Here is a 69,692-nt window from a genome sequence, read left to right on the forward strand (position 1 = left end):
GCAGGGCTGGCAGGGCTGGCACTGCCCTGCGTTTGTAGGGCCGGGAATGCAGCCCCAGCTGGAGCTGGGATCCCATTCCAGCATCCCCAGCACCTTCCCCCTTCTCAGGGCTGGGAGTATCCCAAAAATCAGCGAATTTCCGTGGGAATTGCGTCTCCTTTGGGGTCTCCGGGCAGCGCCCAGGGGCTGCTGTGGTGACACCCATCAGAGGGTGACACAAAAGCTGTGGCAGATCCTTGGAGAGCTCCAGGTTTGGTTTGTTTTTGTAGATGATGTCTGACAGCTCTGTGGGCTCATGGCTCTGAAGGAAACACCACTGAAAAAGGGAGTAAAAATTCCAAATTCAATGACAAAAATAGAATTTTTCCTTTGGAAATCCCAGCCATCCAATCCCACAGGAGCCCTCTGCTCACCCAGCTCGGCTGGTGTTGGATCAGTGACACCTCCCCCTGTCCCAGGGTGCTCCAAGCTGGCCTTGGACACTTCCAGGGATCCAGGGGCAGGATAAACTCCATCCCTTGGAGCCTTTTCCCAGCTCTGCGAGCCCCGTTCCGCCTCTTGCCAAACAGGTTTGAATTTCCAGACCGTGGCTATGAAAACGCAGCTCAACCCCCTCCTGCACAGCACTAAAATATGGCTTTTCCCCCTTTTTTAATATCCCCTGAACGATGACCTTTTCCCTCCTTCAGCAGGCAGCCAACACAAGCACAACAATGTGATTTGTGCAGCGTTTCAGCTGCGGTTTCTTCAAGAAATTCATCTGCTCTCCAAGCAATTACGGGCAGGGAAGCATTTCCACTCCGGCTTCAGGCCCTGAAAAGCTGCCAGCAGGGATTTTTATTTTTTTTTTTTTTCCTTCCCCTCCGCTCTCCCTCTTGCTCCCTCAGCCCCCCTTGTCCTAGAAAATTCTGCGTTTTCTCTTCAGCTGCAATTCTGGGGGGGTGTGGGGTGGTGAAATCCCAGCCTGGTGCAGGTGGGAAGGGGCTGGGCTGGGCCATTTCCCACCTGGAGCGGTTTTTTTTGTGTGGGATTATCCACCCTGAGCTGCACCTTCCCCTCTGCCACAGCTCCAGGAGGGGACACGGGCCACGGTGCCACCCCCTCCTGGTGCCCGCTGTGCCCTTCCCAAAGCACGTGGGGTTCAGAGGGCAGCGGGGACCTGCGGCTCCAGCCCAGCGCCCAGCCTTAAATGAGCCCCGAAGCCAACAGCACGCTTAATTGCTCGTTCATTCCTCGGATGGGTTAATGATTAAGTTAAATTAATAATTGGGAGAATAATTAAACGGAACAATAAGCATTGGGAACGATGGAAGCGCTCGCTGTTCGCGTTTTGGGGTTACTCATTCACTTTAGGGTCGGGCTGGCTGTGCCGGGGATGCGGCTCCCGGAATCCCCTGGAAATTCAGACTTTTCCAGGCAAAACCATCGGTTCTTCCAGGGATGCGGCTCCCGGAACCCCCTGGAAATTCAGACTTTTCGAGGCGAAGCCATCGGCTCTTCCCTGCCCCGGAGAGCGGCGGGGTCGCGAAACCGCCCCGAGCCTCGGGTCCCTGCGGAGAGACAGAGGGACAGAAGGAGGGACAGAAGGACAGAGGGAGGGACAGAAGGAGGCGGCTCCAGGCCGGGGGGGAGGAACTACAAGTCCCGTGAAGCCGCGGTGCCCGCCCGCCGCCGCGGGGCTATAAAGGGGGAATGGCCCGGCAGGCGCAGCCCGAGCATCCCCGGCGGCGCCCGAGCCGCTCCCGCCTCCCGCTCCCCATCCCGGGCTCCTGCCCCGCCAGCCCCGGCCACGACCCCTCTGTGAGATGGGAACGGGGCCGGACCCGAACCCGAACCCCCGGAGCGGGATGAGGAGAAGGATGAGGAGGAAGATGCCGCTCGGAGCAGCGGAGGAGCCGCAGCCCCGGGAGGGTCCCGGAGGTCGAGGTGGGTGCCCCGCTGGGCTCGGGGGGTGCGGGGGGGTCAGCACGGGGCTGCTCCGCCTCGCCTTGTTCCTGCGGCTCCCCCCGGGGTGTCCCCTGCGCGTCCCCTCGGTGCCGGCAGCGCTGTCGCTTTTCCCTCCGTGTCCCCCCGGTGCCATCCTCTGTGTGTCCCCCCGCCGCTGCCATCCCCTCCGTGTCCCTCCAGTGCCATCCTCTCTGTCCCCCTCCGTGTCCCCCCACCCCGGGGCTCGGGATGCTCCTGATTCCCGAGAGCGAGGTGGAATTTTCCCTTTTTTTTTTTTTTTTTTTTTTTTTTTTCCCCCAGGAAAAGCGTGTGGTTGCTGCTTCCCCTTTCCCCCTCGTTTTTTCGCGGTATTTTTGGTGGTTTTATTTTTATTTTCTTTTTAGTAAGGTTTTTGGTTTATTTTTCGGGACCCGCACACGGTTTCTCCCTCCCGTGCTGTGGTAATGCTTTCCCCAAAATTAAAAATTCTCGCCCCGGGGCAGGTGCAGCCCCTCCGAGCCCCGGGGCTGGCGATCCGCGGGATTTAGGATGCACAAGAGCACTTTTGTGTGAATCCCGGAAAAAAAAAAAAAAAATATGAATGACTCCGTTCTTTTGCTGCCTACAACAAAAAGACCACACCAGTCTAGACCTGCACACGCAGAAAATTTGCGCTGGCTGCTCCAGGGACCCGGCGTGGCCGGGGGAAAACTCCAGCCCGGGATCCCTCCCGGAGAGCCGGGGATGCTTATTTGGGGAGGAGAAAAAAAAAAAAAAAAAAAAAAAAAAGTTTGAGGTTACTTTGATAGGAACAAGAGGAGCTTTTATTGCCCGAGCATTGTTGGTGTTGCTCGCTGCTGGCTCGGAATTTCCTCCGGAGGCTGCGGGAATTGCTCAGCTCCTGCTAATTGAGACATCTTTTAATAATCAGGGGCGGGAAGCGTTGGTGACTCAGGCTTTGGGAAGAGGCTGAATTTTGCTTTGCCCGCGGTTGTGGAGGGGAGATTCCAGCCGGGAAAGCCGAGCAGGGCTCGCAGGGACAGCGGCCCTCTGTGCTGGCAGCTGAGTGACGCTCCCAGGGTGTCAAAATTCAAATTTCCCTGCGGAAATTGGGATGGGAAAAATCTCCCTGTTTTTCCCCAGGTGTGGGATCTGCCGTGTGAAGGGATTTGGGTTCCTGATATGGGGACAATCACTTCGTGCTCTCATTTTTCAAGGCTTTGCTGCAAAACCAGCTGGATCTGCTCTTGCAAGCTTTATTTTTATTTAAGTTTCCCAGGCGTTTTCAGGTGTCCCAAAACAAAAATTTGGGAGATCTGGCACCCCTGAAATTCCAATTGAGGCTGTGGGGTCACTCTGGGAAAAACAATCTTTGGATCCCAGCTGAGGAGTGAAGGAGTTTGTGGGGTGTGGAAAGAATCCTAAATCCCATTTCTTGTGGGGTCAGGAGGAGGCAAAATCCCCCCCGTGAACGGGAGTGGTGACACCTGTGTGGTGTTTCCCAAAGTAGGAGGGATTTTGGGACTCACGAGTTGTCTCCAGGACAGGAGGAATTTTGGGAATGCTGAGGTGTTTCCCAGATAGGAGAGATTTTTGGGGAGCAGGCTCTGGTGGATGCCTGCAGGGCTCAGGAGCTGCAGGAATCTCCTGCCCAAGGGATTTGGGAGCAGGAACATCCCTGCTCGCTCTGCTGAGCCGGGAATTCAGAGCTGTGGGGTCCAGCAGGATCCTCCCACCTGCTGAGACAGGGAAAAAATCCCAAACGGGCTCATCCCACACTCTATGGGATGGTGGCAGAGGTTTGGAGGCTGCTGGAGAATCCCCCAGATCCCTCTGGAATGGCTGGGCTGGGGCTGGGACCTGCTGGGGAAAAGTGGATTCAGCTGGAAAATCAGGAGAAATGAGAAATGTCCCGGGGCAAGTGGATTCAGCTGAAAAAAATGAGGAATGCCTTGGGGAAAGGTGGATTCAGCTGGAAAATGAGGAATGTCCCAGGAAAGGTGGATTCAGCCCAGTGTCACCTGTGACGTTTCAGTGGCAGCTCGGTGTTAAACAGAATTTTGGGGGGTTCAGGGCTCTGGAAGCTCAGGTGCCACCTCACCTGCACTGGGGTCAGGGTTACAGGTGCACCCAGGCCTTGGGCAATGTTGGCACCTGCCTTTTTTTTTTTTTTTTTTTTTTAGGATCTTGTGCCATCTGGAAGCCCCTGGCTCTTCCAAGGCTGAACTTTTTCCATTCCCCTCCTGCCTGGTTTTAAATTTATCCATTCCAGCAGCATCCCTTCTCCCTGGAGATTTTGAACAGCAGTTTTTTAACTGCTGGCTCGGATCTGGATGGATTTTGGACTCGAGCTCCTCCATCTGGGAGTTCTCCTGGATAAGGAATGATCAGAGCACTTGAAATTTTCAGAGATCAAAAATTTTGGGCCACACCCGGCCCCTCCCTGGGACGGCAGGGGGATCGTGCCAGGAGCACAACGCGGTTCCCTGAGGGGTTTGGGGGTTGTTTGAACCTCGAACAGGAAAAAAAAAGCAAAATAACAAAAGAGAGGGCGAGGAGAGCCCAGGGCTGTGCCAGTGACCCAGAGCTGGAGCTGCTCGACAAAGGGTGGCCTTGTTCAGCAGGGCTGATTCCACCAGGAAAAATGGATTTAAAGCAGGAATCGGGGAGCAAACAATTGCCCCGAGCTGGTGCAAACACGGCATGGGAACGCTTTGATTCCCTCCTGAAATTCCCAAAGAATCGCTGCTCCTTTCTCTGGGGCTCTGTCCTGCTCCCAGCCCGATTTTTAGCGCTCCAAAGCTCCCCCATTTTTGGGTGTCCCCGTTTTTCTGCCCCTCTGGAATGGCAGTGAGGGTGCAGGGGCTGTTGTCACCTCGGTCCCTCCTGGCTGTGATTTCCCTGGAGCTGATGAGCTCTGAACCCTCACAGGGTTGTGCTGCTGCCCTGCTCTCGCAAAAAAAAAAAACATTTTTACTTTTTTTTTTTTTTTTTTTTTAGCTCAATCGGCTGCTCCTCCTGCCAAAGCCACAGATGTTTTTTTGAGGGCTAAAAACCTAAGCCTTTAAATAAAAGTGTTTGATCCCTGGGCGGTTGCGCTGCTTTTCCCCAGGAAAAAAAAAAAAAAATAAAAATCTGGGAACGGGTTTTGTGTCAGGAGGAAACGTCCTCAGCTCAGGCTGCTCCTAACGATGATTCCTGCGGGATTTTATTCCCGCCGCAGGAAAAGCTCTGGGATCCCTGCGGGGAGCAGGGGGGGCTCACAGGGGTAAAGCTCAGCCTAAGGCAGCCTTGGAGCCTGCTGGGATCAGCCCTGGCCGGGGGTTTTGGGACAGGCACGAGTTTTAGGCTGGCCCTGGAGTCTGTCCTGGGCTCCTGGAGCGGCTCCTGCTCGGTCAGGGGGGAGAGGCTGCCCTGGGACCTCGGTGTCACCTTGTCCCCAGGCTGGGGTGGCACTGCTGTCACTGGAGCTGTTTCAGCTCCTGCTGAAATGCGCTCTCAGGCCAAAACCTGAGGATTTTGGGAAGTTTTTGTGGGAGAAAAGACATTTTTTTGGGGTGGTGGCAGCTCAGGGAGTTGCTGTGGCGCTGTCCCTGCCCATCCTTGTCCCCTCCCCAGGGCTGGCACTGCCCCAGCAGGGACAGGAGCTGCTGCCACCTGGGCTGCCAGTGACACCAAGAGGCAGGTGCGTGTCCCCAGGGATGGGAACTCCGGGAATTCCACAGCCTGGAGAGCAGGACCCTGCCCTGCTGGGGGGTTGGGATGAGCTCCAGGAAGTTTCCTCACAGCCAGCTCTTCCTCGGGCTTAAATTCCAAAAAAACAACAACAAAAAAAATTGCTATCTAACAGTCTTTAAAAGGAATGAAAAGGCGATTTAAATGATGACATTATGACGTGTCAGCCTTAGAACTGTATAACTTCCCAGTGTGTGAAACCTGCTGGAATTGATTTGGTTTCAACAGCAAAACAAAATTGTTCAAAGATTTTTTTCTTTTCCCCCCCCATAAATTTCTTTTTAAATAGAAGGACAAAATTTATAATTATTGGGTATTTAAAAAAAAAAATTTAAAAGTGTTTTACTTTTTAAAAGAAGCCCTTAAAGACTGACTTGTTGCAGCATTTCCTGAGCAGCTGGAGGGGAGGAGGGAGGCTTTGGGACCAGCAGGGTCTGGAGGTTCTGCACTGGGGTGGGGGCTGGAGGCTCCTGCTGGTGCCACTGGGAGGGAGTGGGAGCTGAATCCATCAAAGCCTGGAGGGATTTGGGCTCTGTGGAGCTGAACTGGACTGAGAAAACTCCCCGAGCTGGGCAGGAGGAGCTGCTCACCTGGCCGGGCCCTCTCCAGGTGTGGCCATCCCCTGGCTGTGTGTCTGGGCACAGCATTCCTGGCACCCTTGGGGGTCAAATCCTTTTTTTTTTTTTTTTTTTTTTTTTTTTTTTTCCCTGCGGGGGCAGAAGGAAAAGGTGGCTCTGGGGATGGTACCTGGCTGTGGGACAAGGAGCAGGACATCCCCTGCTGTCCCTTCCATCAAGAGCCCTGACCCTCATCCCAGCCCGGGGCTCGCAGGGGGAGGGAGAAACTTCCCAGCCTGGATGGGGAATAATGCTCCCCTTTTTATGGCTTCTTCGATTGTTCCTGAAAATCCTTTTTTTTATTTTTTTTTTTTTTTCAAAGGAGGAAAGTTCCTTCCTTCCTTTCAGCCCCCGGTATCTTGAAGAATTCGCTCCATTGTGAGGCCAGGACAGAGACCCTTCTATGAGGGCTCTCCTGGAGCCCCCCTGCCCGTGCCCCATCCCAACAAGCCCCCATTCTCCTCTGAAGAGGGTCCCTCTGTCTAACGCCAAGTAACTCTTAAGGGTAGCATTTATCCCGGGGCACTCAGCTCACAAAGAGCGCTGGAGTGTCAAATAAACTCCCCGCAGCCTGCAAAGAGCAGAGGAAGAAAAAAAAAAAAAAAAAAAAAACAACACAAAACCCCCTTTCTTTCCACCCCTGCGGGGAAACAAATACGGACTTTGTGCCGGCGCCCTTAACGAGCCCGGCCAGCGGGGTGGCCACGGGAGGGGCTCCGGGGGCACCTGGCACACGGCAGGGACTCCAAAACACCCCCCCCCCCAAAAAAAAAGAAAAAAAATTTAAAAAAAATTGCTGTCCCCGCTCCCGCTTTGGTTTGGGCTCCGTGCTGGCGTTGTCACCAGAGATAAGGGACAGGCTGTGACATTCCGAGCCCAGCAGGGCTCGGCTCCCGTTTGCTGATGGGGTTCGGGGTCGGGAATTGTCACCTCGGAGCGCCGGGGGTGTTTGCTGAGCGGGGCAGACGCGGTTCCCTGCGAGGAATCGATGCCGGTGCCTTTTCCCTGCGTGGATTCCAGCGGGAATTCCCCGGGCCAGGAGCCAGGGGGGGACAGGACCAGAGGGACAGTGGCCACTGCTCGGGGGGGGAGCCTAGCCAAGCCTGGGCTTGGCACAGTTTGGGTGCTGAATTTGGGGTCTCTTGGCACAATTTTAGTGCTGAATTTGGGGATCTCTTGGCACAATTTGGGTGCTGAATTCGGGGATCCCTTGGCACAATTTGGGTGCTGATTTTGGGGATCTCTAGGCACAATTTTGGAATCTCTTGGCACAATTTTAGCGCTGAATTTGGGGATCTATTGGCACAATTTGGGTGCTGAATTCGGGGATCTCTTGGCACAATTTTGGAATCTCTTGACACAATTTGGGTGCTGATTTTGGGGATCTCTTGCAGCCCTGCTCACCGGGAAGGGGACAAGGATGGACACTCGGCTGTGCTGCAGTGACCGAGGTCACTCCTGCCCCTCATGCTGACCTTTGGTTCTCCACAGGTTTTGCCATTCCTGGAGGGAATTCCATCCATGCCAGGAGCTGGGAGCTCCTCGTGCCACCAGGACACGGCCACGCCCGGGACTGGCACCTGTCCCCTCACCCAGGGAAAGGCTCTGGAGCCAGGATTTGTCCCGGGATGTTCCCTCTGCACTGGGATCTGGGATTTGGATGCTCCCTCCTGTCTGCAGCTGGGAATGGCACCTGCTCCTCCCAGATCTCCTGGATTTGTGGATTTACTGCTGTTGGCATCGCCCTGCTGGGAGTGGCTTTGTCACAGGGAATGTCACGGGGGACAGATGTGGAAAAGCAGCACTTACAGCCTGAGGCTACAATTCCCTCTTTTTCTGGGCTACTCTGAGCATCCTGGCTCTGCAGGAGGGAGAATTCCATGGAGGACAAAAGGACAAATCCTGCTGCTCTGAGGTGAGTCAAGAACATTTATTTTTCCTTTTTTTTCTTTTCTTTTAAAGCATTTTCCTGTTGAACTTCTTGGAAAATGATATTTTCCTTGTCTTAAGAAAAAAACAATAAAATATCCAGGGAGCTGCTGTGAGGGAATGAGGGAGCACACAGGTTTGTTCTGACAGCTGGACTGGCTGCTTTAACCAATACATGAATTTCTTTGTGCCATTCCAGCTTGAAATCCCCAATAGGAGTTTTATTCCTGGAGTTTTATGGCTGAGTAATGGATAAAAGGTTACAGGCTGCAGTTTCCCGGGAGGGGAATCCTGATGGGCTTCCCCGAGGCAGGGGTGGCTCAGGGTCAATGTGTGCCCTGTCCTGAGGGGCTCCTGGAAGGTCCCTGTGGAAGGGAGGCTGCTCTGACCCTCCTTGGGATGGAAAATCCATTTTCCTGCCAGAAAACGATGCCAGGCTTTGGATTTTGAGGGGGGCTTGTGCTGGTGTTGTCACCTGAGTGTGACAATGGAGGATGGAGTGGGATTTCTGGGGTGGGGGATGAGCTGCCGTGGAGCACAAATCCAGGAGGATCTGGTGTTTGTTCCCGTGGGGGGAAAATGCAAACCTGGGGCTCCGGGTGCCTGAAATAACTCCTGACTTTGGGCTTTAAGGGCTGCAACATCTGCTTGAGGAGATTTGGGGTGCTTCATTCTCCTCTCAGCCCCTTTCTGAGGGGTGCTCCTGCAGCTCAGACTCCCCTCGATCCCTCGGGGATGTGGCTTGCCCTTGATAATCCCTTGGATTGTGGTTTCCCCTTGATCCTATGTATTGTGGTTTTCCCTAAATGATCCCATGGATTGTGGTTTTTCCTCAATGATCTCATGGGTTCATGGGTTTTAGTTCTCCCTTCGTGATCCCATGGATTGTGGTTTTCCCTTCATGATTCCATTGACTGTGGTTTTCCCTTGATCCCATGGATTGTAGTTTTTCCTCAATGATCCCATGGATTCATGGGTTGTTGTTTTCCCTTGATCCCATGGATTCATGGGTTTAAGTTTTTCCTTCATGATCCCATGGATTGTTGCTTTTCCTCAATGATCCCATGGATTGTGTTTTCTCCTCAATGATCCCATGGATTGTGTTTTCTCCTCAATGATCCCATGGATTGTTGTTTTCTCCTCAATGATCCCATGGATTGTGTTTTCCCTTGATTGTTTTCTCCTCGACCATCCCATGAATGCACCCCTTGACCCCACCCCTTTCCAAGGAGTTTCCCTGTGCTGTCCCTGCCTCTGGAGCTCAGGGAAGAGGAGGAGGAGGAGGGATGAGATTTGTGCCCATGATCTCCAGTTCCACATTTTCCAGCTGAGCTCTTTGGGCTGAGTTTTTTTTTCTCTGCCCTGGCGTGGAGCAGCCCAGCCCTGCCTGGCTCCTCTGTGATGTGGGGCTGGGCTGATATTGGGGTTTCCTTTGGGTTTTTTGCATTTTCCCCTTTTTTTTCCTGAGGGATGTCCTGTAGTTTCTGGGTCTGTGGTGCAGATGTTGGTGCCTGTGGTGCCTGAGTCCAGTCCTGGTGCTGCATTTCCTCCTGGAATGGTTTGGATTTGGAATCTTGAAGTTTATCTTGTGCCAGCTCATGCTGTGGTCAGGGACACCTTGGGTGGAACAGGTTCCTGTCCAAGCTGGCCTTGCAGCCCTGCAGGAAGGGCGGATCCAGCTGAGAGATCCTCACCTGGAGCCGCAGGCTGGATTTTCTCAGGATCTCCAGCAATCCCTTTTCAAACCCTGGCTGTGACCCTTCCTTGTCACTTTGTCACCGTCAGTTCCTCGGGGCCATCCAGGTGCCAAAAGTTGTCGGGACTCCGTGACCCTGCGATATCCCACGGGATCATTGCAGCTGGAAAAGCCCTCAGGGGTCACCGAGCTGTCCCCGCAGCGCTGCCAAGGCCACCACCCCTGTCCCCAGGGCCACATTCCCTTGGGAAGGGCGGGTTCCCATGGATCGGGAGCACATCCCAGAAGGGAGGCGCCAGATCCCGGAGGGGGCTTGGGGGCACATCCTGGGTGGGAAACGCGGGATTCCAGCGGGATTGCAGCAGGATTCCAGTGGAGTTGCAGCGAGGTTGCAGCAGAATTCTAAAGGAATTCCAGCGATATTCCAGTGGGATTGCAGCGGGATTCCAGAGGAATTCCAGCGGGTTTCCAGCGATATTCCAGAGGAATTCCAGCGGGATTCTCTGGGATCGCGCTGACCCCTGGCGGCTGCAGCCGCAGTGCCTGCAGTGCCCGGCGGGGCCCGCAGGGGGCGCCAGATTCAGTGGGATGGCCGGGAATGGGAATATGGGATATGGGATATGGGATATGGGATATGGGATATGGGATCAGACCTCAAAGCTCATCCAGTGCCGCTCCTGCCGTGAGCAGCGACACCTCCCCCGATCCCAGGGTGCTCCAAGCCCCGTCCAATCTGGCCTTGGACACTTCCAGGGAAGGGGCAGCCAAGAATTCCTAATTCCCAATATCCCATCCAGCCCTGCCCTCTGGCACTGGGAAGCCATTCCCTGTGTCTTGTCACTCCATTCTTTGTCCAAATCCCCTCATCAGCTCCTCTGGAGCTTCTTCAGGCACTGGAAGGGGTTTTAAATTTTCCGGAGGTTGAACATTCCCAGCTTTCCCAGCCAGGCTCCAGAGCAGAGGTGCTCCAGCCTCTGAGTTGAAAAATCCGGGAAAAGGTGTAAAAACCCCATGGAGCGCCCAAGACCTTTGGGAGCAGCAGTTAAACAGCGCCGGGCTGCTCCGGAGGAGGCGGGATTTTGGGGAAAACTCATCCAGGGGGTGTCGACTGTGTCGGAGTCGCACGGGAGGTGACAAAGGCTCCCAGCGGCCGCTGGATGGCAGCGGAGCTCCGCGGAATTCCCGTCCTGCAGAATTCCCATCCAGCATTCCCATCCTGTGGCATTCTCGCTCCCGGCTCTGCATCCATCCCTGCCCCATTCCCTGCCCCATCCCCGCTCCATTCCCGGTTCTGAAATGCCGAAGGAATGAGGGATGAGGAGGAGGAGGGAGTGGATCTGAGGTGACCAATGTGACTTTTATGGATCTGCCTTTAGCCAAAAACCCGTGACACTTGGGAAAACCAAAAATCATCAGGAATGCTGCTGGTCCCTGAGTGTGAGCTGGGCTTCTCCAGGCTCTCAGGGTTTTCCATGCCCTGCTCTGCTGCTGTTCCTTGGCTCCCAGGCTTTTCCCTGCCCTTGGGAAGGAGCCTGGCCTGGCCTGGCTGCAGAGGAATTCTCTTTTCCATGAGGAAAGGGCAGGATCACATTTGGGAATGTTCTAAAGGGATAAAAGGTGTGAGGGATGGGTCTGGGATGGAATTTGGAGATCTCGTCCTTCTGTCTCCATTAAATCAGTGGGAAGATGGGATCCTGGGAGTCCTGCTGGGGAATGTGGGAATGATTTGGGGAGAGTGCACAGGGACAGGACACGGGGTGAGGTTTTCCTCGGGATGTCTCAGCATTCCCAGAGCTCTGCTGGCTCCACGTGCTCCCTTCTCCCCCCCCCCCCCCCCCCCAAAAAAAAAAGGCTTGGGAAGCTCCTGCTCTGCCTCTCCCTTTCCCCTCCTTTCCCCAAGCTCCGCGGGGAGAAGAGGGGTCCGGGGATGGGAGAATTCCTGCGGGATAATCCCGCAGTTTTGGGAGCTCTTCCCGAGCAGTCCCAGACTCCTGGGCTGGCACTCAAAGCTTTCCCTGTCCGGGCTCCTCCCGAGCTGCAGCCAAGGGCGAATTCCAGCGGCGATACCAGCCCCGGGCTGGGTTTCCATGGTGAAAGCATTTGGGGTTTGCTCCGAAAAGCCGCGGCTTTTTTTTTTTTTTTTTTTTTTTTTTTTTTTTTTTTTGGGAAGTTTTTAGCCGGGAATGGCACGGTTTGTCCATCCCCTGTGAGGATGATGAGCCCAGCTGAGAGCTCTGAAAGGGCCCCGGGGACATCCCGAGCTGGGTTCTCACACTGCTCTGCGCTCCACGAGTCCCCTCCGGCCCTGGGATTTATCCTGGCATCTGCTTTTCCTCACCCAGGGACTGTCCCAGCTCTTACAGCCCACACCAAACCCCATTTATTGGATTTTTTTCCGAGGTGCTGCTTCGGGCCCTCCCGTGTGATAAAAACAAAGGGAAAATGTCGATCCAGGGATTTTGCACCCGAGGAGCTGCGAGTTGAACCTCGGAGCAAATTAAATTTGTGTGACCCTCCCAGCCTCGTGTGTGTCCCTGCGAGGCATAAATTCGATTTAAAACTTAATTTGGGCTTCCCAAGCGTTGCTCACCTGCCTTTTTAACAACAAAAAAAGAGTTTTTGAGGTGATTTTTTTGTCTTTCCTGGGGTGTATCTGCCCAGCCAGGACCTCTCTGGGTCCCTGGGAGCTGTGCTGTGCCCTTGGCCTCTGGAATGCTCTTTTCATTGATATTTTCTGGGAACAAAAAATGCTGGCTTTGTATCCACTGCCCCTTTTCTTTGCCCACGCAGAAGGGGAGGGAGGGAAAGAAAAAAAAAAAAACCCACAAAAAAACCCGGCTCAAATATTTTCTTGTAACAAAAGGCTGCGGGTGAATCTGGATCAGCCTCTCTGCTCCGTTTCAGGCCAAATCTCCAGGGTTTTGAGCGGAGAAATTAAAACACTGGAGCTTTCTCTTTTCTCCCGCAGAACAAACAGGAGCGGTTCCCACTTCCTCCCGCTCATAAACAAAACCAGCCCGACGTCTCCAGGAGAAACCCTGCCAGGAGACTTTCCTTCCTAATTGTTTGATATTTTTTTTCAGCTCTGATTAGTATTCGCCACTGGGGCTGCGAGTTTCAGGACCAGGCTCCGAGCAAATCCTTCCCTGTGCTTCCATCCCCTCCTGTCTGTCCCTCTCCACCTTCTCCTCCCTCCCTCTCTCCCCCTGCCTTTGTTTCTCGTCCTCCTTCCCTTCTTGCTGGTGGCTTTTGGCCACCAAACTCTTGGCAGGGGGTTGGAACGGGGTGATCCTGAAGGTCCATCCCGAGCCAAACCATTCCATGATCCTGTGAAACTCCTGCTTTTCCTTTTCCTTTTTATTTTTATTTTTTTATTTTTTATTTTTAATTTTTTTGAGCTTTGTTGTCCTTGCAGGAGCTGCCCCGAGGCTCTCAAGGTTTTCCATGCCCTGCTCTGCTGCTGTTCCTTGGCTTCCAGGCTTTTCCCTGCCCTTGGGAAGGAGCCTGGCCTGGCCTGGCTGCAGAGGAATTCTCTTTTCCATGAGGAAAAAAAAAGCAGGATCACATTTGGGAAATGTTCTAAAGGGATAAATGGATGCAAGGGCTGGAATTTGGAGATCTCGTCCTCCTGTCTCCATTAAATCAGTGGGAAGATGGGATCCTGGGAGTCCTGCTGGGGAATGTGACTGAGCTGAGTCCCTGGGGAAGCAGCCCCGTGGTTTTCCCACCTCCAGCATTCCAGGACTTCCCACTGCCCCCATTCCTTCAGGATTTAGGGAATTTCCTCTCCCTGTGGCCCGTGCTGCACATTGGGAAATGGGGATAAGGAATATCCCGGGATGGGGATGGGGCAGGAGCAGGGACCAGGGGGATTTAAAGGGTGAGGGAATTCTGTGGGTCCGGGGACAGCATCTTCTGGCAGGGATGGGCCCAGATTTCCCTTTTTTTTTAGAGGGATGAACCCAACTTTTCCCTGGGAAAATTGCCCTTTTCCATGGGAAAAATGCCCCTTTTCCCTGGCAGGAACGTTGCATGATGCTTTCCACAGCTGCTTTGTGTTCAAACTGCCCCGAATTTTTGGAACAAGGCATCGGAGCTCTGTGTGCAGCTTTATCACAAAGTAAACCCGGAATGTGATTTTGGGACAGGGCTGTTGTTCCAGCTGGGGTGTGGGAATGCCTGGCTGGGATGGGAATGCTCCAAGTGGTCACGTCTGAGCTGGGAGATTTTGGCATTTCGGAGCCTTTTGGGGCTGGGTGAGAGGCAGCAGCTGGGGTTGGATATTTGGGGATAATTCCCAGTTTATCCAGTTCAGGATCCAAAGGGGCAGGAGCAGAGGGTGGGAGCTGCTGGGGCTTCTCCTGGTCGGGCACTGGGATAAAGTTGAGTGTTCTGTGCCAAGGGGTTTTGGGGAAGAACTTGGGGAAGGAGCTCTGTGCTGACCTCCCTGGGACTCCTCTGGATGTTCCTAAACCTGGCAGACTCCAAATCCCCAAACTCCTCTGGATGTTCCTAAACCTGGCAGACTCCAAATCCCCAAACTCCTCTGGATGTTCCTAAACCTGGCAGACTCCAAATCCCCAAACTCCTCTGGATGTTCCTAAACCTGGCAGTCTCCAAATCCCCAAACTCCTCTGGATGTTCCTAAACCTGGCAGTCTCCAAATCCCCAAAGTCCTGGGAGGATCTGGCTGGCTGGGGAAGGGGTTGGGATTTTCAGGGAGCAGTTTGGGGTTTTGTGTTCCTCACCTCCAGCCCTGGACCCTCAGCCCCATCCCCACGTGCAGGAGGGATCTCAGCTCCAGCTTGCCTGGATGATGAGGAGATTTTGGGAATGCATCCAACAAATCCCTTTATCCCTTAAACTGAGCATCTGGGTGAGGGTGCAGGTGGGGAGAGGCTGCAGAGCCAGGAGCTGGGAGACCCCAAAAGTTCCCTCCTGGGGCAGGGAATGTCCAGGTAGGGATTTCAGCAGGAATCTGCAGCACCTTGGCACAGAGACATGACTTCATTTTAATTAATTGACTTTTCATTTATCATCTCCAGTGTGACCCCAAAACGTTCCCTGGGGGCTGAGCCGGGGGAGTGGCAGCTCGGGGCAGGAGAGGACGGGACCCCTGAGTGTGCCCAGGTGTGCCCAGGTGTGTCTGAGTGTGCCCAGGTGTGTCCGGGTTTGTGTTCCTGGGTTTCTTTCCTGGCTGATTTTTGTGTTCCAGGGTTCCTCGCCCGAGGGACTTTTGTGCTCTTAGTGGTTTTTTTCCTCCAGGGTTCCTTGCCCGGTGGATTTTTGTGCTCGGGGGGATTTTTGTATTCCAGGGCTTCTTGCCCAAGGCATTTTTTGTGCTCCAGTGTTCCTTTCCCAGGTGATTTTTGTGCTCCTGGTCTCCTTCCCTGGGTGATTTTTGTGCCCGAGAGTGCCCGGGTGTGTCCCGGTTAGTGCTCCAGTGTTCCTTCCTAGGTGATTTTTGTTTTCCAGGGTTCTTTGCCCAGGTGATTTTTGTGCTCCTGGTGATTTTTGTGTTTCCAGGGTTCCTTGCCCAGGGGATTTTTGTGCTCCAGGGTTCCTCGCCCAGGTGTTTGTGCTGCTCGTGGCTCGTAAAGCGGCGCTCAGAGAGGATTAAGGAGTAATCGCCGCTTCCCGGCGGGTTATAAACAACTGCCGGGCTCTTTAACACCTTTCCCGATGTGCTCCCTGCCCTGCCCTGCATTCCCGGCCCTGGGAATGCGCTGGGATGGAGCTGCTGAGCCCAGCCCCCCTCCGGACAGGGGGACAGGGGGGCTCTGCTGGGGCTGCGCCCTCCCCGTGCCCCGCTCTTCCCTGGGGCTGCAGGAGAGGATTTAGGGGATCAGCGAAGGTTTTTAGGGACCCAGCACTGGATGGATGTTCCTGCATCCATCGCGTTGGTGGAGGAGCAGCTCCTGCTCCAGGAGGGAATTCCCGTGTCCCAGGAAAAGGGAATTGCTCACACAACAGCGGGGAAACATCCCGGGATTGGGGCTTGTGGTGTTTGGGACACGGTGTGAGGTGTCCCTGCTGGCTGAGCACATCCCATGGGATATTCCCTGTCAGGAATTTGGGATATGGTGTGAGGTGTCCCTGCTGGCTGAGCACATCCCATGGGACATTCCCTGGCTGTTTACCCGCTGCTTTTCCAGCTCCATTTCATCTCCCGTCGTGGAATTCCCCTGCAGTTCCCACCTCCCCCCCCCGCTACCTGCCCCTTCCCACGAGGACCGGGATAATTAAACATGGGGGTAATTAAACATGGGGGTAATTAACCATCGTGCGGGCCGGGCACGGAGCGACCCCGCTGTTTGCCCAGGAGATAAGGGACGGGAGATAAGGGGGTGTTTGCTGCCAGCCCAAGGACAGGGCCAGCCCCTGCCCGGGCAGGACAGGTCCCCCGGCCCCGGGGTGACACCTGCGGTGACATCTGGCGGGGCTGGCACTGCTCTTCCCATGGGCACGGCCGGCACCGGAGCTTGAAAGGGAAAAATGAGGAGCGACCTCGGGATGTGCCCGACTGTGGCTAAAATCCCACTCTTGAAATCCACCTGTTAAAATCCCACTGCTAAAATCCCTGTGTTAAAATACCTCTGTTAAAATCCCACTGGCAAAATCCCACTGGTAAAATCCCATTGATAAAATCCCTCTGATAAAACCCCGCTGTGCTGTGTCCTCAGGGAATTTGGGAAAAGCAAAGCTCTGCTCACAAAACGAGGTTCCACCTGCTGCGTTTTTCCCGGATTTTCCTGTCCCCACTGCCACATCCTTCCTTTGGGATCTCATTGCTGAAATGTCACCCCTGGAGCCACCCCAAATCCCTGGGGAGGATGTGGCAGTGCCAGCACAGCCCAGCTCCTCTTGCTCCCAACCGATGGATGCCAGGGAATAAAACATTCCCAAGGTTTCCATGACCCCAAAACCCATCCTGCTGGGTTTTTTTCCCCGGTCTGTGCCAGGTTTGAGGTGAGATGAAAGGGCCCAGCCCCACCTGGGGCACACCTGGAGCACAGCTGTCACCTCCCGGCCCTTTATGGCCCTTTGTGGTGCCGCGGGTTGATAAGGGCTCACCTGGGGGTGTTTGATAAGGACTCACCTGAGGGAAGGCGCAGGGAGGGGTTGGTCCCTTCCCTGTCCCCTGTCCCCTGACCTCGGGAACATCATCCTGAAAGCAGGACCGGCCCCAAGCAAAGATCCAAGTGAGGGTTGAAACCCCGCAGTTCCGAGCTCCGGGAGGGGGAATTTCCTTTGTCAAGGGAATTTTGGGATCCTCTGGGATGATGGAGCCGTGTGTCAGTGTGGGATTTAATCTTATTTAAGGCTGGGTGTGTTGTCAGCGGGAAGCTCAGGAGGAAGAAAATTCCCAAATGGAGATTTCTGGATTGTAATTTCAGGGATTAGGAGCCCCATTCCTGCCCGTCTCCAAGCTGCCACCAGCGGGTTGTAAATTCAAATTTTGCTGCAGGGGGAGGACGCTGCTGCCAGAGCTGTGTGTGCTGCCCTGGCCTCACCTCCCCACAGCCCAGGGAATAAAAACCTGCTCCCCTTGGCTGAGCACAGGAGTGTGAGCAGGAAAATCCCAAATGGGAGCTCCATCAGATCCATCCCAGCCTCCTTCCACTCCCTCTGGGTGGGTTTGGTGAGAGGAGCCCGAGCTGGGACCTCTCCTGGCTCTAGGGCAGTGGTTTTGCTTAAATTTCGAGGTCTTGCTGTTGGCTGAGTGCTCTGCGACCTCATTTCTCTTTTTTATTGAGCAACTTTGCAGCTTTTCTGTTTGTAAATCGGGTTTGATAACACGGCCTCGAAGTCTGAAAAACCAGGAAGGGAAAAAAAAAGGGAATAGAATCCGAATTTTCTCTGTGGTCAGATCTCGGGATATCTTTCCCTTGGAATAATCTTGATTTTTTCAAAGCTTGAGGAGTGATCCAATTAGCAGGAGCCATCCTGCAGTGCCTGGGGAATCCTGCAATTGATGTGGGGTTAGCCCGGAGATCCCTAATTAAGATTAGCTAAACTCAGAGCTGCTTCTGCTGCACTTGGCAGCACAGCAACTTCCCTGTCCTCCAGCACGAGCTCCAAATCCATTGGGAAGGATTTTGGGGGGTCCAGCAGAGGTGCTGCACGTTTTGGGGTCCAGCAGAACGGCTGCAGCCTTTCCCCCCCCATCCCAAAAAATTCCTGTTGGAGCTGGGTCAGCACTGAAGGACACAGCCTCATCCTGCCCTTTATTATTTTAAATGCTGTTTATTGTATCTAGAGGATACAGCAATTTATTTCTTATTTAAAATGCTGTTTATTGTATCCAGAAGTGGAAGAGCTGAAATGAGGGACGTGAGACTTCAGATTGGATCTTTAAAATGCTGTTTGTTGTATTTAAATGATGCAGCAATTTATTTCTTATTTAAAATGCCGTTTATGGTATTCAGATGATACAGTTAATTTATTTCTTATTTAAAATGCTGTTTATGGTATTTAAATGATACAGTTAATTTATTTCTTATTTAAAATGCTGTTTATGGTATTTGAACACAGCAATTCACAGGTCCTGGGTGGCAGAGCCCAGCCCACAGAGGTCACCATCAGCTGTGGGTTCATCTGAAACCACTCCAGTTCTGGTTCCAGTGCATTATTGACTTTTCATTGCAGAGCATCTTAAACCATGACACCCAATCAACGCCTTCACTGTCACCTATAGCCCGTCATAACTACTGACATTCCATGTTCAGGTCAATATTTTCCAGTCACAAAAAGTCAGTGTGTTACACTTTGAGCTAAAAGTTGGTTTTGAGTTTTCTCACAGCGGAGAATTTTGAGATCTTTCTTTCTTTCTACTTGCAACACGGCATTTTTGTTTGCCTGTGAAAATCTTTTTTGTAAAATTGAGGTGGATTCATCTTTTGCTCAGAATTAGAAAAGCCCCTTCCACCTCACACACTGAAATACCTTTGGCTTTTTTAGTTACCCAGCCAGTCTGGCTCTGCAATTCTTTTATATCAAAACTTGCTCTCATTTTTATTCCTTCTTCAGCTTCTACATTCAAAGATCTTTCTGTTACACACACACAAATATTTGTGAGACCTTCCTGTCAAATCTTTATTTTTTCCAGCAGTCGATCCTGTCTGGGGCAGTTTGAGAGGATGAAAACCCCTGAGTGCTGCGAGCCCAGCTCCCCTCTGCTCCGGGAGGGGGAATTTCCTTTGCCAAAAGGATTTTTGGGATCCTCCGGGACGATGGAGCCGTGTGGGATTTAATCCTTATTTAAGGCTGGGTGTGAAAGCCGCCTTTGGCCGGGCGCTGTCAATGGGAAGAAAACTCCCAAGCGGTGATTTCTGGCTCCGCTGTGATTTCAGGGATTAGGAGAATTCCTGGGGGCACGGAGCTGCCGTGCCCTGTGCCATGTGAGCTGGCACTGCCCCTTCCCATCGGCTCCCGCACGACAAATCCCGGATTAGCAGAGCCAGCAGCCCAGCCTTGCTAATCGGGTTTATGTAAGCGGGCTCCCTAATCAGGGAGGCTTTAATTGGGAAGCACGCTGGGGGCTCCTGGAGCTGCTGAAGGCTGGGCTGAAAATTCCACCCCCACCCCCCCCCCAAAAAAAAAAAAAAGTTATTTTTAATAACTTGTGTGTGGCAGGATTGAGAATCCTGCTGGTTTCCACTTGTGGCTGGGATTAGAGCATCCCAGAATATTCCAGGCTGGAATATTCTCACGAGGTGAATCCAACTCTGGGCACTCTGCAGGATATCCCAAAAGATCCAAGTTTTTTTCCTGTGATTTCGGTCATAGGGATCATCTCTTTGTTTCCTGCTTGTGTTTATGATTTGCATTTATTTGCAATAACTCCACACACTCCTCTGCAGCAGGAAGGAATTTTGCAGCTGCCGGGTTTGTGTTGTCCAGTCTGAGATCCAAAGCGTCCCAGAAAAAACGGATTAAAGAGATTTTTTTGGGTCTTCATTTGGGAATTGTTCTTGGGCCTGTTTTAAGAGGTCTTTTAATTGTTTTTTAGGGATGCTAATTGGATTTTTTTAAATTATTAATTTTATTTGTTCTAGAGCGTCTTTTTGGGATCTGGATATTACATTTCCCGTTTTTAGATTATTCTGAGGAATTTTCATACCTGACTTTGGCAGTTGGTTTTGGAGGCTGAGCTGCAGCCCCTGCTCCTGGGAATTTGGGAATTATTTGGGACTGGGCTGACCCAGAGCCCTCCCAGTGCCAGGGGTGTTTGTCCCCCCATGAAGGAGCTCTGGGATTTCCCAGATCCCATGGGAATTGCATTTCCCAGCCCTTTCCCTGCCCAACAAACGCCAGGAAAAAAATGACAGGAGCAGGCAAAGGCTGGAACGTGCCAGGGGGACAGAGATGAAATCCCTGCAGGAACGGGACAATTCCTTCCAGACGGGAATTCCCCCTGCTCTGCCAGCCAGGGAGGTGACACCAAGGGACACTGAGACCAAGGGACAGTGAGAGGGGAGGTGGCACTAAAGGACAGCAAGGGAGGTGGCACCAAGGGACAGTGAAGGAGGGAGGTGGCACCAAGGGACATTGTTGGCACTGTTGGCAGGGAAGCCGCTGGCCCTGGCACAGCCCCGGGGGGATCTGAGGGAGAGGCTGAGCTGCTCCCCCTGCACAGGGGGATGGGATTTGGGGTCACCCCAGTGCCACCAGGACACTGCCAGGGCCGGCACAGCCCCTTCCTCCAGGAAGGGATTCCTGCTGGGATTCAGAGCCCTCCTGAGCCGTGCCCATGGCAGTGCCCGTGGCTCATCCTCCCTCTCCGTGGCACTGCCACCCCGAGTGCTCCAGCACCCTCAGACACCGATTCCTATGGCAGTGGCATCCCAGCAGGGGCAGCTCCTGCAGCTCCGGCTGTTCCTGCCCCTCTCTCCTGCCATCCCAGCTCTGATCCCTGCGTGCCCAGCCCACAGCGATGGTGCTGCCGAGCTTTGAGCTGCTCCCACTGATTGAATTCCTATCATCCACCCTGACAGCTTAATATTCCTTAATATTCCTCAGCCAGGCCGTGCTAAATTAGTTGTGTCTGTCTTGCCAAAGCTGTGGAAATCTTTCTGACAGCTCCAGGCACTCGATACATTTTTTTCCCTTTTTTCACTCTTTTTTTCCCCTTTTTCTCAGTGTACAGTAGGAGTTGTTTTTGCTCTGCTCAGGGAATCCTTTCCTGGCTTCCCCACAAGCTGCTCCAGTGCTGCTGGAGTCACTCTGTGCCTGTGGGGTGGGAACAGCTGTCCTGGAGTGTGGGATTGGGGATTCCATAAAACATTTTGTCCTCATGTTTTGGGAATGATTTCCTCTCCAAATCTTGGTTTAGCTTGAATTGTTCCTGTTCTGTAACTGCAGGCCTTGGGCTTTGGGGATTCCTTGGAGCAGCTGATCCCTTTCATGTCCCCGTTGGATCCCCTGTGGGATCTCAGCCCTTTTGGGGTGAAATGTGGCACTCTGGGGGCTCCTGAGCCAGAGGAGCAGGAGCAGATTTTGGTGAGGATCCGTTGGCAGCAAATCCATCCCAAATCTTCTCCCAGGGCTGGGACAGCTCCTCCTTTCCTGTCCCCACAAAGGGGCAGCACCTGTGGCTGTGTGGGTGCCATTGGAGCAGGGTCAGGGATGGGACAAAGAGGATGGGACAAGGGGAATGGGACAAGGGACATCCCAAGAGGAGAAGGGTGAGGATGGGGACAAGGGAATGGGACAAGGGATATCCAAGAGGAATGGGGTCAGGGATGGCACAAGGAGGATGGGACAAGGGATATCCAAGAGGAATGGGGTCAAGGATGGGACAAGGGATATCCTGGAGGAATGGGGTCAGGGATGGGACAAGGGACATCCCAGAGGCTCCAGGGCTTGGCTCAGAGAAGGGAAGTGACACCAGATCCACCCTGACCCAACCCTTCTCAGCCAGCTCAGAGAAAGTGCTCTGAGCTCAGCCAAGAGCTTAAAAAAAAAAAAAAAAAACCAACCCAGCCCAGCACCAGCTTTCCTAATTGCCCCATGGAGAGGCAGGAATTCCAAATCCCGAGTTAATCTCCGGCGAGGATTAGCGGAGCATGCGGCGTCTTGTCAGATGTGGCACCAGCGGCCGGGGCCGTAATTTTTCCAGACAAGAGGGAGGTTTCAGCTGGAGCCCAGCCCTGCCACGTGCTGCCCCAGTGACCCACTGAAAGCTGGGCTGGGCTGCTGCAAATTCCAGCAAAAGAAAAAAAAAATTAAAAAAAAAATTAAAGCTAGCAACTCTCAAAGCGTTGTTCCTGGCAGGATTGAGAATCCCAGAATATCAGAGCATCCAGAATATCCTGGCTGGAAGGGACTCACAAAGTGTATCTGACTCTGCAGGACATCCCAAATTGTGAAAAATGACGTTCACTTCTCTGGTGGATTTTAAAAGGTTAATAAAAGACAATAAAATAAAGTAAGAGATTTTAATGGCCTGGCTCAGCCAAGGGCAACCCTTAAATTCATCAGTCCCTTGCATATTCATAGACCATCATACATTTTTAAACTTTTCTAGAAACTATTTTTCATATTCCAGGAGCTGTTTTACATGGCCACTCCTGGAGTCCTCCTTTTTAGAGCAGGCGTGTTTTTTGGTGGTGTTTTTAATTTATTTTTAAAAATAATTTATTATTTCTATTTTTTAAATTTGTTTTTTTAATTTGGGCTGTGTTTTTTTAATTTTTATAGATGGTCGGTGCTGGTAACTGCTATATCAATAGCTGGGGTCTTCACTGGTGTTGTTTAACCAAGCACTCACTACAAAGAAACTTTATCAGCCCATGTTACTCCTAAAGAAAAGTAGATTTTAAAAATCATCTCAACACCACTCATTTAACACCCACCTAAATATCTGCAAAAAGCCATAAATATGCATTTACAATATGTACAGAATCTGTATTTATACCCATCAGGATCCCAGCTTTTCCCCAGGCCTTGGAGCAGGGGTTGAGGCTCCAGGAAGGGGAAGTGATGTCCAACCTGCCCATCCCATCAGAACTTTGTTGGAATCCTTGATTTTGGCACAGAATTCCTCACCCAGGAGCTCGGGATGCTGCTCCTGGGGCTGGAATTTTCTGTCTCTTGGAGCAGGAGGTGGCTGCAGCATCCTGGGATCCCCGGGAGGAGCTCCCTGCCTCCTGGCTTTGGGAGGAGCTGCTTTTGGCAGCCCAGCCTGGCTTTGGCAGGGCCCGAGCACACGGAGTTAATTAGTGGCTGTTAATTGCGCTGGGAGGATGGGAATTGGACACGTTTAGAATTCAAAGTTGCCGTTTCCAAGTGTGGCAGCTCGGGTGAAACTCCTGCTCCAGCACCGGGAAAGGGCAACGCCACGTTTTATCCAGGGAAAAACCAGAACTTTCCTTTCCTTTCCTTTCCTTTCCTTTCTCCTTTCCTTTCCTTTCCTTCTCCTTTCCTTTCTTTCCTTTCCTTTCCTTTTCCTTTCCTTTTCCTTTCCCTTTCCTTTCCTTTCCTTTCCTTTCTTTCCTTTCCTTTCCTTTCCTTTCCTTTCCTTTCCTTTCCTTTCCTTTCCTTTCCTTTCCTTTCTCTTTCCTTTCCTTTCCTTTCCCTTTCCTTTCCTTCCTTTCCTTTCCTTTCCTTTCCTTTCTTTCTTTCCCGAATTTATTTGGACTTTGCCCATTTTCTGCTCCACCTCTGCTTCCCAAACATGCAAATCCTGGGCTTGGCTTTGGAAACAGGGATGCAAATCCCGGGTAATGTGGAGATGTTGTGGAGTCCTGGCATCCCAGGAACTCCAACCCTCGGGGCTGCTGCTGGGAGGTTCCACAGGGAGAGGATGTTTTCCATCACTTGACACCTCCCCAGCCTTGCATTCCAGCTGGGACAGGCACAGCTTTCCTGTTATCACAGAATTATGGGATGGTTTGGATTGGAAAGGACCTTAAATCCCATCCAGGCTATGGATCCATCCCAGGGACAGCTCCCACCATCCCAGGCTGCTCCAGCCTGGACTGGGACATTTCCAGGGATCCAGGGTAGCCACAGCTCCTCTGGGAATTCCATCCCAGAGATCCAGCTGCTCTGCTTTCCCTGGATTTTAGAAGCTCCTTCAGGCCCTGAAGGGTCTCTGAGCTCTCCCTGGAGCTCTCCCAGAGCTGCTCCATCCATCCATCCATCCATCCATCATCCATCATCCATCCATCCATCCATCCATCCATCCATCCATCCATCCATCCATCATCCATCCATCCATCCATCATCCATCCATCCATCCATCATCCATCATCCATCCATCATCCATCCATCCATCCATCATCCATCCATCCATCCATCCATCCATCATCCATCCATCCATCCATCATCCATCCATCCATCCATCCATCCATCCATCCATCCATCCATCATCCATCCATCCATCCATCATCCATCCATCATCCATCATCCATCCATCCATCCATCATCCATCATCCATCCATCCATCCATCATCCATCATCCATCGTCCATCATCCATCATCCATCATCCATCCATCATCCATCATCCATCATCCATCATCCATCATCCATCATCCATCCATCATCCATCATCCATCCATCATCCATCATCCATCATCCATCATCCATCATCCATCCATCCATCCATCATCCATCATCCATCATCCATCCATCATCCATCCATCCATCCATCCATCCATCCCTTGGAGCATCTCCGTGGCCTTGGGACTTTCTTTGAGTTTAATTCTGATTATTTACTGCTGCTGTCAGGTGGTCCCTGAGCTGACAGGGCTGGGAGAGGCTGGAATGGCTCAGCTGAGTCCTGGGGACACTGGGAGGACACTGGGAGGACACTGGGATGGCACAGCGAGGACATTTTTACTGCTGGGTTTTCCCACCTGAGCCCAACACAACTGGGGGAAATTTCTGTGCCTGCAAGAGGTTCAAACTTTGAGGTCCAAAAATTTGAGATTCAAAGTTTGAGGCTCAAACTTCGAGTCTCAAACTTTGAGGTTTGAAACTTCGAGGTCCAAACTTTGAGGTTTGAAACTTCGAGGTCCAAACTTTGAGGTTTGAAACTTCGAGGTCCAAACTTCGAGGTCCAAACTTCGAGGCTCAAACTTTGAGGTCCAAACTTTGAGGCTCAAACTTCGAGGTCCAAACTTTGAGGTCCAAACTTCGAGGTCCAAAATTTGAGGTCCAAACTTTGAGGCTCAAACTTTGAGGTTCAAACTTCGAGGTCCAAACTTCGAGGCTCAAACTTTGAGGTTCAAACTCTGAGGTCCAAACTTTGCCCCGTGTTTACTTTCCTGGCTGCCTCAGTGCATTAAAAGCTGTCAGCACCTCCGCTGGGATTTATTTGGGCATTAAAAAGGGCCCGGGGCGGGCGGATGCAGACACTCGGCAGCTCCCTGGAAAATGTGCCTGCAGCACAAACCCAGCCTCTGCACACAGCTCACCCTTTAATAAGTGCATTTAATTAAAGTCATATAACTCCTTTTTTTTTTTATTATTATTATTAAAAAGGAGGGAGAGGAGGGGAGGGATAATAAAAAAAACAAAAAAAAAGTGGGGCCTGCTGAGCTGCAAGCAAAGGTTGTGATACAAAGAGGGGGTTTAGAGCGAGGGTTTAATGGAAAAGTCATCAGCAATGTGTTGTGTTGCTCCTTATTCCCAGCCTTGCTTGGGGTTGGGGAGAGAATTTGAAGGGATTTCTGAATTTCCAGGCTGCCTTTTCCCCCCCTCTCCCCATCCACTTCCCTGCTGTTGAAATTCTGTAGAATTATGAATTTTTCCAAGCCCAGTTGCCAAACTCTGTTGCTGTTGGATGGAGCCGCCGTTGCTTTCCCTGCTTGTTTAACCTTTTCTTTCTTTTCCTTGGATCTGGGGGAATCCTGGAGCCCCCACGTTTGTTGTGAGCACCTCGAGGGCCCTGCAGAGGGGGAAGAGGAGGAGCTTTGGGAAGGGGTGGGTGAGGTTTTGGGATCTTTTATCCATGTGCTGATTCCTGCAGGGACAGCCCTGGATGGAGCCACGAGGTCATGGTGGCCACCGAGCACTTGAGCCAGGTTTAATCCTCCATGCACGACAGGCTGGGGCTGTTCCATCCCTGGAAGTGTCCAAGGCCAGGCTGGACAGGGCTTGGAGCAGCCTGGGACAGTGGAAAGTGTTCCTGGGGTGGGATAATGGGATGGGATAATGGGATAATGGGATGGGGTGGGGTAGGATGGGGTGGGATAATGGGATGGGATGGGCTTGTCCTGCTCTGGGCGGAGTTTTCCCACCTAGCACAGCACCAGGATGGGACAGCAGGAGCTGTCACTTCCCAGATTTCTCCTGGAATGCCGGCAGGGTTTGCAGAGCCCTCCAGCCGTGGTTTCTCGGGGGGGATCAGCGGTGTTTTACGGGCTCCCTTTCCCAAATCCCTGATCTGCTCCCAGCTGGGACCATCCCAGCCCTGCATTCCCTGCCTGCTCCTTGCCAGGATCACGCTGCTGCTCCTCCTTTTCCTAATTTTCCTCCTGGAGAGGACAGGGATTCCCTCAGGAATTGGGAATTCTGCACACACACCCTTGTGCTCTTCCCCTCTCCAGGCTTTTCACGCCGCTTTTGACATTCCCAATTTATTCATTTGCTGGGGACAAAAACATCCCGGCTCCTGCGGGAGTCGCAGCCGTGCTGGGGAGGCTTCGCTGCCTTTCCCAGCCGCGCTGGGTGTGGGATGTGGGATGGGATTTGGGATTTGTGGGATGTGGGAGGGCGCTGCAGGTACGGACACGCAGCTGGGGCGAGGGAGGTTGCAGATGTTCCTGGAATTCCCAAGCCGGATCCGAACAGGATGCGTCTGTCGGGGGTGGGGAGGGAGCTTGCCAAGAGCCTGACATCAGGGCGGGATCGTTTTCTGCTTTTCCGAGCGCTCTGGGAATCTCGGGAATGGGAAAGCACGGCTGGGATGGTGCGGGATGAGCCCTGGGCAGCAGCAAATCCCAGCTCAGCAAATCCCAGCTCAGCAAATCCCAGCTCAGCAAATCCCAGCTCAGCAGATCCTGGCTCAGCAGATCCCAGCTCAGCTCCTGTGCATCCCCCCGGGCTCATCCCCATCCCCACCATCTCTCCAAACCTCCTCTCTCTTATCCCTGCCCAGTTTTTCCAGTGGTTTCCAGGCTGTTTTCCCAGGAAAATCAGCCAGCCTTGTCCCAGAGCTCTCCTCATCATTCCCGTGGTTCCCAAATCCTCGTGCCCTGCAGTGGGGGAATGTTGTGTCCATGCCTTGTCCCTTCCCAGGGTTTTTTTCCTTGGATTATCAGCCCTGCTGAGGTGTGGGATGGATTTCATCCCTGAGGGATGCTCTGGCTCATCCCTGCTCGTGTGGGGCCAGGACCAAATTCATTGGAATTGGGAATCCCGTGGATGGGAGGATTTGTTCTGCCTCACCCAGGGTGCTGCTCCTGGATCACTGTAGGGACAGGGAAATGTCCCTGCACTCCTGAGACTTTTCCTGAGTTCCTCAGGGAGCAAACGCGAGGTTCCTGCCAGGAATCCACCATCTGCACAATTCCCTGGCAGGAAATGTTAAAATCCCTGTGATTTCCCTGGGGTGAGAGCCTGGATCTGTCCCTGGAGCAGGACAGGGGACAGTGACACCTGTGTGGGATTTCTGCCTTGTGACAGAGTTTTCCTACATTTCCAGAGGTGCCAAGATATTCCAGTGCCTGAAGGGTGGAAAATCCTGCTGGAATCAGGGCACAGGGGGGATCCAGCAGGGATGGGAGGTGAGAGCCCTGGCAGAAACGGGGCTGTCCCTGCTGCCTCCCAGCAAGCAGGACCCGGGGCTGTCACCTGCCACCACCGCATGGAGGATTAAACTCGGCTTAAGTGCTTGGTCAAGGGCAAGGCCGGGCCCCAGTGGTGTGAGCAGGCAGGGAATGCCACTGGGCTGGGAGGGCACCCTGGGCTCCCATTTCCTGGGATTCCTGGCAATGCCAGGAGCTCAGCCAGGCTCTTCCCAGCAGCTGCAGCATCTTCCAGACCCCCCGTGCTCCAGCCCTGAGGCTTTGGGCCAGAAGGGGCTCCTGGGTGTTGCAAAGCAGATGTTCCAACACCACAAACTGTCCCCTCCGTCCTCCCAAACTTCCTGCCCGGAGCAGCTCCCGAGACTGCAAATGGGAAAAGCAGCTTGGGGCTGTTGTTATCTTGGAATCCAAAATTCCCTGGCTCCCAGCACGGTTTGGGAGGGGGGATGTTGTTCCTTGGCTGATCCCATGGAAGATCCGGGATAACCATCCTGCTCCTGCTCCTGCTCCTGGCCAGGGATTTGTGTCAGGGACAAAAATTCCTGCCCAGGACAGAAATAAAGGGAAAAAACTGGACAGAAAGTGCTGAGGGAGCAGCAGGAGCAGCACTAATGAATGAATTAATTGGTTAATTATTATTGCTGTCGTGCAGGGGCCGAGGTGAAATTTTGGGAGAGCTCTGCCTGTGGGAACTGGGGAAGAACAGATCCAAAATTCCAGCAGCCCTTCCCTTGGGATGAGAGTTTCCCTTTCTGCATTTAGGGAAATCCTCAGGATTTGGTCACTTCCCCGTGCCTCAGTTTCCCCATTCGTGTGATATGGACAATGATGTAAAGCAGGAGATGGAGGTGGAGTTTCATCCTTGTGCAATTGAAAATCTGGGAGTTCAGTGTCAGTGGAGGGAGGAATAAAACGCTGGAGTGAATATTTGGGAAGGAACCAAACCCGTGGGTGAGAGGGGAGGCTCTGCTGATGATTTCTGCAGCACTAATTAACGGGGGCAGTAAAAACCTGAGGGGTTTTGCCATCCCTGGGCTGTTCCCAGGGGCTCCCCCTCATCCTGGCTGGTGGGACCCCCTGGCTGGGCTGGTCCCAGGACATCCCAGCACATCAGTGGCACCTTGTCACCACTGTAGGGGACACAATTCCCTCATTCCCCCCAGTCCATCCCTCCCGGAGCAGCTCAATCCCAGAGCAGAGGGGAAAACCCACGGGAGGTTTTGGGTCCCTGTCCCCAGGGCACCCCTGGTGGGGTGACAGAGCTGCTTGGGCTGTCCCCCCTTTCCTGGCCAGCTGGGATTGAAGGGACAGTGTCCCCTTTGTCCCTCTCCTGGCCTGGAGCAGGGATGTGAGCAGGGAATGGCCCCAGCCAGGAAAAATCCTCTTCCCACAGGGAACTCTCTGACCCCGTGCCTTGGATGGAGCACAGCACCTGTGGCTTTGCCTCCTCTCCCCTCTCCTGGCCGGGGTTCGGGGCACACTGAGCTCTGTGTGCCCTGGGTGGGGTTTGGTGGCCACAGGGAACTGGAGCCTCCCTGTTCTGGGCTCCTTTGAAGGGTTTGTGGTTGCCCACAAGGACCTGGCCGTGCTTGGGCTGTGAGATCCTCTGGCCGCTTCTTTTGGGACCACCAGCGAGCTCAGGGATGGGGCTGTGGCCACCTTTTGATATCAAAAGATATCTCAAAGGCAAATATTGAGAAATATTTGGGTGGAGGGAGCCGGGCTGGGATTTTGGAGAGCTGGGAGCCCCCGGCTGCAGCCAGGCAGAAATGCTTGATGTATTCCCGTGGGTGGCACATGAAAGGTGGGGTCAGGACATTAATTTGGGGGGCTGGAGCTCCTGGCTGGCTCTGGGAGACCACCAGAGCTCTGTGGGGTGTTTGGACAGAGCAGCTCAGATTCATCCTCCTCCTCCTCCCTTAATTCCATCCCGCAGAGAGCAGGGAAAAAAATAAATCCACTTCAAACAGCCCCGTTTGGTGGTGCCTGCAGCACTATTTATACTTTTATTGCTCCCCTGGGCTTCATGGAAGAGCCTTTTTCATGGAAACTTCGGTGTGGGGTGGGATTAATGAAGCCAGCATCCTCAGAGAGTGATTTTGGAGCTGGGGGTGGGCAGATCCCAGGTAATCCCAGATCCAGGTGATCCCAGATCCAGGTGACCCCAGATCCAGGTGATCCAAGCTCTATTCAGAGCTAATTCAGTTCTCAGGCTGTGCTGGAGGTTCTAAGTTTGCTTTGGGAGAGTTCTTCCCTCCTGGAAGTCCCACAATATCCCAGGAAAATGCATTTCTCAGGGTGAGATAAATTAAATATCCAGCCCAGCCCCAATTCCCACCCAGCAGGTTTTTTTGCCTGTAGTTTTTCAGGATTGAAGGTGGATTTTGGGGTTGCTCCAGGGCTGAGCCCAGCTCCCTGCTGGCACCCTCTGCTCTCCCATTCCCCATGGAAAACGATCCCAATCTCCCAAATTCCCTGGGGAAGGTGGAGCTGTTTCACGGGAGGCTCCCGGTGCTGAATAGCCTGGAGATGTTTTCTTTCCTCTTCCCAACAGGAGCATCCCGGTGTTCCCTGGATCTCCCTGGAACGCTGGGCTCTGCTCTGGTGTGAGATTTCAACCTTTGTCACGACAATGACCTCGAGCAAAGCCCTGGCTGGTGCTGGTGACTCCCAGCAGCTCCCAAATCTCCTCCTCCGGGTTTTTCCTGGGCTCCCGGGAGGAATGGCCATAAATTGGTGATTTTTCCAGACAAACCACCTGGTTCCTCACTGCCTCAGCGCCTGAGCCACGCTCAGAGCCACTTGTGGCGTTTTCACGTTCATTTTCTGTCTCTCCCCACATCCATCAACCCCTGTGGAATCTCCACTGCTCCCATTCCATAAAAACCCACCTAGAGGGTCTCGGGGTGGGAATTTCTTCACTCCCAGCTCCACACCAGCCCTGCTGCAAATCTGGGGCCACCTGCCTGGCACAGGGACCCCGGGAGGGGTGGGCAGAGCCCCGAGCCTGGCCCTGCTCCTCGGGATCCTGAGCTCAGCTCAGCTCCGGGGTGTTTGTCTTGGAGATTAAATCTGGAGAGCCTCCGGTCTCCAAGTCCATGCCGGGAAAAGAGGGGCAGGAGGGAGGGAAAGGAGCCCAGCCCTGCGGGACAACACTCCTGTTAACCCTCTGGAAGCTGGAAAAGCCACGGATGGAGAGGGAGAAAGGAGTGAGGGGGGAAAGGGGCTGGGTAATCCCTTGGGAAATGTTGGAATTGTGGAATCCTTTCCGTGCTCCTCGTGCACAATGGAGCGTTCCTGTGGGATGCTCCAGCCAGGAGAATTCATCCTGGAAATGCTGAGCATGGAATTCTGGAATGGGTTTGGGTTGGGAAGGAGCTGAAAACTCATCCAGGGACACGTCCCACTGTCCCAGGCTGCTCCAGCCTGGCTTTGGGCACTTCCAGGGATCCAAGGGCAGCCACAGCTGCTCTGGGAATTCCATTCCAGGCCTTCCCAACCTTCCCAGGGAAGAAGTTTTTCCTAATAACCAACCGAACCCTGCTCTGTCAGTCTGAGCCCTGCTGCAGGGTCAGTGTGTGAGACCCTAATCCTGAATTTCTCTGGCCCGGGGCTCTTTTTGTGCTGATTCCAAGGGCTGGATCCCCCCTGTGCATCCCAGCCCTGGCTCTCCTGCCTGCCCAGCATCCCCCAGAAGTGTCAGTGACATGGGGACATCTCCAGCTGCCTGTCCTGGACCCCCAGCTGGCTCTGACCATCCTCATCCTCCTCCTCCTCCTCCCGAGCCTGGTGCTGGGCTTTGCCTTTAAATCCCCTTTAAATGCCGAGCCTGGGCAGGCAGGGGGAGGGAGGGGGAGCATCTCCCGGTGCTCCCGTGTTCCCAAACACTTCACCCCGAGCACGGAGCGTTCCCTGAGTGTTCCCAGAGCTCAGGGCTGGGTTTGCAGGGATGTTTATCCAAAGGGATCGTGCCTCCCAGCCTCTGGCACTTCCAAGGCCAGGTAGGTTGTGTTTATCCTGGGCTGGGAGCTGGGGCTCAGCCAGGACCCAGGCTGCTCTGAGATAGAGGATTTCAAAAAGCCCTGATTGTGAGAGGCCAAACCCACGGCAAACGGGGCTGCCAGCAGCTGTGCCCAGGCTGAACTGGTGGAACTGGGCCAGAGGGAGCTGGGGGAGCAGCCCCAGGGTGGGTTTGATGGTTTCCCTGCAGTGCTGTGGGCTGGAATGGCTGGAGCTGCTCCACGGCCAATTTCCCGCCCTTATTTTTGTTGTGTTTAACCTTCAGTGGGGTTGGGATGTCTCTGATCCCAGATTTGGGATTAGGGACAAGCTGCAGGAGCCCACAGAGCTGGGGAACCACAGGGGCTGTTCCCCACTGGGGCTCCTTCCAGAGCCCTTCCCTCAGATCCCAGTGCTGGCACTGGCCCAGCTGGGCTGTACTGGGTGAACTGGGTTGCTCGTGGATCTCCACCCTGAGTTTCCATCCATCCTCTCTGCCCATTCCAGGGGTCTCCAGCTCCTCTGAGCACCCCCCTGGATGTGGAGCCTCCCTCTGCTCCAGTTCCTGTGTCCAACCTGGGAGGAAAATCCCAGCAGGCTCCTGGGCTGGGCTGAGCCCTCTGGTTTAATCCCAAAGGAACAATTTAATTAAGATTAATGCAGATCTCATCCACTGGGAGTTCTCCCTGCAGGCTCCGAGCTCTGGATCCTGCCCAAGGGAGAGGACAGGGAGGAGGAGGAGGAGGAGGGAGGAAGGCTGGGCACTGCTGGGCTCATTTCCCCCCTACTCCTGGCCAGGTGTCCCCCTCACCTGCCCCAAAGAGGGAAGGAGCTGTTCAGCCTTTGAGATTCCCATCCCAAATCCCAAATAAACCCCAATTCCCATTGAAGTTTTCAACCATAAACCAGCACAGCCAGGAGGAAGGAGGGAGCAGCAAAGCGCTGGGTGTAGCTTGGAAAAATGAGGTTTTGTGCTTGCAGTCCTTTTGTTATCCCGTGAAAATATCTCCCCTGGGATCTCGCTTTGCTCTGGAGTGGCTTTTGTTTGGGAGTTTTGTTGTCTCTGGAAGGTGCCAGGAAAGGAGGACAGGCAGGGCTGGGGATGGAGGGTGCAGCTTTCCCAAATTTCCTCCTCCTCCTCAGATCCCAGGGATGCTGCTGGGAATGAGCTCTGTGGACACGGCAGGACCCCCTAAACCCCTGCCCTGCAGAAAAGCCCCGGCTCCAGCAGGGAGATCCCATTAAAAGGGAATGGGCCAATCAATAAATCAAGGCAGCTGGAAAATGAAACCAGCGAGCTGGGAGAGACGACTTTTGCTTTTTTTCCAGATTTTTTTTTTTTTTTTTTCCCCCACCCCTCAATTAAAGCAAACAAAACTCCCAGTGCAGGCGGGTGCTGAGCTCGGGGTGCCGGGGAAATGAGCTCTGTAAATTCTGGGATGTGTGGAAGTGTTGAAAAGGGATCAGCTGTTCCCCAGCTCGGCAGGGGAGAGCTGGGATTTCCCAGTTCTTTGGGAAAGGTGGGATTTTCTCCCCAAATCCATCTCCACGTGGATCTTACAGTGATGTCCATGAAGGGAAGGATGTGCTGAAGGGATGTTGGGAATTATCCCAAAGATCTGCAGTTTGCTGTTGGGATTGGGTGACAAATCCTTGGCTTCATCCCTATCCTAAAAAAACCTGGGGTATCTGGGGGCTCTTTAATGGGACCTGAAATTCGCTGGGATTTTGGGATCAAACCTTGGGGAGCTGTTGGAGGGGCTGTGCTTGGGGACAGGGCTCCGTGGAGGAATTCAGGGGTGTTTTCCAACTGAAATAACCCCAGGATTGTGTGAGGAAACGGGAATTGTGTGAGGAAACGGGGACTGTGTGAGGAAATGGGGACTGTGTGAGGAAACGGGGATTGTGTGAGGAAATGGGGATTGTGTGAGGAAATGGGGATTGTGTGAGGAAATGGGAATTGTGTGAGGAAACGGGGATTGTGTGAGGAAATGGGGATTGTGTGAGGAAATGGGGATTGTGAGGGGAAATGGGGATTGGGAGGGGAAATGGGGATTGGGAGGGGAAATCGCTGCCTTTGGGTTCTGCCCTCCTTGCTGTGCCCCAGGACACCCCAGGATTTTGGGATCCATGGGATCTGGGATGATGGGGGCAGACTTTGCAGCCTGTGCCTCCAAATGAACAGCAGAATCCCTGGAATATCGGGGAAAACTTTGGGAATATCAGCTCCTCTGCCCCATAAACCCCTGAGCCCTTTTCCAGGTGCTCTTCCCTCCCTGCCCTTCCCAGGTTTTTCCCCTGGGATGGCACTGCTGGGGAGGCAGCACAGGGAGGAACAAGGAGCTTTTCACTCCAGGAGATTTTTTTTTTTTTTCCTGACCTACATTTTTCTATTCCTGTGTCCAGTTTAGGTTTCAACCCTTTGGTGTTTCCCAGCCAGCGACAGCTTAAAAAAATTCCTGATAAATTCTAGGACGGGCACAGCCTGGAGAACATTCCTCTGTGCCCTCCTGCTGGGAATCCCTGTGGGATTTTGGGGGTCACCAAACCCTCAGTGTGACCTTTTCCCATGCCAGGGATGGGTTTGGATCCCGGGAATCCCTCGTTGTTTCTGGGATGCTCCATGGGGGATCTCACGTGGTGTCCCCAATCCCTGCCAGCCCAAACACGGCTCAGCTCCACTTCCAGAGGGATCCACTGAGTGGGTGTGGAATAAAATCTCCTTTTTCCCCCTCAAATCCATGAAAATTATTTTTGGAGAACCTGCTTTGGACAAACCTATAGAAATAAAACCCTTTTTCTTGTGCTTCCCCTTTTCCCCTTTTCCCCTTTTCCCCTTTTCCCCTTTTCTCCTTTTCTCCTTTTCTCCTTTTCCCTTTTTCCCTTTTCCTTTTCCTTTCCTCTTTTCCTTTTTCCTGCAGGGTGGGAGGTGTGAAATCCACACCTTTGGGATCAGCAGGGATTGGGGATCCAGGTGGGATGAGGCTTTTCCCAATTCCTTTCCATAGGGATGGGTTTGGGTTGTGCTTGGGCCTTGGCTTGGACACTGCAAGACTTGATTGTTTTATTTGTATTTTACCCGTGTTTTATCCATATTTTAAATGTGTTTTATTCATATTTTATCCATGGTTCATCCATGTTTGATCTGTGTTTTACCCATGTTTTATCCATATTTTATCCATGTTTTATCTGTGCTTTATCTGTGTTTTATCCATGTTTTACCCATGTTTTATCAATGTCTTATCCATGTTTTATCTGTTTTTATCTGTTTTATCCATGTTTTACCTGTGTTTTACCCATGTTTTATCCATATTTTATCTGTGTCTTACCCATGGTTTATCCATGTTTTACCCATGTTTTATCTGTTTTTATCTGTGTTTTACCCGTATTTTATCCATGTTTTACCAATTTTTAAATCTGTTTTATCCATATTTTAACCCATGCTTCATCCACATTTTATCCCAGTTTTCTGGGATTTCCCAGTTCCACTTAAAGAGAAGTAATTCCAAAGGAATAATTTTAAAAATTCCTCTCATTTAGGCCTCACCAGCATTTCCCTGCTTGATGCTCCTGAAGGATTTTTGATGCTCTCCACTTCCAGGCACCCAAAAGGGACAAAGAACCCCAAATTCCAGGTGAGTCCTGTCCCTGGCACAGCTGGATTTGGGAATTCTCTGGGATTTGGGATGCAGGTGCCCTGGGGGTCCCCCAAGGGTCGCATTTTTTTCCATCCCCCCCATCCCAAATCTCCGAAATTCCTCCTTGAAGGAGCAAACCCTGGAGCGTCCCAGGGCTCAGGGGGAGTGACAGCGCTTGGAAAAGGAGATTCCTGCCCTCGGGAAGCGTGGCTGGGTCGTGCCAGGGCAGGTTTGGCTGCTCTGGGATGATTCCCACCAGCACCAACCATTCCCATTGCACTGGGAGAGCGATGCTGGTGCTGATGGGGGATCACGGACAGGGAGGTTTCTCCCTTCCCTCAGGGATATCAGATCCTTTGGGAGGAGAAGATGGAGACTGTGGTGTTGGAAGCTCTGTAGGGAGGCAGGATCCCGTCAGGCTGGGGGAGCATCTCGGCTCACACTGCGTCCAGCTCTGCCCTGGCTCGTTCCACCGGGATTTCATCCCCTCATTTTCCATGGAAAAAAGGAAGGGAGAGAGGGGAGAAGAGGGGGGCACAGGGAATTAATCAGCTTAGGGGCAGCACAGGAAGAAACTCTGCTTAAATTGGTAATCCCCGGGCTGGAAATCAGCTCAGAGCTGTGAAATCAGCCGGATGGGTTTTCCTCTTCCCTCCCACCTCCAAGGACAGGGGGTGGGGACAGGGCAGGACTCCAGGGTGGCTTTTGCACCTTTGTTCGGTGTCACTCCCCCATCCCAAGCTTTCCAGAGAACACCTTGACCCAGATTTGGGATGTGGGACGTGCCCGGGCCGTGGGGAGCAGAGCCAGACCTGTCACCTCCCTGGGGACACAGAGCAGGGATTGCAGCTCATGCTGCACTGGAATGGGGGACACGTGTGGGAATGAGCAGGGCACCCCTGTGATCCCTTTATCCTGGGGGTCCAATCCCTGCTCACCTCTGTGGGTGCAGGAGGGATCCCAGAGCATCCCTGCCCCAGCTCCCCTGCTGCAAATGGAGATCTGCTGCTGGTGAGCAGGGATCCAAAGGATCCTAAGGATCCTCCAGCTCCTTTGGAAGATCCAGGGATCTCATGGATCTCATGAATCTCATGGATCACATGGATCTCATGGATCTCATGGATCACATGGATCACCAGCAGCTCCTGCTGCTGGCACAGACCAAGGGGAGCTGCTCAGCTCCTGCCTGCAGTGAGGGGCTCCAGAGTTCCAGCAGGAAAAGCAGAAATGCTGGAGCTGAGGGAATGTCACTGCTGAGGGAATGTCACTGTCCAGGGAATGTCACTGCTAAAGGAATGTCCCTGCACGGCTCAGGCCCATCCCTCAGCCTGGCAGGGCTTTGTCACTGTGGGGACACTTTAATAAATGACCCAGAACTGTCGCCAGAGCCTTCCAGAAGCCCGGGGCAGTGTGGGCTGGCCCAGGCTGATGTCACCCTGTGCTTGTCACAAAATGCTGCAAAAATGAAGGAGGATGGGACTTTCTTCATTCCTCTCCCTGCCTGTCAGGAGTGACACACGGCTCCAAGAACCAGGGTGGCCTTTCCTGCAGGGAAGGAGGGGAAATTGCTCGAAAGAGCAGGAGGCAGAACAGGCTGGAGTGTGTGAATGAGAAAGTGCTCCGGGGTGTGGCTGGGGGGGTGACAAGTTCTATTTTTAGGCTTCCACCTGTGCTCAGGTTTGGGGGCTTGGTCAGGGCTGGAATTTGAGGAGGAAGCTGTGGATGGAGCAGTGGATGCCACGCTCCCTGTGCATCCCTGTGGGAATGAGCCACTGCCAGGACGCACCCGTGGCATCCCTGGATGTCCCCTGGGCCCTCCCCTGGGTGGCACCTCACGGCCACCCCCTTCCAGAGCTCTGGGTGCTGCTGTGGTGTCCTGGGGTCCTCCCTGCAGGTCCTGCACCTCAGCTCTCTGAGGTTTTTGTGGTGTCACATCTTAGGGGAGCTCTCCAGCACCCACCCTGGGCTGTTTTGGGGTTAAAGAGGCAGAGTTTGGGGAGGGGTCTCATGCAGTGTGACCCCCAGCACTGAGCACCCACCCTGCCCCAGGGTGTCCCTGAGTCAGGGGTGACTCACGGAGCTGCCAGCGCCTGTCTGGGTCACGGTTATTCATTAACACTTTCCCAGAAAGGGTGGCCTGGGAACAAAAAAAAAAAAACCAAAAAACAAAGCCCTGCTCCCGCCCAGGAGCTGTCCTGACACCTCAGCCCGGGCTGCCTGGGGTTTTGGCAGGGTTGGGGATAATCCCTTGGGACAGGCTCTGGGAACTGGGCTGGCTCTGGCAGCAGAGCTGGGGCAGCTGAGCCTGGCTCCAGGGGCTGCCCTGAGCCTGGCTTATCCTTCCAGGCTGCTCTGGAGCCTCCTAAAGCCAGGCAGCTGCTCCAGCCCTGCCTCAGCACTGAGCTCATGCAGGACCCCCCAGCCCTGCCCAGAGGAGCTGTGGCTGCCCCTGGGAGTGTTCAAGGCCAGGCTTGGAGCAGCCTGGGATAGTGGGATGTGCCAGGGGGTGAAACTGGGTGAATTTTCAGGTCCCTTCCCCCCTAAACCATTCCATGACTCCGTAGTGCAGCACATCCTGCAGGACTGGTGATGGAGGAGGCAGCGTGGGGAGGATTTCATCCCCAAGAATCCCAAATTCCCAGCCCAGGTCACCTCCTGGGCAGGCTGGGGATGTGAGCTGGGGGGTTCTGCCTGTGGGGGAGCAGGGAGGAGCTGGGAGGATTCCCTGGAGAGATGGGACACGTGTGACACTCGGGGAGGGATGGACACGGGCAGACAGGGATGGACACAGACATACCAGGACCTCCCTTCCCCTTTTCCAGGTTTTTGGGGCCAGGCCTGGGGGTGGCTGCAGGGCCAGGGCACGAGGTGCTGAGGCAGCTCTGCTGGGACCAGTTGCTGCAATGGGGCTGTGGCTCTCCAGCCGCAGTTTTGTACATTTGGCCTTGGGATGGGAAGAATTCCGACAATAAAAGCGGAACTGGGGCAAGTCTGAGCAGGGCCAGGGGTCTGAGGGAGCAGAGGGAGGTGGGAGCTGCCAGAATCCTGTCCCTGCCCTTGGATCCTTTTCCTGTTTGGCTTTGCTGCCCACACAGTTCGTGCTCTCGCTGTCTGGGGATGCTCCCACCCTCCACAGCCAAAATTCCTGTTTTATTCCTGCACTTCGCCCTGCTCCTGGAGAACATGGGTTTGGGGAGGGCAGGAGGCAGATCCCCATCCCAAAATTCAGGTTCTCATTCCTGCTGCACACTCAGCACCTCCTCTGTTGGCTCGGGCTGGACCCTCTGCTCCTGTGGGTGCTGCTGAGCCCTTGCTCCATCCCTGCCCTCCAGGATGATGTGGGGGCTCGTGGGGAGGACAAAAACCCCGGGGCTGGTGTCCAGGACACCCTGGTGGCTCGCAGTGTGTGGCCTGGGGCACAGGGAAGCAGCTGATCCCTCCTGGGGAATGTGGGAGGGAATGGGAAAAAACCAACTGCACCTGAAATGTGTCTGGATGTGAGGGTCCAGAGCTGGGGGGGCGCTGGGGGATGGACTGAGGGGGTTTTAGCTCAGTGGGGGTTAAACTGGGGGATGGAGTGGGATTTTTAACTCGGTGGGGTCTGGGTGGTTCTTCCTTGGGGGAAAGCAAAGGGCTCCGTGCTGCGGGTTAAACTGGGGCATTCCTCTGGCACTGACCCGAATTCACACGTTCGGGATGTGCTGATGTCCCCAGGACGGACAGGGGACACTCTGTGTCACTCTCCTCCCCTCCCGCCCCATCCCGAGCTGCCCCAAGGCTCCCCGGGGCTGGAGGCTGCAGGAAGCGCCTTTGATCCTCGGGTGTTACCCCGCCTTCAAACCCGAGATAACACATCAGAGCAGCCCGGGGCTGCGCTATCGCGATCGCTATCGCTATCGCCGCTGAGCCTCTGATCGCTCCGGCCGCGCCTCCTTCAAAGGCAGCGCTGCCCGGACACACCCAGAGCCCGGCGGGGCTGGCACTGCCCGGGGGGCTGGAAGTGTCCGGGGGGCTGGCAGTGCCCGGGGGGCTGGCAGTGCCCCGTGCTCCCAAGCGGGGCTCACAGCTTCACCCCAGGGTTTGGGGGAGATTCGGAGCCCCCCGAGGGGATGGGAACTGCCAGCAGTGGGGTTGGACGCTCGGGGTGTTCTCCTCGGGCACTGCGCGCCTCTGGGGATGTCAGCATCGTCCCTGTCTATCCCAAATCCCGCTGTTCTGTGCTCCCCAAAACCTGGGAATTTGGGGTTGGTGTCCTGCAAACCCCAGTGATGCTCATGAGGTGGCTCTGGACCTTCTCAGGGGGCACTGGGTGCCTCTGGGATGCCATCACAGATGTCTGAGCTCCCTGCTCATCCCAGATCCCACTCTGCAGTGACCCCCAGAGCCCGGGAATTTGGGGTCAGGGCCCTGCAGAGCTCCATGGTGCCCCGGAGAGAGGCAGGAGATGCTCGGGGCAGGCAGGAGGATTTGGAGCTGCTCTCTCTGGTTTCCCAGCAGCGTGTGGGAGTGCTCAGGAGAGGTTTGGGGATGGAGGAAAAGGCTCTGGGGCTGCTGCTCCATCTCCAGTTTCTCACATCACCCCAAACATTTGGATTTGGTGCCGAGGAAGGATCACCCCTAGCTCCAGCCCTTCCATCATTGTTGTTTTTTCTTTGCAGGGCTCGTGCTGAAGGGACAGAGGGGACAGAGCCAGGAGCAGCTCCCGAGGAGAGGACAGACCCTGAGGGACAGCAGGGATGGAAACCAGGGCTGGGAGAGCTCCTGCCCTCAGCTCCAAAACCAAAACCAGCTCCAAAACCAAAACCAGCTCCAAAATCAAAACCAGCTCCAAAACCAAAACCAGCTCCACACCTGGCTGGGCTCCACATCCCCTCCGTTCCTCCGGGAGCCGAGCTCCTCCCACACGGAACTGACAGGACTTCATTAACAATTTTCTAATTGCTGGCCTTTGGGAATTTATCCTTTTGGATCCTGGCCATGGATGGATGGATGGTGAAGAGCTCTTGGGTCAAACAGGACAAACGGGAGCTCAGTGCTTTTCTCTGGCAAGGAACAAGCACTTGCCTGGTTTCCAGTGGAATTTTTTTGTCTTTATTTTTACCCCTCTGCTTTTTTATTTCTTTTATTTTTTAATATTTTTTTTTCCTGCTTTTTGGGCATTTCCTGAGGATGCTGGAGCTGCACTGGATCCCGTGGTGAGAACTGGAGCCTTGGGAAGAGCAGGAGCTGAGGTTTCCAGGTGTCTGCCTGTGCTGGGTGGACTCAGGAGGCTCCTTCTGCCACATCTGGAACATCCCAGTGGATCCCAGTCCAGGTGGGACTGGGAAGCAGAGCAGGAATGGGGGGAAGCCAATGTCACAATGAGGAGAATGTCCCCCTCAGAGATAATTTATTAAATTTCATTTAATAAACCCCACTGGCTCCGTGAGTGCTGGATGTTGTTTCCCGTTTGCCACATTCCCAGGGGATTTTGGATTGTCCAGGAAACCTTGAGAAATTCCTGCCCTAGCAAAGCCAGCCCAGCAGTTTAACACCTTTATTTGCAGGGAAATGTCCTTTCCCTCTTCCCTTTCCACTGCCATCCCTCCTGCTCCAAAAGCCACTGAAATGCAAATTATTTCCCCTAAAATGCTAATTGTCTCTGGATTCTGTTCCTTGTAAGCACAGGAAGGTGCTGTGTGGAAATAGAACATAAAAGGGATATTTATGTTGTGGAAATAGCCTTTTATGAAAATTAATTTTTTAGGGTTTGGAATATTATTTAACAAAAAAAAAAAGGGGGTTCTGTCATGTAAAAAGCACCTCACGAGCATGGATTCAAAATAATTATTTGGGAGCAGCCAGGGTGACTGGAAGTTTCTCCCAGGATCATTTAGGTTGGAAAAGGTTTCCAAGATTGAGCCCAGCCTGTGATGGATCCCCACTGGCCCCTGCTGGCCCTGTGCCATCCTTTCCCAGCACAATTCCAACCCAGAATCCTGCATGGATCCATGGATCGGCTCTGGGGCTGCCTTTCAACCCCAGGGGTGGATTTGGAATTTCTGGAGTTCCTAAGGAACATTTCCCTCCAAGGCCTTTGGATCCCCCAGCCCTGAGCAAACACAGCCAGGGCAGGGTGGGACCAGCCTGGATTTACCTGGGGGAGCAGCAGGAAAACCAACCTGGCCTTCTCCCAGGAAACCCAGACCGGGCTCAGATGGAGAAATCCTCAGGATTTATGAGTTTGCTTTCCCAAATGCAAATATTAACCCTCTCTGGCCAGGCCCAGGGGCAGCAATCCTGCTCTCCTGCAGCCTGGGAGGATTTTGGGATTCTGTTCCCAGTGCTCTGGAGCTGCCAGGGCTGGGCATCCTGCAACCCCAAATCCTCCAGGAATGGGAATTACCCCAAAACTAAATTCATTTTCCCTCTAAGCTTCCATGCTTTGGTTGCCCTCAAGGAGAGGAAATTGTCTGCAGGGATTTCTTGGAGCAGGATGAGCCAGCCCAGCTCTGGAAGTGCTCTGCTCCTGCTCCCTGCTGCTCCTGCTGATGTTTTCCGGGTGCTTGGAATGGCAAAACCTTCCCCAAGCACGGTCTGACATCCTCCCCCTCTCCAAATTAAGTGCCAGCTCTGCCTTCAGCCTAATTAAAACCAGCAATCAGGACTGGGCCAGGCTGTAAAATTCTAGGACAGTTTTATGTGGAGCAATTAAAAGGGAGGTAAAAAAAAAATTGTTAAGAAATTAAACACTAATTACTTTTTTTTTTTTTTTTTTTTTTTTGGCCAGCTGAGCTGTTCTGGCAGTGGGGCTGTGAGGGGGATGCAAAACCTGGGATGGTCGGGTCCCTGCTGCCATAAATCTGCTGGATCAAATGTTCCCCTGCTTTTGAGCCCTGTAACTCATCTGCTGCCAATTAACCTAAATCACGTTTTTTCAATTAAAATTCGAGGCCCGGTGTGGAGGATGGGGAGGGGTGGCAGGGTCTGGGTGTTGCAGCAAGGTGGAAGTATCTGTTTTAAAAGGTGTGATCCCATTTTAGTGTTTTCCATATAAAATGGGATGTAAATGCCTGGGCCCTGGGGAGCTGTGAGAGGATCCCTGGCCTGGGGGATTAACAGGGAATCCCCACCTGCAGGGATGGCAGCTCCTGGCTGCACCAAAACTCCTTTGGGATGGGGATTTTTTACCCCGATTCTGTTTTTGGGATGGACATTTCCAGGCTGGGCTGGGAGTTTGGGATGGGAACGGGTGCCTTGCATAACACCTGGAATAATTGGCCTGGGATGGGGAAGGAAGCTGCTGCTTCCTCTCTCTGTGTCTGGTCTTGCTCCTGAACGTTTTCTCTCGTGCTTGGAAAAGGAAAACAGGCAGTGAAGTGTTGGGAAAGAGGGGAGGAAGGGCAGGGCTCGAGTTCCTTTTATACCTGTGAGCCCCCTGCCTTAAAACCCCCCAGAAAGGTGAATAAAACCTTCCCAGGCTGGAAAAGGAGGATGAGGAGCTGCTCCCGGCCCCAGCAGGAGGAAATATTCCCAATCTCCCTGCACTGCCCTGGAATTCGGTCCCTGCAGCATCCAGGTTATGTCAGGAACGGGTGGCCCATAAATTCTGGGGGGGTGCAGACACAAAAATCCCCCTGGATAATTCCGTGCTGGAAATGGAGCTTCATCCTCCTGCAGGAGCTTCCTGGGACGGGGAGGACACTCGTGGTCTTCCCACCTCTCCCCACACCAGGATGTGCTTCCAAAAACCTCTGGAGACCCCACGGTGTAATTTCAATTATTCCCCCATCCGCCCTCAAAAATCGCCCAGGGCTCCTCGTTCCTCCAACAAGCCCCTGCAGGTTTTCCTGTTAGGAAAGCCGGGCTGGTTTATTAATATCCACAGCGTTAATTGCTGTAATTGGGAGGCTGGCTGCCCGCTGCCGGGGATGTGGGTGTGGAAGCTGCAGGAATGTTCTCCCGGAGAGGGGAGGATGCTCCCGCGGTTATCGTGGTGATGGGGTTGTGGCTTTTGGGCTCAGGTATTAAAAGAACACTGAGAAACCCAAATGTGTCTCCTTGGTTTAGACTAAAAATACATCGGAGCGATGATTTAAGTGTTAATTAGTGCCCGGTAATTAACCAGCGCCCCAGGCAGAGGTGGTGATTGCCATGGCTGTGGGTTTAACCCTCCCTCAGTGGTCACCCTGCGCCCCAAAGGAGCCCCAGGGATGTCCAGGGCTGGCATCAGCCCCGCTGTGACCCCCCCAGCCTGGCAATGCCAGTCCTGGACCCAGCCGAGCCTTTTTGGGAGGATTATTCCAAGCGAGGAATTAAACATTTCCTGATTTCCCTGCTCTCCGTGACGAGAACAGCCCTTCCCCTTGCCCGGCCGGCAGAATTCCTGTCGGGAAAGGGCAGGGAGCGAGGGGAGGGGGGCACTAAATCTGATTTAATCGCACGGAGCCTTAGGGGGGGTTTAATCTGTGCTGGCACGGGCGGGGGCTGCACATGACGGGCTTAGGGCAGTGCCAGGCACGGGCATTCCCCAGCCAGGGCTGGGAAAGGGAAAAGGACAGGGCTGGGTTGGAATTCCCATCCCTAAAGGGAAGTTCGGGTTGGAATTCCCATCCCTGGAAATGTTTGAGGTCGGATGGGTTTGGAGCAGCCTGGGATGAGTGGAAATGTCCCTGCCCGTGGAAGCAGCTGAGTTTTAGGGTCACCCAACCCAAAACATTCCATGATCCCTCGTTTGCATCCCGGTGGAGAAACCTCTTCCCTCCTCTCCTGAGAAATCTCCACCCCCTGCTGCCCAGTTCTGCTTTTCCCCGAACGTTTCCCTCTGTGCTTTCCGTGTCCTGCTGTGACTTTGTCACCTTTGGGGACAGCCTGGAGTGGAAAATCGGGAGGGATTTTTGGGCAGCCCCGGAGGTTTCCTGAGAGGTTTCCCTGGAGGAGCACTGGGGATGTGCAAATCCAACCAGGAGCTCCAAACCACAATGTTTTAAAGACAAAAACCCCAAATAACCCAGGAATTCATTCTGAGGTTCTTTTTGTTTAACTTCTGGGGTTTAAGCTAAAATTGGAGCTGCTTTTGCTGGGCAGCTGGGAGGAAAAATCAGATCCCCTGGGATTTGTGGGAGTTCTGCTGTGGAAGTTGGAAGCAGTGAAGGGAGTGGACAGCGCTGCAGATTTTGGAGATTTTTGGGGAAGAAGAGTGAGGGACCAGCTCGGGTGGGATGGGACTGGCCAGGCTGGCAGATGGGGATTTTTTGGTGGCCATCTCATGGATTTAGGGGTGTTGAAGGTCGGAATCTTCCAGAAGCCTTCAGGTCTTGTCCCAGGTGTTGTCCTCTAGGAAAAGTCTCATGGGTTGGGGGGATGCTGGTGGCTCCCATGGGATGGGTTCCTCTCAGAATCCCAAGGCTGACTCGGAGCAGTTTGTGGGAAATAAGGAAAAGCCCCGCTGGAAAATCCAGCTGCCAGCTTCCCAGTGATCTGTCCCCAGCACCTCCATCCCAGTGGGAGCTGGGAACAGCCAGCCCTGCTCAGGGGCAGCCAGGCTTTGTTCCTGCTCTCCTTGGCACGATATTGTGGTTGGCTTAATTAAAACCACCGAGCCTCATTGTGGCAATGACAAGGAATTAATGAGATAAAATCTGGGAAAATGTTTATCCTGCCATCTAACCCAGCCCAGCTCTCCTCCTGTGATGCCCCAGGGGCTGAGTTTGCTCCCTGTTCCCAAAAGGAATCTTTGTGGTTTATCAGGGAGCAGTTTGGAGGAATGACCTGCCTGGATCCATCCCCATCCTGCTGCTCCCCTCTTCCCACTGCTCATTCCAGCAGTTCTGGATTTCCTGGCCAGTCCTGGCAGCTCCTCCTGGCTCTCACTTTGCTCTGAGGGGATGTGCCCCAGGAAGGTGCCCTTGGATAACTGGAAATTGGAGTTCCCTCCTCCCTGCACCTGCTGCTTTTTGAGGATTCATTCCGACAGTTTTTTGGGCTCAACTGGAGCGTGTTTGCCCTTCTGCCCATGCAGGATCCCTCTGCTGCCCACTGGGAAGTTGGGATTGGCATTTTGGGGCAGCCTGCAGGGACTCTTGGGCACTGGATTGTCACCTGCCTCACCCCAGGGGTTCTGCAGCAGGAAACAGGGCCTGGGGCTCGGTGGGACACCTGAAAACTGGGAAGCAGCAGGAGAAATTCCTCAAAAGAGCCTTTTCCTGCTGGAAGCTCTCACCTGAGTGGCTCTGGGGTTTTTTAAGGCTCTCGTTCTGGGCTTCCTTCTCCTCCTTCCTCCCACGGTGATCCCTCTGCCGACAGCTCCATCTCCAGCTCTGGGAACTCGGCCAGCCAGGACCTGGGGCCGTTGTGCTGCCAGGACCCTGCTCCCAGAGCTTCCCACTCTGTTTGGAGGAAATGTCCTTCTCTCCAATACCCTGGGATGATTTTGGGGAAAACCTGCTGCTTCCTGCTCTCTGAAATGTGAAAAGTGAACTTCAAAACAATTGAACATCCAAAAATCCAGAGCACAAATCCCTGGGGTGTCCCTGCATCCCTGGGGCTGGAGCAGGACAAGGAGCTGGAAATAAGGAAGAGGAGGAAGGGGGGGTGGGAGTTTTTGGGAAGTGGGAAAAAGGATTCACCCACATCCTGGAGCAGCCCCTGGCACCACAGAGAGCTGGGAGGGAGCCCCAGAGGAGCAGCAGGGATTTATTTGCCCATGGATGGATGAGGCTGAGTGGTCTGGGTTACAGTGCCCAAAAGGATGGATTCTGTCACCAGCTGCTGGAACGAGCTGGGGTGGTGATCCTGATCTCTGGGGGAGAAATCTCCTGTTCATGTTCCAGCTGTTCACCCAGCTGTGGCAGTGATCCTGATCTCTGTGGGGGTCTCTGCTGTTCATGTTCCAGCTGTTCACCCAGCTGTTGCAGTGTTCTTTATCTTCCCCACAGCCCATCCTCCCTCCAGGAGATCTCTCCTGTTCATGGCCATGCAGTCCCAGGGCAGGGCTGATCAAATTCCATCATCCCATTGGGAGATGCTCCAGCCAGGGCAGGAGCCGAGCATTTCCTACCCAGATCAAAGGGGAGATTTGGAACAGCAGAGCAGCCTTTTCCCACTGCATCCCAGAGGAAAACCAGAGCCTTGCACATCATCCCTGCAGCTTTGGAGGAAAACTGCACCTTGTGCAGGAGCCCTGCTCCAGCAGAACCACATTTGTCACTGCAGGAGGATGGGACTGCACCAAGCCCTGACTGACTGACAGGGGTCAGGTTGTGTTCTCACTCTGCCACTGGTTTTCTTTTGTACTATTGCATGTATTTTATTTTTTCTCTCTCTCTCTCTTTTTTTTTTTTTTTTTTTTTTTTTTTTTTCTCCCCGTTAAATTGTATTTCTGACTTGGAGTCTCTCACAGGTTTTTCTTTCAGACCAGCACACTGAGGATGGCACACACCAGGGACAAAGCCCCGTTCCCAATGCCCCAGGCTCCTGTTTGCCCTCGGGCAAGGTGCTCCATGCCTCCCTGGCCGCATCCTGGAGGGTTTTGTGTGGATTTGGCGGGTGCCAGGATGTCTGGGTGTGGGAAAGGTGCCTCCCCATACTCGGGCTAATGCCTCGTTAAACAGGGGATGTTTGCTGCTCCTTGTCCGGGATGAGCCGGGGCTGCTCGCAGTGAAAATCAGGATTTTTCCCCTTTGGGAAGAGCCTTTCTCCCTGCCCGTGTCCCTGCCAAACCCAGATCTGAGCCGGGTTATGATCCGGGGCTGGCACTGGGGACCCTCACCTGGGCAGTGCCACAAATCCCGGGGGGTTTGCAGTGCACAGGGAGGGAACATTCCTGGGAGGAAGGGAATCCAATCCTCGGCACCTTCCTGCTGAAAAGGAATGCTTGGCAAACGCAGTTGTTGCTTGGGTGGGTGCAGGAAAATTCTCTGAAAATTCTCTGAAAATTTTCCCACTCCACATGCTCTAAGATGCATAGAATAGGTACAGAAAACCCAATTATTTTCCTTTTTAAAGATGATTTTGGGGTGGTTTTGATTTACCATTAACCCTTTGGGGTGTGCTCCAATAATCACGGGGAAAAAAACCATCCAGACATCTACAGAAATGTCATTTTTTATTTTTAAACCAAAGCTTAAACTTGAGGTTCGGTTGATTCCCATGCTGAGGATTTCAGGAGAGCTGCTGGTTTTCAACAGCCTCCCATTAACCCTGGGAACTGGCACTCCTGGGATGAAGATTTGCAGCCTCCCTGCTCCCTCCTGCACCCCAAGGGACACTGTCCCCTCCAGGACTGCTCCAAGGACGTGATTTGAGAATTTGTGAATCCCCCCGGATCGATGTGGGACTGATCCCAGGTCCTGTGTGGGTAAATCTGAGCTTTGCTCTTCCCCACATTTCCCTCCCTGCATCTCCTGCCTTTCCTCCTGAGGGATTGGATTTATGGGGATGGAGAAGTTTGGATAAACTGCCATCCCAAAGTGATGAGCTGGGGCCTGAGGGAAGTCCCTGGAGCTGGAGGGGCTTTGCTGGGTTGGGTTTTGTTTTATTTCTGGGTTGTGTCTGTGGGGATCCACCCGGAGATGTGGCAGCAGCAGCAGCTCCAGAATCCCAAACCCACCCCAAAACTGGGAGCTGAGCTGGGATTTTTGGGGACCCTGGCACCCAGAGGGCTCAGGAATGTGCCCTGACTCTTCCTCACCCCATCACTGAGAGATGCAGGGCTTTGAGATGCTGTTGGCACCTTGGGATTTTTTTTTTTTTCTTCTTCCCCCAGACCTCCTGAAGGAAACCCCCAGCGGGTGTCTGGGGCTGTCATTCCATACCCAAGTCCTGAGTCAAAATGTGGGATGAAGACCTGGAGCACAGCCCTGGCTTTCCTGCCCTGCCTGGGAGCCAACACCTGAGCCTGAGATCATTATCTGCGTTTATTTTTAGAAATTCCTGATCGATGCTGGGAGGAGGTGACTCATGGGTGGGAAAGTCTCTTCCCGAAGTGCTTTGGAAAACAGAGCTGAGCTCCAGGGAAAGCAGCAGCAGCAGGGATGAGCCGTGCTGGGATGTTGGGAGTGCTGGGAGGGCAGCCTGGCCCCTTGGAGCCGCGGTTTTTGGGACGGGCTGGCTTCTCATGGAGCCTGGTGACAGGTCTGAGGGTTTGCCCAAAGTTCAGAGCTGTCATTCCAGTCCTGGCCCAGTGATTTGTGTCCTGCTACATCCAGGACAGGATGGTGGGGAGGCTTGGAGGGGCTGGGCAGGCTCAGCCGAGCCCCTCCTGGAGGGTCACAGCCCTTGGGTCTCCCCTGGAGCCACCAGAATTCCCCGTTTGGATGCCAAGCCATGGATTGTCCTTGTCCTTGTCCTCCTTCCTTCCCCCCAAAGCCCCCGGGTGCTGCTGCTGTGACCCCAGCACAGCTCTGAGTGGCCACAAAAGCTTTTTCCCTTCAGGAGACCCGCAGGTGAGGTGGGCACGGCTAAACCTCCGGAATTCTTGCCCGTTCCTTTGCTATCCTGCCCCAACACAGGGAAAGAAAACAATTCCGAAATCGGGGTTGATGTCTCCGCGCAAAAGCTGCGGCTGCTTGTGCCGAGCGGGGAATGCCCGCAGGTGATTTATCCTGACATTTATGGGGATCACGAGGCTTTCCTCATTCACAAATCCGGGCCAGGGGGGTGTTGGGCTGCCCTGGGTGAGCTCTGAAGCTGCTGGAACGCTTTTCCAGCGATCCTAATCGCTTCCGGCCGTGCCCCGCTGCGCCCGGGGCTTTCTCGGCAGCAGGAACGATGTGGGACAGCAGAGCAAACCTGTCGGGCAGGACTGCAGCTCACAAATCCTCTCCCTGCCCCCGATTTGTGAATGGCAGGAGAGGGAGGAGCTGCTGGAGCCGGAGGCAGCCCTGGGCTGCGGCTCCCCCAGGCTTTGAGCTCAGGAGAAATTGGTTTTTGGAGAGGCTTTGGTGCTGATGGAGCACGGGGCAGGATGAGCAGAAGGGAGGGTCTGGCTCCGGGCTGGGAGCAGAGAGATGCTCTGGACACCCCGTTTGGCAGGACAGGGGCTCTGGCCCAGCTGAGCTGCTCTTTTCTCCTCTTGGCAGAGAACCAGGGGTGTTTGTTGGGTTATCCCAAAATCCACAGGGGCACTCTGGCCTTTTATGGCACGTCAGCAGTGTTATCATCCTCAGAGCCCCTCTAAAGCAATCCCAAATCTCATCCTCAGTGCCCCTCTAATCCAATCCCATCCCAAATCTCTTCCCAAACTGGAGCAGAGCTCTGTGATCTGCAGGTGGGACGTCCTGGAGAAGGTCTGGAGGTCTCCATCCCATTCCCAGCTCCAATCCCTGAGGCTGGAGGCAGCCCTTGGGTGGCAGGGAGGGAAAGATCTTCCCTGGAGACACCTCCTGGTGTTTCCCGGGGCTCTGGGGTGCTGAACTGCAGGGCCAGGGACGTGTGACAGCTCACAGGGAGCTCCTGGAGCTGTGCTGGGAGCAGGACAGGGCCTGGCCCGTTTGGCATCTTGGCCCATTGGCTGCCCGGTTCCCAAAATCCCATTTCTAAAGGGATTCTCCTCTCTGCTGCCAGAAATCAATTGGGACAGCTTTGGTATCTGGTGCTTCTCAACCCGTGGAATTGCAGGGCTGGGGAAAATGGAGCGATGTTCTCCTGGGATGAGGAGCTGAGGGAGCAGCTCTGGCTCAGGCTCAGGCTCAGCCAGGTGGCCAAAGCCCAGCAGCCAAACCCCCCCTCCCTAAACCGGAGCTGAGCGGGACCCGCCCGGGCAGTGCTGGCCGGGCCGGCTGTTTGATAAACAGGGGCTGACGAGGAGAAACCTGCCTGGAACTGTCCCCGGGTGATAAAATTCCTGCTCTGCTGATGCCCAGATTAGCGCGGCTTTCCTGGGGGCGATGCTGGGCTCGGCTCTGGGGCTCTGCCTCCCCTCCGCGTCTCCTCTGAGCCCCGTGCCCACCTGGAATGGCAGCGGGAAACGGCTCCAGGTGCCACCTGAAGGGGCTGGGTGGCACCAGCCGTCCCCTGTGCCCGGCCAGGTTTTCCTGCTCTCCCCTGGGAGCGGCCGAGCCGCAGTTTTGGCAACAGCGCGGGGCGGGGAGTGACGTGCGGAGTGTTTGAGCAGGTGAGCGGGACAAGGACAGCCGGGACACCGCTGCTGGCACCGAGTCAGGGCCACCCGGGGCCGCAGAGGTCCCGAGCCTGGAGCAAAGGCTTTTAGGAGCCGGGGTTAATCTAAAGCCCGGCTGAAGCCAGCGTTCCATGGCTGGCTGGGCTGAGGGGGGTGAGTCACCCTTTGAGTCACCCGTGTCGCTTGCCAGGCAGGGGGACCAGAGAGGGGACACTGCTGTGACCCAGCCGCGTGATCCAGAGCGCTGCTGGCACTGCCGAGCTCCTTCCCACTGTGCTCCCAGTGTCCCTGCTCCTTTCCCGGTTCCCTCCTTTCCCAGCAGTGTTTGGGCCTCGTGTCCCTCTGGTGCCACCGCGCCTTTCCCTGCTCCGTGTTTTGTTCCAAAACACCTCCTGACCTTGCTGTGCTGTCTGACAGCATCACCTCGTGTCAGGGCCCAGCCTGCGATGCTCCGAGCTCGTGGGGAAAAAAAAAAAACAACTCAGGAAACAGAAAAACCAAAAAAATGTGGCCCCAAATCTGTAAGTGCTGCAGCCCTGTGTGTGCAGAGTCCCGGTGGGACGGGGTTGGGTGGCTTTGTCCCCCGGGGTGTCCCCCTGTGTCGCTGCCGGGGGACCCGGGGGTCACTCCCGCCGGGCGGGGCCGGGGGGGCGCGGCTATGACATCACCTGCGCGTGCTGCCATTGGCTGCCTGGCCGGTGACGTCACCCCTCCATCCCCGCGGGATGCGGCGTTGCCGTGGGAACGGGATGCGTTCCGGGCTGGGATCGCTCCTGTGCCATGGGCTGCGGCACTGCCGGGGTGTCCTGATGGAATTTGGGATGGAATTTGGGATGTGTTGGCTCCTGTGCCGGGGTGTCCTGATGGAATTTGGGATGCGTTGGCTCCTGTGCCGGGGTGTCCTGATGGAATTTGGGATGGAATTTGGGATGTTTTGGCACCCGGGCCCGGCTCCTCTGGAGCTGCCACCTTCAGCAGGCTCAGCCCGGCCCTCTGCGAGCCTTTCCCATGCTCAGCTCCTGCCGCTCCTTCATCTCTCCCCAGCCGCCAAATAATTCTTATTAAACCCCCGACAGCTGGAGGAGAAAGCTGAAAAGAAATTTTCAAACGATACAAAAGAAACAATTTAGGGAAAAAAAACAAACCAAAAAACCTCAGTTTCAAGGGTGAGGTGTTGGAAATGCCCGTGGGAGTTGGAAGCAGCAGGTTCTGGGAGCTGGGGCTGCGCCTCTGCCTCCTGCAGCCCACGGCCCCTGGGCTGCCGCCTGCCGCTGCTCACACGCCATTCCCAAGGACAAAACAAAGCCCTTTACCCCAGGCTTCAACTCTGACCTTGCTGTGGCAGGATTAAAACCTGCTGGAGATGGACAGCGCGGTGGCAAAGAGTTAATTCCCCCTCGTTCCCTCCCTCTCTCCCTCCCTCCCTCGTTCCCTCCCCCTCCTCTCTGTTTTTTACTCCTTTTCTTTCCGACTGGCCTGGTTTGCTGCGGAGAAATTGGGAAAACAAGCGGCCAGTGGAGTTGGGGGGGGGTGCTGGAGGGGGCCTGGAGGGGCTGGGTTTTTTTTTTTAGGGTTTTTTATCTTCTCCCTCTCACATTTGGGGGTCCCCACTCGGGTGTTGGGGCTCGCTCCGTGGTTTTGGAGCAGGGGAGGCTGCTCGGAGCCTGTGGGAGCTCCCTTCACCCTCATTTTCTCAGGACAGAGAGGCTTTTCCTGATATAATCCCTTCTGTTTTCCCTATGAAAACTTATCACGTTTTTATTCAAATCTGGGGTTTGGAACAGTTTGGGTGAAGAGCTGAGTTGTGCACAAGTTAGGTTTATTTTGTCTTTTTCTTTTTTTTTTTTTTTTTTTTTTTTTTTTTTTAATTTTTAAAATTTTTGTTGTTTTTAATGAGAAACACCCCCACTTCCCAAAATTCCAAACAGCTTTAAAGGTAACTTTGTAACACCCGCTGGTCCTTTCTGGAACTTTGTGCAGCTTCCCTGGCTGATTTCCCTGGGGTTGGAACCTCGATAAAATGCAAATTTCCTGGTGAGCTCAGAGCTCTGCTCTGGGCTGCTGCTCCTGGTTCTGCTCCCTGCAGCAGAAACCTGGGAAAAATGGAACGAGGGAGGGGGGAAGGTGGGATCAGGGGATGCTCTGGACAGGGAGGTGTCCCCTCACCGTGGGCAAAGCCACGCCATCAAAAATTTAACGGAGCTTCCAGAGGCTGAAATAAGTGCGAGCCTGCTTTGATCTCCTCAGACCTCATCTGAGCCACGAGCAGGGGATAAATAGAGCTGAAAATGCTTTTTTTTTTTTTTTTTTTGCTGCTGAGGTGGCCCCCGGGGCTCAGCTTTGTTCCCTCCCCAGCCCTGGCTGCTGGCAGTGCCCTCTGTGCCACTCGGGCACTGGCATTTCTCATCGATTATATAACGGCTGAGTGTGACTGGCAGGGCCAGCCAGGAGCTGGAACAAACCCTTCCTCCCCCAAAAGGCTCCCCCGAGCTTCCTGAGGCCGCTGGACACCGTGCCAGCCCTCTGCCAAGGCTGGGGTGCTGCTGCCAGGACAGGGGCTCGGGATGGGGGTGCCCAGGGCGGTGTTTGTGGCTCTGGGGGTGCTCAGGGTGGTGTTTGAAGGTTTAGGGAGTGCCCAGGGTGATGTTTGAAGGTTTGGGGGGTGCTCAGGGTGGTGTTTGAAGGTTTAGGGGATGCCCAGGGCGGTGTTTGCAGTTTTAGGGATGCCCAGGGTGGTGTTTGAAGGTTTAGGGGGTGCCCAGGGTGGTGTTTGTGGGTCTGGGGGGTGCCCAGGGTGGTGTTTGCAGGTTTGGGGGTGCCCAGGGTGGTGTTTTCAGGCTGGGGGGGCTGGAAGAAGATTTGGGATGTCCAGGAGCAGCCCTGGAGCCGCTCAGACTCGGGGGATGCTCTGAAGTCGGGGCCAGCTGGACTCGGCGCCGAGCTCCCTTTGAATCGGTGGCATCGGGGCTTTGGGAGTGCAGGCTGTGCCAGCCCGGCCCTGAAAAGCTCCTGACCCGTTTCAGGCCGGGCTCGGGGCGATTGTTTGCTCCTCACAGGTTGCCAGGAGCCCCTGGGGCCGCGGCGCCGGCGTTTGGCCTCTCCTGGTGGGCACTGCTGGGTGTGGAGGGGCCTCAGCTGTGACACCAGGAGCGTGGAACCAGCCCAGAAATCCTCCCAGAGCTGCTGGAACCATCCTGGACAGCCCTGAAATGCTGGGATTTCAGCAGGGCAGGCACAGGGAGTGTTCCTCTGGCCCTTTGTGCCAACCTGTGCCCCTGTGGGTGACCCCCTCGCTGTCACTGGGGGTGACACTGGAGGATGCTCAGGGACACTGGCACGGCTCCAGCATCCCCAGCTCATCGTGCCCGGGGCAGTGAGGGGGATGCTGCTCCGGGGGAATGGGGAGAGGTTTGTGGCGTGGCTGGCACCGCGGGGACAGCACAAAGCTGGCGGGGGGTGCCACCTCAGAGGGGGCTGAGATGGTGCAAGGGACACCAGGGACAGCGAGGGCACAGCCAAGGGGAGCTGGGCAGGGAGGTGGCACCGGGGAGAAGCTGCTCCAGCCCCTGGTGAGGGGGAGCAGAGGCAGGGCAGGGCTGGGGCAGAGCCAGGCTTTGGTGGGAGATAAATCCTGGCTTTTGGGCACTCAGCATCACAAATTTTGGGGAAACATCCTCAGGAGCAAGGGGAAGATGGGCAGAGCCAGCTGCAGGGGAGGGAAGGGGAGAGCATCTTCACAAAAATCCAAATTATCAGGAGCAAAACTCGACTGCAGGTTGGAGTAATTGTGGTGCAAATCAGCTCTGCCTGCCCTGAGATTCCAACTCCTTTTGAATTTCCTCACAAACCCCGTGCCATCCTCTGCAGGCTGGGGAGGACAAACCCTCCTGCTTTGCAGCCTGGCATTACCAAGCAACCATGTCCTAAAATTCACAGCCCAATGGAGAGAACTTTGTTTACCAGGAAGAAAACCCTTGAAAAGGGGAATCTTTGGCGGAAGCATGACGGGATTAACGCCGGGGTTTCTTTAGGCACCGCTGTTGTTTTTCAGGGCCTGACCTCAGTGCTCTGATTCGCTTTTGCCAAGCCACTCTTTCCCTGCCTAATTTAGAGCAGGGCTTTGTGCTGGGCTGGGAAGGGGGAGGAGGCTGGGCCAGGTTTGGCAGAGCAGGCGGGAGCTGGGATGATCTGCTTTGGAGCAGAGGAGTCGGTCATTAGATGCTGTGCTGCCGCAAATCCTGCTGTAATTAATTTTCTCCTGAATTAATTAGAGGAATTGTGACGGCAGGCTGGGCCGGGAAGGTGTGGGGGAAGTTTTTCCAGGGTGATCTATGGGTTGTTGGCAGAGCAGGAATTAAATCTCCTTCCTCTGCCTTCCCAGGCTGCTGGAGCTGCTCTCAGCCACGACTGGGGTGGGCACAGCGTGTCCCTGGGGAAACTGTCCCCAAATCCTAAATCCCAAATCCCAAATGCTTCAGGGCATTTCCCCTCTTTCTTGGGAGCACAGCGTGTCCCTGAGGAAACTGTCCCCAAATCCCAAATGCTGCTTCAGGGCATTTCCCTTTTTTTGGGGGGAGTTTTGGCATTGAAGTGGAGGAGGTGGGACACACAACCCTGAGGCTCCTCACCCTGTGGAGGAAGAAATTCAGCCACAATTCCAGGCTCCAGAAGAGAAGAGGATTTAGGGAATATCGGTTTGTTCTTGTCCTTTACCTCTGAGAGCTGCTGGGCAGGTGGGACAAAACATTCCCGGGGAGGAGGAGGAAAATTCCTGCTGGTGTGGGCAGTGGCTGTGCTGGCCCCTGGCTGTGCAGCATCCTCGGGATCTCACCTGCTCCAGGTGAGCTCTGCCAGCCCCTGCTTCTGCTTCCTGCTCGTTCCTGGGGCACTGGGAAGGGCAGCACGGGATTGTGGAGCCTTTTCAGCCTTTTTTCAGGAATTATCAGTCTCAGTGCTGAGCAGTGGGCAGCCGGGGATAAACCCACAAAAAAAGCAGATTCCTCCTGCTCCTCCCTCACCATGGAAAGGGAGCAGGCTGGGAGGGATGGGAAGGATGGGAGGGAGGAAAATTCCTGCAGGATCCTCAATCCCTGTGCTGGGAGTGAAGGGGATGCTGTGTTTGTCCAGCTGATCCCGAGGGACGAGCACTGAGCCTGTGCCTTGGAGTCAGGGTCCCCCCTCTGGCCCCTTAATTAACCCCAATTAGCGCCCGTGCTCTGGGGGCACAGGCTGAGGGGAGCTGGGGCACAGCCCTGCCCAGCAGCTGGTGACACCAGGAGCTCCTCGAGGGCTCAAATAATCCACGGGTTGGAGCCAAAAAATGGGTCTGGCACGGCCAAACCCCAGCTGGGAGTGAGGTTGGGTGTCTGTGTCTGTCACCCTGTGCCAGCTGGGGACAGACACCAGGGCAATGGTGACACAGGAATTAGAGAAACCAGCCCGGGGCCTGCAGATCCTTCCATCCATTTGGGATCTGGATGCATTTGTGGTGCTGGGAATGGAAATGGAGATTTGCCCCAGGTTCTCTGTGCTGGTTCTCCTGGCCTGGTCTCACCTTCCTGACTCTTAAATGTCTCTTCCCCTTAAATTCCCTCAGGACTTTTATTAGCAGGGATTTGGTACATCCTTCCTGCCACATTCCCGGGGCAGGAACGCTTCCAGCTCTAATCCCACCTGGGACAAGCTGTGGCACATCCCCTGGCTCTGCCTTTATCCTGCCCAGCACCCAAACTCTGGGATCACAGCTCCCACCAGCACTCCCCACACCTCTGTGTGCACTCAGGGCTCCTCATTCCCTCTTTTTTTCCCCCCTAAATCTGGGATTTCTGTGAGGTTTGTGAGGTTTGTGAGGTTTGTGAGGTTTGGGGAGGGGCTCAGGTTGCATTTCCAGGGCTGGATTTTCTCTTTTCCAGCATTCCTGCTCCTTTCTGTGCCATCCTGCTGCAGGTGCAGGAGCTGCTCCTGTCCCTGCCCGAGCCTTTGGGGCTCCAGGGCTGAGGGAAATCAAAGCCCCGAGGTCCCTGTGCCCCTCTCAATGGGAGCTTTGTCTGCAGAAAAGGCCTTGAAAGCGATCTGGGGGAAGGCGATTGTTATCTGCAGCCTCCTGAACTGTTTGGATCCTGACTTTGTCAGGGATCTGGTAATTTAAACTTCAACCTGCTTATTAGAAATTTGAGAGAATAGTTTAATAATAAAAAGCAGATCTTTTTTTCTCCTTTCCACCCCTTTGTTCCTGTGCTCCTCTTTCTCTGGGCTGCTGGGGATATTTAATCGTCTGATACCCCCCCAGTCTCCACCTCCCTGATGGCTTTTAGTTGTTTAAAGAATGGGATAAAATGGCAAGAGGGTTCTTTTTGAGGGCTGCCAAGCAGGGCTGTCCCTGTGGTCCCTGAGCTTTTGGGAACAGGGAGAGCTGAAAGGAGCTGGAGGGAGCCTCAGCTTCCCAGTTGTCCTTGTTTTGAATGAGCTCTGCAAATCCATGCAGGTGCAGGAGTCTTCTCCAAGCAGGACCCTCCTGGCTGTGCTTGTTGGAAATGATACAAAGTTCATTTTTTAAAAAAAATTTATTTTATTCTCCTACAAAAGCTGCGTTCAGTTAGACACAAAACAGGGCTCTGCTGCGATTCCAGGGGAAAAGGGGAGCAGATTCCATGTCCTGGACAATCCCAAAGGAAAAGGGGAGCAAATTCCTTGTCCTGGACAATCCCAAAGGAAAAGGGGAGCAGATTTCTTGTGAAGGGCAGCACTGGGGAAAGGAATTTCTATTCCATGTGAAGGGGAGCTCATTCCATGCTCTGGACAGCCCTGGGGAAAAGGGGAACAGAATCCAAGTCCTGCACAATCCCAAAGGAAAAGGGGAGCAGATTCCATGTCCTGGACAGTCCCAAAGGAAAATGGGAACTGATTACAAGCCTTGGACAGCCCTGGGGAAAAGGGGACCAGATTCCATATAATGGTAAAGGAAAATGGGAACTGATTCCATGTCCTTGACAATCCCAAAGGAAAACGGGAGCTCATTCCAAGTCCTGGATGATCCCAAAGGAGAAGGGGAACAGATTCCAAGTCCTGAACAATCCCAAAGCAAAATGGGAACTGATTCCATGTCCTGGACAGTCCATGGAAAAATGGGAGAAGATTCCAAGCCCTGGACAATCCCAAAGGAAAATGGGAGAAGATTCCAAGCCCTGGACAATCCCAAAGTTAAAGGGAGCTCATCCAAGCCCTGGACAATCCCCGAGGATCCATCCCCTGCACGTGGGGAGGCTCCTGAGCGATTTCCTGAGTGCCTGGGTTATGTTGGTTCACTTTGGCTCCTGCCCTGGATGCCACTTCCATGACATCACTTGGCCGTGGTGGAGTGGAGGAGGTGAGACACTTGTGAGCGATTATCTCGTGCAAATAGCCCTGGGCAAACAGGCTCGGGGCTCTATTGACACTGAGACGGTTTCTCTTCCCAATTTCCTGCTGGGGGGGCTTTGCCAAGTAGCCAAAAATGGGGTTGGGGGGGGGGGGGGGTGGGAACCCAAACTCCTCAACCCAAAACTTCCAATTTCAAGTCAGGGCATGGAGCTGCTGTCATGCAGGTAAATTGAATTTGCAGTTCCTGGCGTAACTTCCAGCTGGGAGCTTGGTCCGGGGCTGATTTTGGGAATTGAGTGTCTTTAGGCTGTTTGGGGTAGCTGGGATCTTCCTCCTGGATGGAGATTTGAGGTTCTCACCTTTACTCTGCCAGACTGGGGCTCCCTGCCTGGATGGAGCTGATTTTCCCGGGATAAATTCTCCTGGAGGAATGTTAGAATAGCGCTGCTGCTGGGAATTTTCCCAGGATGGCTGAGGAGGTGGGGAGGGGTGGGTCTGATCCCTGGCGATTGCTGCACCTGAGCTCTGGAAATGAGGATTTTTCCCACCTGCAGGGCTGCCCGTGTGCCCCCATGGATCAGGACCTCTGGCCACATCGCAGGGTGAGCACATCCTCAGGGCTGGCAAACTTTAACCACCACAGCCCGTTTTTTATTAACCTGAATTTCCTCCCTCTTCCCCCATTACCTCTGCAGAAAAGAATCTGACCCCGAGCTCTCAGCATCACCTTCAGGGTTTGGTTTCTTTTTTTTTTTTTTAATTTTTTTTTTTTTTTTTTGCATTTTCCCCCCACCTCCCTGCTGTTGCTTTGTGGTTTTTGGGTGAAACTCTGTCCCTGCTCCCTCCCGCCTTTGTCAGGCTCCCGGGAGCGCTTTGGGGCTGGCACAGCAGCGGCTTTAAGGCCGTCAGAGGAGCCTCTTAATTAAATTTGAAAAGTGCAGGGCTAAGAGGGTTTGCTGGGGCAGTCAGGTGCTGGGCCATGGGGCTGAACGCCTGCCACAGGCTTGCACTACCACCCACAGCCCTGATCCCGGGACATGTGCACAGATTAGGGAGAAATCCCTCCCAAATCTGGGGATTTTAACCCTTTCCAGCTCTGTTTTTTTTTTTTTTAATGGAACTCCCAGAGACAGGTGCTGCTTGGAGGGGCTGGGAGGGTGGCAGGGGCAGAATTCCCAAAATTTCCTTGGGATGGGACAGGGCACAAAAGCAGGATCATCCCTCAGGCTGTGGCTGCACTAACAGAGGGAGGTCGGGGTCACTTTTGCAGAGTGGAGGAGTGGAACAGATTGAACAGATTCCTGTGGGGAAACCTCTGGGCAAAGGGACGATTTCCTTTCTCCTTGTTTCATCCCAGCCCATCCGTGTCCAGCTTCCCAGCCTGCAAACTGTTCCCTGGGAAATGCCAAATTCAGAAATAAATAACCAGGGCTGTGCTTGGAGCCCTCCTGCCCCAGGCCTGGCTCCAGCTCAGAGCTGTTTTCTGGTGAAGTTTTGGAAACTCCCACCTTCAATCCTCGTGTACATCCAGCTCAGAGCTGCCCACACAATGGCTGGAGCTTTGGGGCTTCTAAAATAAAGGAAATTTTCTCCATACCCACTTAGAGGGGGAAAAAAAATCAAATTTGAGCAGCCCAATGCCTGGCCTTGAGGTCCCTGGATTCTGCCTGGGAGTTTTTACAGGGAGGTTTTCCCAAATGCTGGATCCTGGATGTATTCCCAAGGTTTTCCCTTTGGTTCCTAAAACTCTGGAGTTTTCTGGGCTGGGGGAGAGCTGGAAAAAGCCAGGCAGGGCTGCACCCACAAAACGTGGGACTGCACCAGCAGCACCAGTGCCTTTGTCCCAGCTCCCAGTTCCTGCCTGGAGCTTTGGCTGATGGTTTGGGGCAGGAGGGAGCAGGAGTCCAAAAAAAAAAAAAAAAAAAAAGCAGCTTGGGGAAGGCTGCTGGACCTTCCCTCCTGCCTGGACTGGGGCTGGGCTCAGGGTTTTTGGGTCTCCTGGTAAATCCCACGTTCCCAAGGAGCCTCAGAGCCTGGAGCACGTCCCAGAGCCAGGCCAAAGCCAACAATCCTCTCCAGTTTCAGGAAACTGGGAGCTGTGGTTGGACAGGACGGGTGACACAGGTGACACGGGTGACACGGGTGACAGGCTGCAGCCCTGGGTTGTGCTGTGGGATTGCTCAAGGTGGGTTCAGGGTGTCAGGTCAGGGATTTGGGACTTTCTGGGCTCCTGGACTTGCAGCCAGCTCTGCTTGTGGGTGAACTTCCCCTGCTGCCTCCAGGGAATTCTGTTTCCTCCAGGGAATTCTGTTTCCTCCAGGGAATTCTGTTTCCTCCCTGGCTCAGTCATTCCCCCAGGCAGAGGGGAAATCTCTCCATTGCTTCCCACCAAGGAATGGGGCAGAAGTTTTCCTGGGCTGTTCCCAGGTGTGTACCTTCAGGTGAGGGCTGGGGAAACGCTTTATGTGCTGGAACTTTCCATGTTTTCCTGGAAAACTCCAGGCTCTGGATGCCCCTCTGGAAGCAGCCCAGTGCCCACCCTGCTCCATTCTGCTCCTCTTTTATTCCAGCTCTGCTGGTTTGGGGCTCTCAAGGAGAGCAGGGAATTGTCTTGGCTCCCTGTTGGCAGCTCCTGGGTGATGATTGGCACCTCTGCAGGGCTGGCAGTGCCAGTGTCCCTCTGTCCAGGCTGGGAATGTCCCTAAATCCAGGCTGGCAGTGCCAGTGTCCCTCTGTCCAGGCTGGGAATGTCCCTAAATCCAGGCTGGCAGTGCCGTGTCCCTCTCTCAGGGGATCCCGGGCTCCTCCCCAGATGCAGCAGGGAAGGAAGGATGTGTTTTATCAAGGCCAGTCGCTGCTGTTTGAGTTCCTGCTCTGCAGTTTGATACCATCTCAAAACCAACAGGGCAGGTAAACAATGACTCTGCTTTGCTCTGAGTCCTTTCTCTTTCCCTGTTGTTTAACTTTTCAATTACTCCAACTGTGGCTGCAGCCTGCAGTCCCAGCAGATGTGAGGATGTGTTTTGGGGGAGGAGGATTCTGGGCCCTTCCTGGATTCCTGGAATCCTGCAGAAGCCGAAAAGAGCAGGAAATATTTTTCTAAGGCAGCCGAAAGGAGTCGTCGTTTAATAATAACCCAAGGTGTGAAAAACCCCTCAGGTATTTATGAGCAGATGTGATTCAGGACTCACAAAGAGCTGAGAACCTGTCAGGAGGTCATGGGGATCAATGAATCATCTGCCAGGGACGGTGGATTTATCAAGCTGAAACCGATGCTGGTTTTTATGGTGGTGTCTGGTGGCAGTGGGGACACTGAACGAGTCCCAGGTGTCCCCAGGAGGAGCAGACACCTGGCTGCCACCGAGGGACTTCACCAAGAGGAAAAGCTGAGCTGCCAGGAGCTGCCAGGAGCTGCCAGGAGCTGCCAGGGCTGCAGCTCTGAGGAGGAAATGGATATTTCTGCTGAGCCGTGCAGAGAAAACAAAACTCACCCCCAGGAGCCGCCTTGCAAGGGGAAAACTTCCTGCCCTGGGAGCTGCCAAGGGCTCGGGGTTCACCCGTGAGCTTGGGGAGAGCCTGGGGGGAGTCAGGGAATGATTTGGGATGGGAGGGACCTCAAAGCTCATCCAGTTCCACCTCCCACCATCCCAGGCTGCTCCAAGCCCCGTCCAACCCGGCCTGGGACACTTCCAGGGATGCAGCTGCTCTGGGAATTCTATTCCAGGTTCTCCCCACCCTCACTGGGGAGAATTCCTTCCTGAAATCCATCTAAATCCAACCTGAATCCTTATCCTGTGTCACCAGAGCCCCCCTGAGATGTTCCCTGGTCTCCTGTTGCTTTTTCCAAACCCTTTCCTGCTGCTTCTCTTCCTTCCCATGGTTTTCCTCCTCTGCTTTCTCCCCTCTCCTCTCCTGCTCTCCCTTGCTTGAAATCCATGGAAAGAATGTGCAGCCTCCCCAAGAGAACATCTTGGCAAAGTCATAACTTGTTAAGCGCCGTAATTAAAATATTTCTCTCATTAACTTGGAAATGATGTTTCCTCCTGAATTATACCGGAGATTTTTTTTTTTTTCCCCCCCTCACTAATTAAATTGCCAGTTTCAACAAAACTGCTTCAGATCCACGGGATCCCAGGCTGATGGAGAACCAGCAGAGCAGGAAAAATCCTTCTCCAAAGGGACCTGTCCTTCTGTGGCACATGGAGCATCCTCCTAAAGCAGCAGCAGGACCCAAATGTTCCCAGCTCCTGGGAATTGTAGGAAAAGGAGGAATATTTTCCGGTGGATTTGGTGATTTGCTGCCTGTTTGGAGATTTCCTGAGTGGGAGCTTTTCCACAGGAGCCAAGTCCTGGAAGTGCAGTTTTCTGCAAGGGAGTTTTTGGCATCGGGGATGGTGCAGGTCTGGCTCTGTCCTGGTGCTTTTCCTGGAGATTTGTCCTGGCTCAGGGAATCAGGGAGCTCAGCTGGGTTATATTGGAGCCTCTGCTGGACTTGGTCCTCAGGATTCCTTGGAATGTTGTCCCAAACTCATCCCACCAGAGCCGGGGGGAGCTCTGAGAGTGACTCCCCCTCCAAGTTGTCTCCCTGCTGGTCACCCCCAGGGTCACTTCCCAGAGTTTCTCCTTGGATGTTGTCAATCATCTTTTGAGAAAATCTTTAACCCCCCCAGGACCCCTTCCCTTCCCATTCCCACATTCCCATCCCCATTCCTGTTATTCCCGTTCCCATCCCCATTCCCACATTCCCATTCCCATTCCCCATTCCTGTTATTCCCATCCCCATTCTCACATCCCCATTCCCATTCCCCATTCCCATTCCCCATTCCTGTTATTCCCATCTCCATTTCCACATTCCCATTCCCCATTCCCATCTCCATTCCCACATTCCCATTCCCATTCCTGTTATTCCCGTTCCCATTCCCATTCCTGTTATTCCCATTCCCCATTCCCATTCCTGTTATTCCCGTTCCCATTCTCACATCCCCATTCCCATTCCCGTTCCCATTCCCACATTCCCATTCCCGTTCCCATTCCCACATCCCCATTCCCATTCCCGTTCCCATTCCCACATTCCCATTCCCAGGATTGCTGTTCCCGCTGTGCTGTGGGCGCGGTTCAGAGCCAGCCCAGCGCTGTGCTCTCATCACCCGGGTAACATTTAACTAAAATCCCTTCAGCAGCACCGGCCGCATATTCTGGGCTGTTCCCTTTGCTCCCTGCCCGCCCCGAATCATCCCCAGGAGCAGGGAGCGCCATCCTGCCTCCATCACCTCCAAATCGCTCAGCTTCACTCTCATTAATTAAAACGATTGCATTTTTTTCTTTGTTCATTTTCTCCATGCTGCCGTGTCCCCGGGCTGTGAGCAGGCTGGACCTGCCTGGGGCTGACTCACAGTGGCCCGGGGCTCTGGGTGGCCCCGGGATTTAGCGAGAGCATCAGCGGGGTTAATCCCGCCGAGCCGCGGCGTGAGCCCGCCTGAATGCGGCCGGGGCCAAACTTGTCACAACTCATTTGGGCAGCGGCGACTGAGGCGGCTGAGCTGAGTGGAGAAGTCAAGGCACCAGCCCGGACCTTTATTTTAGGATGGATTCTGGCTGCCAGCTCTCCTTGGGCTCCCCAGGGAAAAGCAGGAGCGGGAGGAGGTGACGCTGTGGCGCCCCTTGGCTCAGGGGTGGAGTTGATTTCCCTGCTCACATCCTCATTTTTGAGGAGGTTTTCTGGGTGTTTGAAAGAGCAAAGCCCCGTTAAGGATAGGTTTGAAAAGTCCCCTTTAAAGACCAGTTTTTAAAGGGGTTTTTCGAGCCCAGGTTGGATGAGACTCGGTGGAAGATGTTCCTGCTCATGGCAAGGGGGGGAGTGCGATGGGATTGAACCTTTCCAACCTAAACCAGGCTGGGATTTTGTGATTTCAGACCTAGGGCGTGATGAGCTCATGGCTCACTCGGGCTAAAAAAGGTGTTACTGACCTGCTCCTCTTTGGGAATTCTCAAATAATTTCATTAGACGCTAATCTAAGCGTGACGATGGAATGACGAACTTCAGGGATGTTCTTTTGTGCTGCTTCCTGAGGTGAATCCCGGTTTTTAAACATTCTGTCTTTAAAAACACGGCGCTGTGCCCTGGAATGCAGAGACTCCTGATTTTGCTGCTGGAAATCTCCAGAAGCCCTGGGCTCATCCTTTTTCCTCTCTCTGTCCCTGTTTTCCCTGTGCAGAACTGGAATTTTGCCTCCCTCCTTCCAGCACATTGTGAAAGGTGTTTGATGTCACTTCTCCCATTGGGAAAGGAGAGATTTTGGGAAAGGAGGGAATCTGGGAAATGAATAAATCTGGGAAGGGAGTGAATCTAGGAAAGGAATGAATTTGGGAAAGGAGTGAATCTGGGAAAGGAGCGAGCTCGGGAAAGGAGTGAATTTGGGAAGGGAGTGAATCTGGCAAAGGAGGGAATCTGAGAAAGGAATAGATCTGGGAAATGAGAGAATCTGGAAAATGAATGAATTTGAGAAAGGAGTAAATCTGGGAAGAGAATGAATTTGGGAAAGGAATGAATTTGGGAAAGGAGAAATAAACCCCCCCAGAGCCTTTGCGTTGCTGTTGTCGGGGCCGCTTGGAACGCGGATTTTTCCAAGGAGCTGCTTGGCGGCATCCAGAGCCACCACAAAGAGGGAACAGCGTGTCCAGTCTTGTCCCCGCACGCTGTTTGCTCCCTGCTGCAGCCCTGGCACGGAGCAGCGTGCCCAGGGCCACCGGGCACCCCGGGGCTGCTGGCCTGGGCACGCAGGGATGGACCAGGGCTTGCCCTGCCTTGCCATTCCTGGCCAGATTCCCGCCTCTCCAGGGACAGGTGGTGTGAAAATCAGATTTTTCCCGTTGCAGAGAGGCAGGATTTTGGCAGGTGGCCATGAAATCGGCTCCCCAGCACGGGTTTGTCCAGCTGCATCCACCAGCAGTGGGTTGAGGTGGCGGTGCCAGCTCGGCTGGTGGAATTTGTTGGCTCTGCTGGAGCCTTTTTGGAGGGTGAGATGTTTTTGCACCCAGGATTTCATCACAAACCCTGCTGTCAGTCACCTGCAGGCGAATGACTCTCCAAAACCCAGCCCTAGATTGGAGGAAATGATAAGCAGCTCTTCTTGTCCTAAAACCCTGCTTTTTTTTTTTTTTTTTTTCGCTCTCTTTATTTAATAGAACACCGGGTAAATAATCATTGGCCTCCCATGGCGCGGAGTGGGCGTGGAGGGGCAGAGAGTGGCCAGGGAATGGTTTCAGTTCTGCACTTGGTGCAAAGCCAGAGGTTCCCATGGGCAGCCAGGACTGTCCCTGGCACATTCCAGGAGGGGGGGTTCCCAAAAATGAAAATGCCCCTGAGCTGCTCCGGGAGCTCTGCCCTGCCGGGACAGGTGATGGGATGGGAATTCCTGTCCAGCTGCTGATGGAGGAAACACATCTGGGCTTCCCCTCGGGCTCCGATTCCCAGCAGGAATTGTGGAACAGGGGGAATTTCTCTGCAGGACCGGGAGCGGCTCCTCCTGGCTGGAAACTGAGGGTTTTTTTGGGCTTCAACCCCGATGCCAGAGGTGCCACAGGGCTGGCAGGTACCTGGAGGATTGGCTCCGTGCAGAGGCAGCAGCGATGCCTCTTTCCAAGGAGGTGTTGGATGCAAAATCCCTCCCAGAGACACCCAGCAGCCAAATTCCCACCGCGTGCGGGGTTTAATTTGGATTTCAAACCCTGTGAAGAGGGACGGAGTAAATTCTCCATCGCTTGGAGCCTTGGATGGGAGCAGGATTCCTGAAATCCCCGCTGTCACTGATCCACGGGCCACCTCCTGGCCACAGGAATTCCTGGAAAAGCAGCTCCCAAGGAGGCTGGGGTCCATCCTGGGGACAAATCCTCACGTTCTGGGCCGTTCCCTGGGGCTGGCTCTCCAGGAACAGCCCGCTCCCCCTCCCAGCTCCTTTCCCCACCCCCGTGCTCCAACCGCTGTCACTTCTTTTCTCCCCCGCTCATTTCCAAGCGTTTTCTCCGACAGTTGCTTGTTATAATTGGGATTTTTTTTTTTTTCTCCCCTTCCCTCCCTGGCTGTTGTTACCTGTCCCAGCCCTCAGGCAGCGAGCTCGGAAATGCATTCGCTGGGGTTTGCCCCGGCCTGTCCCGCTCATCACCCAGAGGATGGTGCGTGCATCTCTTTGGCATCCAGGGATCGTTGCAGCTTGACGGAGCTTCCTCCCGCTTCCCCTGCCTCCTTTTCCAAAATTATCCGCTCAAAATAGCAGAGGAATGAGTGGGGGGGTCAGGTTCTTTGTGTCCTTGTGGGGACACAGCGAGCGCACGCCCTAAAAAACCTCGTTGGGAGTCGGTGCCTGCAGGGTTTGCAGGGCTGCGGGTGGGATTTGTGTTTGTCGTTATTTAGCAGCTGAAAATGAGCCTCCAACTGAAAAAAAAAAAAGGTCGGACACCGGACATCGGCAGGAATTTCTCCGCGGAAAGGATTTTCAAGCATTGGCAGGGGATGCCCAGGGAGGTTTGGAGTCCCCATCCCTGGAGGTGTCCAGGGAAGGAAGGGCTGGATTTGTCACTTGGCTCTGGGCTGGGGACAAGGTGGGGACACCTCAAGGGCTGGAATCGATGATCTTGGAAGCCTTTCAGAACACACTCGGTGGTTAAATGGAGAATTCCCACCTTTCCCCTGGGAATATTTAGCTCTCAGCCAGACAGATTTGTTCCCAGTGCCACGGATTTTTCCATCTCCACCTAATAACATCTTGTGTGTAATTAACTGGGGAGTGATACGCTTGTAATTACCCTGGGAGAAGGATTTGGCTTATCTTTATCTCGGGAACTTTATTAACCAGGAGCTTCTGGACCATTTTGGGATGTGTTGAAATGTCTGAAGCGGTCCTGGAGCCCTGCAGGGACAAATCCACCCTTCTCATCCTCCCTCAAAACTCTTGGATTTTCCCATTTTTTTTTTTGTGTTTTTAGGAGGGATTGGAGGGGTGGGAAGGAGAAAATCTCTGCTTGACTCAGGAAAGAGGCTCCTAAACCACCCCCAAGATGGGAAACAACTGCTCAGCCCTGGAAATTGATAATTGAGGCTTCTCCTGTGTGGATGTGATGGAACCATCCCAAATTTGGGATGTGTGTCGTGCACTCTGTAAGAATATTATAGAAAAGAGGGGTTTGGCTCGTGGGACAATAAATTTAGAGATTCTGGGATTTTTGGTGTCCAACTCTCACCAGTTTGTTCCTGACAGGGAAACACGGATGGGATTGGTCAAAGGGAGAAAACTCCGAGCGTTTTTCAGAGGTTTTGAGGCAAATAAAATCCTACAAGGTGTCCTTGGGGGTTAGAGCCGGGTTTGAAGTTATTTGAGGGATTCCTGCCCTAATTTTGCTCTCTGCATCCCCGGAGCAGCGTTTTCCCTGGGATTTGTCGGCAGGTTGAGCCGGGAGATGGGCACACCTTGGAAAACAGAATTATTGAATTTTCCTCTTGGGGATCATTCAGAATTGTCCTGGTGGTTTGAACTCGGAAATCTTGGATGTTGGGTTTTGTGTCTGAGGTCCAGGACTTTTTGGAGCCTCGTGCTGCAGCAGCAGCTGCTCTGAAAAGCTCCTGGGTTGGATGCAGGATTGGGTGAAAATTCAGGCTGGGTGCAGGATTCATCCCTAAATGAGGTGAGAATTTCCCTTCAGGTCCAAGTGATGTCCCATGGGTGACTTCAGGTGTCCTGTGACCACCTGGCCATCCTAAACCTCGGAACAACGAGCTGGTTGTAATAAATTAATGGTTAATAAATGAGAAGGTAATTGGGGAACGAGGGGGGAAAAAAAAAAGCCGGGCTGGTTACATAATTTATCTGTTAATTAATTATTTTTGTGCTGTCGTTTGAGGCGTTAAGGGAGGAAGAATGGGTCATGGATTAGGGCTCTGGAAAAGGAGCTTGGCTTTGGGGAAATCTGGGAAAGCCATTTCATCTCTTCACACTCCTGGTGTTCTGAGGCTAATTATAAAATAAATTATAATGATATAATTATAATGAATTCAGTAACTGGAGTGTCTCATGGGGAAGAAAATACCTTGTTATACTCCAAGTTGAATATTGATCATATTAGGGGTCAATATGGAGCAGGAGTAATGCTGGCTACAGGGAAATCATGGAATTAGAGAATATCCTGCAGTGAAGGGACACAAAACGTTCTGTTTAAATGGTGTTTAAGACACCCCCAGTTTGAATTAAGTGGTTTGTGATGCTGCTGTGCAGGTGGAGAGGGCCAGGCTGGGAGCACGAGCCCTCCTGGGCTATGCCAAAAAATCCTAATGAGCATTAACAGCTCGAATTTATAAACGCTCACAAGTCCAACACATGTTTTTATCAGAATTATCACCCTGAGGAATTTTTTTGATGTCTCCCAGTCCAGCCCGGGACCATCTTTGTGTCCAGAGCTGGGCTCATTGAGGGATGGTGGCCTTGAAGAAATTAAAGGAGGTGTTGAGGACAGGATAAATGCGCTCCCTGCCCCAGGGAACACCGCGTGAAAAGGAGATTTTTACTGCAGAAACCGCAGGGCTCGACACGAGCCGGGGTCTGCTGCCACAAAAGTGCCCTGGAAGGTTCCAGAACTTCCAAATCCCAGCGCTTTGCACCTCCCAGATCCGATGCTCAGGGAACCGAGCGCTTCTGGCTCTGCCGGAATTCTGAATTTCAGAGCAAACGAAGAATTTTAGGACAAAATTCCAGCAGGACGCTTTTTGTTATTTTCACTCTTTATGGTGCAAAATCCTCCCTTTTCGCCCCCTTTCATTCCACCCCAGCTGCTCCCCGCTCTGAAGGCCGGAGCCGTGGGAAGTGCCCGTGGTTTTTTGGGTGAATCCCCGGTGCCACCTCCACCCCTGGCTGTCCCTTCGCTGCTCCCGGCGCTGGCACTTCCCAGCCTACGTGCTGAGCCGGGGAGTTAAAAAGGTAAAACGCGAAACCTGATCCCGCGGTGACCTGTCTAATCCTGCTCCCCGGCACAGCCGGAGCTGAAATTCTCGTCCTGCCAAACAACGACTCGAGGAGACGACAGGAGGAAGATGAGAATCTGCAGGGATTTATTTTTATTTATTTATTTATTTATTCCCCCCCGCACACTCCATCTCCTGTTTTGTTTTTTGGTTTGTTTGGTTTTTTTTTTTTTTGGGGGGGTGCTGAACGCTGCCAGCTGGAAGGCAGGGGAGGCGAGGAGGAGTTTGGGGTTGGATCCTTCTTGGTGGGATTTTTGGGAAGAGTTTTAGGCTGCCCAGTGCTGGAGGTGAACGGCTCCAACCTGAGGAGTGAAACATTTCACTTGTACAAAATCTGCTGCTTTTCATGGGCTTAAACCTGGGGAGCTCCCAAATATTTCCATGTTGGGCTGGAAATGAGTTTTTGGTGTTTTGGGCTGAGCTTTACAGGCTGAGCTTTGCTCTGGGACAGCAGCTCTGACCCTGCCTGGGTCACCCCTGCAGCTCCAGGCTGCTGCTGCCTTTCCATAAAGCCAGGACTGCTCCTTCCTTCCCCTGGATCCTGTGTGGGGTCTGGGAACTTCTTGGGATTGTGTGTGCAGGGCCAGGAGTTGGGACAGGGGATGGTTTGGGTTCAAAGAGGCCTTAAAGACAAATCCCAAGGAGATGATTCCTGAGTCCCTCCCATCCCAGAGCATTCCATGAGCTGCTCCAAGTGTCCATGTCCACATCCAGGGCTCTGGCTGTGGGATTTTCCTGTATCCGTGTGTAAAATCCTTCATGGACATTTTTGGGCACCATAGGAGATTTTATCTCTAGGTTGAGAGGAGAAACTTCCCTGTCCCGAGCCTTGCCACAGGTCCCACCTGACCCACCTGCATTGGGATATTTTGGAAAAGCAAAGGGTCATTTGGAAAAGCAGCCCCTTCAAAGGGAACCAGCTTTGATT

At 53.7% G+C, this 69,692-nt stretch overlaps 1 long non-coding RNA gene across 3 annotated transcripts; it reads left to right on the forward strand.

The window, feature by feature from the left end:
• The first annotated feature begins 1,708 nt into the window (after positions 1–1,708).
• On the forward strand, positions 1,709–40,710 carry LOC148221541 (uncharacterized). 3 transcript variants are annotated; one of them, XR_015807779.1, is made up of 5 exons: positions 1,729–1,926; positions 4,110–7,272; positions 7,770–8,193; positions 35,200–35,294; positions 39,956–40,710. It is a non-coding gene; the product is annotated as an uncharacterized LOC148221541 (long non-coding RNA). The 3 variants fall into 3 exon arrangements; XR_015807777.1 differs by lacking the exon at positions 4,110–7,272 and having other exon boundaries at positions 1,709–1,926; XR_015807778.1 differs by lacking the exons at positions 1,729–1,926; positions 4,110–7,272 and having other exon boundaries at positions 7,369–8,193.
• The last annotated feature ends 28,982 nt before the right edge of the window (positions 40,711–69,692 follow it).

This window comes from Sturnus vulgaris, chromosome 20 (genome assembly GCF_052056855.1).
Source record: "Sturnus vulgaris isolate bStuVul1 chromosome 20, bStuVul1.hap1, whole genome shotgun sequence".
NCBI lineage: Eukaryota > Metazoa > Chordata > Aves > Passeriformes > Sturnidae > Sturnus > Sturnus vulgaris.